This window comes from Grus americana, chromosome 3, assembly GCF_028858705.1.
Source record: "Grus americana isolate bGruAme1 chromosome 3, bGruAme1.mat, whole genome shotgun sequence".
Classification (NCBI taxonomy): domain Eukaryota; kingdom Metazoa; phylum Chordata; class Aves; order Gruiformes; family Gruidae; genus Grus; species Grus americana.
In genome coordinates, this window is record NC_072854.1 from 64,507,347 (window position 1) to 64,568,294 (window position 60,948).

General features: G+C 44.7%; 1 protein-coding gene across 4 annotated transcripts; it reads left to right on the forward strand.

Annotated features, from left to right (window-relative positions):
- Positions 1-18,620: 18,620 nt before the first annotated feature.
- TNFAIP3 (TNF alpha induced protein 3) lies at positions 18,621-58,539 on the forward strand. 4 transcript variants are annotated; one of them, XR_008576610.1, is made up of 10 exons: positions 18,624-18,996; positions 22,335-22,636; positions 26,848-27,038; positions 27,264-27,411; positions 27,622-27,792; positions 28,519-28,699; positions 30,135-31,045; positions 32,355-32,587; positions 49,626-50,016; positions 58,266-58,539. XR_008576610.1 is itself a non-coding variant. In XM_054822181.1 (9 exons), the coding sequence occupies exons 2-9, from the start codon at positions 22,339-22,341 to the stop codon at positions 49,791-49,793; spliced, it is 2,301 nt and encodes a 766-aa protein (XP_054678156.1). In that variant the 5' UTR covers positions 18,621-18,996; positions 22,335-22,338; the 3' UTR covers positions 49,794-53,186. The 4 variants fall into 4 exon arrangements, 3 of the variants coding, with proteins under 3 accessions (XP_054678156.1, XP_054678158.1, XP_054678155.1); XM_054822181.1 differs by lacking the exon at positions 58,266-58,539 and having other exon boundaries at positions 18,621-18,996; positions 49,626-53,186; XM_054822183.1 differs by lacking the exons at positions 49,626-50,016; positions 58,266-58,539 and adding an exon at positions 33,132-33,237 and having other exon boundaries at positions 18,625-18,996.
- The last annotated feature ends 2,409 nt before the right edge of the window (positions 58,540-60,948 follow it).

The window sequence follows — 60,948 nt, forward strand, 5'->3', positions numbered from 1 at the left end:
AAGGTGGTGTGTGATTGGGTTTATCTAAGCAGTGGGAAGTTTATGTGTTCCTCTGCCCTAGTGAGGCCACATCTGGAGATGTACTGTGTACAGTTCTGGGCTCCCCAGCTCAAGAAAGACAGGGAACTACTGGAGAGAGTCCAGCAGAGAGCTACAAAGATGATGAGGGGACTGGAGCATCTCTTGTATGAGGGAAGGCTGCGAGAGCTGGGTCTGTTTCGCCTGGAGAAGAGAAGACTGAGAGGGGATCTCATCAATGCTTATTAATATCTAAAGGGCGGATGTCAAGAGGATGGGGCCAGACTCTTTTCAGTGGTGCCCAGTGACAGGACAAGGGGCAATGGGCACAAACTGGAACACAGGAAGTTCCATCTTAATGTGAGGAAAAACTTCTTCACTGTGAGGGTGACAGAGCACTGGAACAGGCTGCCCAGAGAGGTTGTGGAGTCTCCTGCTCTGGAGATATTCAAAACCCACCTGGACGCGATCCTGTGCAACATGCTTTAGGTGATCCTGCTCTAGCAGGGGAGTTGGACTAGATGATCTCCAGAGGTCCCTTCCAACCCCTACCGTTCTGTGATTCTATGATTGTTCAACAAAGTGATCACCTACAGCCTCAGAGAGTCATAGGCCGAGAGGGGCAATCAGATAATTTTTCAGTTCCATTTTACACATCTCCTAGTCACCCCTGCACTGAACATAGTTAGTTGCATTCAGTAGTGTTTGGCTGATGCTTATCACCCAGAGAGCTGTCCTGTTTTGATTTGACATTCATGAGATCTTGGTTCCATCTTGTATTTGTTCCAATAATGATTAACCATAATTTAGCTTCTCATTTGAGCTTGTCTAGCTTTGAATTCCAGCTACTGGGGTTTGTTTGCCTTTTTCTACCATTAGCACCCAGTCTTGTCTCCTTTAGAAAATGCCTATCAAAAACCAAGCTGATCTTCTGTCACCACAAAGTTTTGTCCCCTTTAAATGTCCCAGTAAAAGATGTTTTCTCCAACCTACAAATATGTGTCTTCATTTTTAAAACCTGAATCTTCTATTTCAAACTGGAAGAAGGGCTTGTGCATCCATTTTTTGCCTGATTTTCCCAACTATATCAGATAGTCAGATAAGATATGAACTCTATCTATACTGAACTGTCTCTCCATTTTTTTTGCTGTTCTTTAAAAAATAGAGTAGAAAATTTAGGGCAAAAGTTCATGTGTTTGCATGCATCAAGCCACTATGAAAAACAGATATGTTCTTCCAGATAGTAATCCTGATGTTTAAATGGACTGGATTAGAGAAGACACCATAAAGAATTAAAATCAGCAGTCCTGAAAAATCTTATTGCAAGAGAAGAGGTATGGCAGAAAGATCATCTTCCAAAATTTTAACAAGATAAGCTAGAAGCTCCCTAACATCATGTCTGTCATAAAAACTCATTAATAGGGTCCTCAATAGCTTGAGATGAATCTCAGAACTTAAGACATCCTTGAATGGTGTTACTGTTTCTGTGTTCTCTTCCAGATCTCAACGTACCTCTCAGGAGCTGCTTGTACCCATTGCCTCCTCCATGCCACGGGTCTCAATCCTCACTGACAGTGCTTGTTGTGAGCAAATTCTAATACACCACATCAGCAAATACAACAGACAGTCAGTTGTCTAAATGAGATACACACTGTGATTGTGGTGAAGAAAAATGATAGGTCAAGGCCTGTGGCATTTTCTGCTCACAGCTAATATTAAACATTTTCCAGCAGTTGATGTCAGGTCCGCAATTTCAGCTGTAGTTAGAGCTGCAGCAGAAGAGAAGGTAAGAATCAGCACAATTCCTTTGGTTAATGACTCTGCTTTCTTGGGTTTGCCTTGGAAAGGCTGGAGGTACTTTAAAACTATCCTTTTACTTATGACTTTCACAGTCTAATTAAAGAAAACTCCAGTTCTAGTTTGAAGCCACATTGTAAAACATTACAGAAAGTTGTTTTTTTTTTTTAAAGGGAGACAAAACATTGCCCTTCCTGCTATGAATACAGAGTATGTAAAAGAGAAAATTCATGTCTGAGACCAAGAGAAGCCACTAGTGAAGACATTCACTGAGTTTTAAAATGTTATTGATAAATGTCCCATATGGTGTCAGACTCAATGCTTTGAATCTACAGACCGTAATGACATTTGAAATAAATTTCACTCCAATTGATTTTAATGGTGGAGAAGAAAACGAAATTGTGGGTTCTTTTTTGCTCAGAAATTAAATATTTCTGTATCTGAAATAATGACTAGAGTAAGAATCTATACTTGGTTTGGGGCTTTTATTTTTTCTCCACTAACTTTTTGATAATGAGCGACCTACATTGTAGAGGGTTTCTTTCTCCCCCCCGATCCACACTGGCCTCACAGATTCCTGTGACTCACAGAAATTTTTAAAAAACAAACTGCCAAATGTGTGATTTTAGAAGTATCAGTTACAGTTTCATTATCAGTTATTTGAGGGGATTCCACGCACTTTCAGTGCAATGGAAAGGAGTACCCCTTTGCTCATTAAGGTACAGGTGAACGTCACTTCTAGGAAACTGCCTTTAATTCCAAAGCCAGACCCCTCATCCCTGTCCTTGGCTTTGAGCTGTTGATACCAGCAGCTCTTTTGATTCCATCAAATCATACCCATCCAGACTCCAGAGATTTTTGTAAAATCAAGATTCATTAACATTTCCTTCAATGTCAGACCTGGATTTCTCCTCTAACGTGCTCAGTGTTCCCAAATAATTATTCATCCCAGACCTGCCCCTAGTTATGTTAAATGGCAAGACAACCACTGGACTCCCAGGTATACTGCAGACTTGTGTTTATTTATGCAATGTTTCTAACCCAATGTGACTGAAACAAAAATGCAATGTCTTGTCTGATCTTTAGGGGAAAGAGCAAGATTCAGGGATCTGGGGTTTGCTCCCAACTCTTCAATGCCCATTTCAAATCTTGATAGGATAGTTCTGTAAAATGGTTGCGATAGTTGTCCACTTTTCTAAAATCCTGCTACTAAGCAGACTATGAATGCCAACATATTAATTAAAATTAACACGTTAATAATACTGTTATTCACCAACAGAGTATACTATACTACAAGGAGGCAAGCCTCACTCATCTTGCATTACAGACAGAGATAAATGTCCATTTCACCAAGGAGAGCTTGCTAACACAAGTTTATGTTGTGCACAGAAATGTTCATCAGACATTTACAGACCAAGCAGTCAGGGAATTTAAGTTACCTTTGCAGCTCTATTTTAGTTGCTCTGTGCCTTAGGAGAGAGTCCTTTCACGATCTCACAATAACTTTTTCCACCCCAGTGCCATCTCTCTGCATGCACGGGCTGCAAAGCCAGTCATTTGATGAACAGCTATTTGGGCTTTTGTGTCCTCCCCTTTGCTCAGTGCCTAGCCTCACACTTTACTTACTACTCGAAAACGGCTCTGAATATAAAATTACTCAGAGAGTCTTGCTCTTGCCTCATCGCTAAAGCATCTGAGTATCTTTGAATGTTAGCTAATCTTTGTTCGTAAGCCGTGCAGCATGAGGGGGTGGTACAATCCACATTTTACACATAGGGAAATGAAGCACAAAGAGATTAAGGTCAAAAGTTTCCATTACTTCGTGTACTCCCTAGGACCTGATTTCTCAGTTTGTTTAATACTCTACTTTCTGTCTCCAAAGCACAGTATGCATTACCTCAGCTACAGCTGTGAGAACTCAGCACTCCTTCACGTCAGACCCGAAATCTCCACCCACACATGCGTAATACGAGGAGCACCCAGTCAGTCACCACCTCTGACAAGGTAGGTTTCAAAAATTTGCCCAGCACCGCACAGAAATTTTGTGGCAAAGAAGAGGATAAAGCACAGTTTCCCAGGCCAGCATGTGACTGCCTTCACGGGGCGGCTGTGCTTGTTCTCCATGCAACCCCTTCCTTCAGCCTGCAGCCTCCGAACGAGAAGGCAAGCAAAGCGAAGGAGGTCCTGGACACATGGGGGATGTCCTCTTCACTCTGCTTCACACCCCTGACTCCCCCAGGGTAAATGTCTTATGTACTGTGAAGGAGATGGGCATCCTCATGTATCACACTTAGTGACTTTAGTGTTCTTTAATCTCAGAGGGAGTGATAGGAAGTGTGGGACAAAGGTAACGGATAATCCCTGGTGCAGAAATGGCAAAACTCAAGGAGTTTGAACACCAACCCATGCTCAAGCACAGACTGCGCAGTGGGACACACATGTGCCTCCCCACTGCCACACATTTTCCCCTTTTCATTCCTCACTCCTCCCTGTTCAGGTTCCACCTGATTCTTTCTTATCCCTCTAATTTTGTTCTCTTCAACTTTCAGTCTTCATCCCTCAGCTTCACCAAGCTCCCATCTCCTTGCTTTACCAAGTTCCAGTCCACTTTTCTAGCCCTCCTGGCTAAGTCTTTATCTCTCCAAAATTCATAATATTGGACATTTTGCTGATAGCCTTCACCTTCCCATTGTTCTCTGTTTTCTGACTCCTCATTGTAGCCTTTTCCCTGGGCTCCTTCTATCCCTGTCCCACTCAGTTCCTTCCTTTACTTGATCTTTTTTTCTCTAGTCATTTCCTTTTCTTATCCTGTATTTTAGCTCCTAGTAAGAGTTGGCACTTTTTACATCACCGATTTCCACAGTCCCAGTTGGTTTCCATTCTGGTACAGCTGATGAATTAATTGATTGACTCAATCACTTCCTTACACCACTTCTCAGTACCCAGTTTCCCGTCTCCCACAGAAACTGTTCTGTGTCCCCGGTCTCCCCAGCTCTGAAATTCAGTCGTCTTCAATTTTGGTTACCAGCAATCACCATCAAGTATCAGCTGCCACTCAAGTAACACCAGGCTCTGCCCAAGTCACAGATATTCCCTTCTTCTACAATGCTTGCTGGCAAGACAAAGGCCACTGAGAGCATGAGATAGGGAGAAGCTCCCTTGTTTCATTTACCTTGCTTCCCACCTTGATTTGGATCAGTGGGGGGCAGGAATTACAGGAGGTCCAGCCTTGCCCTACAGGTCTGGGCTGCAGCAAACCTTCTCTGGATCACCCTGCACGGTTGCACCCTGTGGGCTACACTGGATCTGTGAGGGGATGGTATATGCTCCATCACACTGTGGGGAGCACACAATTGCAGGATGGCAACATACTCCAGCTCTGGATAAAGCAGGTTTGGTTTAGTGGAAGAACTGAAAAATCAATAAAAGAAGTGGTTTGATCTGGGGGAAAATGCAGATTTTTCTGTTCCTTTTATTAACCTGAAAAATTATATTCACCTGCATTTTTACGCATTAGAAAACCTTTCGTTTCCATTTATAGCATTGGAAGCATAAAAAACAACGGGCACAAAGTGAAGAACAAAGAGGCAGTGCTATAGCTTCTTGCCTTTTAACTAAGGAGCCTTTGGTTAACTTTTTGGTACTTGAGGAGATCCAGGCTTTTCTTCCACAGCTAATATCACCAGATGGTACAGTCCAGGGTAAGGTGCTCCCAACTTTGCATGTTGAGACTCTCCTACTCTATTTAGAAATATTTAACTATTGATTGGAATAACCTCAGTAAGATTCCTCATTGTTAGTCTATGATGAAACCTAACTCCTCGGTGCTTTCTCTCCTACCCAGAAAGTAAATAATTATTTAAGGGCCACAGTTTGAGCAAGAGGGACTGAAAGACTCCTGCGTAATCTGTGCCTCAGCATAGCTTGGAGATTTCCTTGCTTCACCAAGGAGAGTAAAGGAAATCTAGGTTTGCCTCTGTCGTCACCTAGCTTTCTGTGGTAGAGGCAGAAATTAAACTGTGCCAACCACATTCTGTACATGTCACCTCCCCTGGGCCACTGGGCAACAGGGGAAATTGGCACTTCCACTTGTGTTCACCCTGAAATATTTCCACGTACAAGATTTGATCTGAATCCTGATGGTTTCAGGTCAACCAGAGAATATTTCTTGGATGGCAGGCAAATATGCTGTTCACTGAAAGCAGCACGGCCAAGCCAAAGCATGGGGTGAGCTCTGTAGGACATGATCCAGAGACATAGCTCCAGCCAGGACAGAGGGAGGCACAGTGGTATGGCCACCATGAGAAGCTAAGAGGAATTCACACATGGTCATTCATTACAGAACCACCTGCACCTTGACTCTTAAAAGTCCCTACCTACAAGTGCAAATAGCAGTTGACTAGCAATAGGTTTGGACTGACATTTCTTTGAGTTCCAAATAGCACATCCCTGATGCATAAGTCTTTCTGTTGCCATAACTCAGGTTTCTGCTCCAAATAGGCCATCAGGGCAATTTAAAGAAAGAGTTGGTGGATTTTTTTACACAGACAAAATGATGTGGTTTTTTCCCTAGCCTTGTCCCTAGAAAAGAATGAGCTATTTTAAGTCAGGTTTTCCCTCCTTCTCACCTCTGTCACCAAATTCACTGTGGAGACCAATATCAAGACACTTCATCCAAAAAATAAGTAGTTTGACAAACATGGAAAACCCAGGAAACTGCTTTTTAACACCAATGATGCTGAGCACTTTAGTAAATTGTTTTTGCCTGATTCTGCTTTATAATTAAGACATTAGACAGAAACACATGCTCTAATTTAACTCTTGAGAGATGTTGTACCAACTTTCTCTAAATAATAGCAGTGATGGCTTAACATCGAGCAGATACACTGAGTATTTAACTAAGGCAAGAAATGGGTAAGTGTGTGTAGGTGCCTCTAATCTGCAAAAACATTCATGCAATGGTGAATGTTCAATTAGGGGATTTACCTTTGATGAGCAATTGAGATGCTAAATTAGCTATGGACTACAACAGCATTGTGGGTTTTTTTATGCACAGTTCAGTGGAAGTAGGTGAACTACTGCAGAGCTTCATTAGAACCGTGGAGAACTTCATTAGAAGGAGTTGCCCTTTCTGTCCGGGATAGCTCCAGTACCAGGAAGTTTCTCCAGAGTTTGTAGACTCCCATTTTGAACTTTGAAGTAACAGGGCTGCTCTACTTTGGCGTGTTGTAAACTCTTCCCATTCTGGTGCCATTTGTCCTATCTGTAAAGGAACTAATCTCTCTACAGAAAATGACGTCAGAAATAATCCTGGTGTCATTAACGCCCAATTATGGTACACATGCCAAGCAGCCAAGGGGGCAGAACACATCTTCCTTCTGCAATCTCCACAAGAATCTACCACAAAGGCAGAGGGTGCAGAGATTACTTCCTCCCTGCATCTCTAGGGATTCAATGTACCGTAGAAAGAAAACAGAAATAGATCAGATATAGATACCTGCTCCCACAGCCAATGTAACGTACCTGCAGTCAGAAGAGTAAATAGTCATAGGAGCACAGGGACTCCTGGAACAATGTTTGCTTAGAATAAGGCCTTGGTCTGTGACCAGGAATAACTAATGACTGCTATTTTGGATGGAGGAGTTTCAAAAGACAGACATGTCCAGACTGAGTGTTCTTGCAGGGGTTAGATGAGAGTGACCACGTCAGAGTGTAGCTAACGAGCCACGTAAACACTGAGATTCTATCCCTTGAAGCATCACAAGCCTGAAGTTTATCCCTCCATTTCATTGGCATGACATGGATTTGACGGATGGACCGCTCAGTGGATAAGGAATTGCCTGGATGGTCGCACTCAAAGAGTTGTTCAAGTGGAGACCAGTGATGAGTGGTGTTCCTCACGGGTCGGTACTGGGACCGGCACTGTTTAACATCTTTGTCGGTGACATGGACAGTGCACCCTCAGCAAGTTTGCCAACGACACCAAGCTGTGTGGTGCAGTCGACATGCTGGAGGGAAGGGATGCCATCCAGAGGGACCTTGACAGGCTTGAGAGGTGGGTCCGTGCAAACCACATGAAGCTCAACAAGGCCAAGTGCAAGGTCCTCCACATGGGTCGGGACAATCCCAAGCACAGCTACAGGCTGAGCAGCGAATGGATTAAGAGCAGCCCTGAGGAGAAGGACTTGGGGGTCTTGGTGGACGAGACACTCAATGTGACCCAACAACGCGTGCTTGTGGCCCAGAGAGCCAACCATATCCTGGGCTGCATCAAAAGTAGCGTGACCAGCAGGTCGAGGGAGGTGATTCTGCCCCTCTACTCCGCTCTTGTGAGACCCCACCTAGTGTACTGTGTCCAGCTCTGGTGACCTCAACATAAGAAGGACATGGAGCTGTTGGAATGGGTCCAGAGGAGGGCCATGAAGATGATCAGAGGGCTGGAGCACCTCTCCTGTGAGGACAGGCTGAGAGAGTTCGGCTTGTTCAGCCTGGAGAAGAGAAGGCTCTGGGGACACCTCATAACAGCCTTCCAGTACCTAAAGGAGGGGGCCTACAAGAAATCTGGAGAGGGACTGTTTACAAGGGCATGGAGTGATAGGACAAGGGGTAATGGCTTTAAACTGAAGGAGGGTAGATTTAAATTAGATATTAGGAAGAAATTCTTCACTGTGAGGGTGGTGAGGCACTGGAACAGGTTGCCCAGAGAGGTTGTGGCTGCCCCCTCCCTGGAAGTGTTCGAGGCCAGGTTGGATGGGGCTCTGGGCAACGTGGTCTAGTGGAGGGTGTCCGTGCCCATGGCAGTGGGGTTGGAACTAGATGGTCTTTGAGGTCCCTTCCAGCCAAAACCATTCTATGATTTTCCATCCCACTGAAGTGAACCAGATTAAGCCCCTCTCAGGAAATGGATTCTGAATCATGGTTATAACTGATCATGATGCTATTAGATCCACTGGATACTCCAAAAGAGATACTTTCCTGCTCAGGCAGGGGGATGAATGGTTAAGGGTACTGTTGGGGGAGACAGACTTGAGCTTACACTGCCCTGGCTACCCTCAGAGCCAGGAGCTCAGGGGAGTGCATTGCAAGCAGATCTGAGGAGCAGGGATGGGTGCCCTTGCGGGTGCAGCCTGCAGACTAGAAGAGCTGAAAAGCTATTGCTGAGAGTGTCAAAGAGAAGAAGTTCATGGAGAATGTGTGAAAACCACCCACTCTGTACTCTGTAGATACCACACCATGATCTTTATCCATGTTGTTTGCATTCTGCTGTCTCTGTCATCTTAAGATTTAGCCTTCTCTGTTTCACTTCTCTGTCATTTGTGCACACATGCGTACATAGATGTATATCCTTACTGGAGAATACAGCCCATGTATTACTTTCATGATAGAAGAACTATTATTCACAAGCACAGAAATCAAGCATATGCTGGTCTGTGTTTCTCAGCAGGTGATGTGGCACAGGGCAATCTCTTTCTCTCTTTTTCTTCTTGTACACTGGAACCACCCCTGAAATGTAGCCATTTCTTTGGAAGAATATCATAGCTGCTCCTCAGCACACACCTGAATGACTTTATTTAGGCCAGGAAATTACATGATGCCATAAACGTGCTGAAATTGCAAGCAGAAACCTATGTAGGTAGACCTAGTGGGCCTCATCGAAACATGTCAAGCCAGTGCAGCTTGTAACCTTTACAGTGGCAACAAATCCCATGGAATAGTTACTGACTATAGCTCCTTGTGTTTCTGCCTCATGTTTTCATGAAATTTCATTACAAGTTATTTGAGAATTAGCCATGGAGTTAGTGTTTCCCTTTCAACTATTTTTAAAATTAATGAGTTTGGGCAATATGTATAAGAATAAAAGGGAAAAAATGGCAGAACAGCAGAAGGAGACCAAGGAGATCAGGATCAGCTGTGCACTGGTCTTTTTAGGTTGTTTGACTACTGCTGCACAAGCCAGACATGACCCAGCCGGGATAAAGCTGTATGTACTACACTTAAATCTTTGGTGTTGGACTTTCAGCTTTTACCTTGTCCACAGCAGCATTCTGTAAAACTGGTCTACCAAATAAAGAAATGCCTCTTCTAAAGAATATGGCAAATTCATCATAACTGCCAATTAGAAAGCATGCAAAATTCTTTTGTTCAACAAACTATTACAGCCCCTCAGAATCTGCCTGTCCCACACTGTCTGGACTATGTTACTGTACCGTGAAAAGGGACTCCGCTCCATATGAAGAAGGTCTACAATTGGAGAGATGCATTTGCTTGGTGCAGGTGATTCAGGTCAGACAGTCCTCAATTCTAATGCTCTAGGACCAGACCAGGACAGAGTTACTTAGAGTGCTCGATGCAGACTAGAGATTAATAGATTTCTATAGCATGTCCTAGCCATGATACACTACTTCTTCCTCTACTATTCCCAAATCTATCTGGGACTGCTTTTACTTCTCTCCACCTAAATGAGTGAGCAATAATTTATAGTAAGGAGCTTGTGGGCTGTGTTCTGCAGCTGCAAAAATTACAGAAGTGGGGGGCATGTGACATGAAAACACATTGCCCACATGTACATGGCAGAAATATTACAAAACTCTGTGAAGATAGGAATAAATGATTATGTTAGTGTTACCAATAAATGCTGTCATTGAAAAAATGGGGATTCCCTTCTCCCTGAAATCAGTGCGAATCAGAAGAAATTCCATGGAAAAAAACACACTTTTTGAGCTAAAACACATGATCAGAGCCACCCCAGGGACATTGACTAAACCCATGTTTACAAAGCAAAATCACCATTTCCCTGGTAGGAGATGATTCTTAGTTTTTAGAAATCATTCTATGGACTCCATTATTTAATTCAGCAAATGCTGGTAACTTCCCATACGTAAACAAACATCCTTTTTTGCAGGAATTTTTCTTGGGGAAATTCTGGTACTGCTAATACAAGGCAAATAGATTTTCTCTCCACTCGGAAAGCTAGCTTGAATTTCTGGCCACTCATACAAGCCTTTTGTGTTATTCCCCATGAAGAGAATTTGCTCTACGCAAAGGAAATGCCTTTCCTCTGCTTTTGAAAGTCCAGGAATGAATTCACTTCCTCATTGTCATTGAAAACTGCTGTGAGCTTTGAACAGACCCAAAATGTAGTTAACCTCTTAACATACAAGATACTGAAACCTATTCAATACTTAACACTTTTGAGGTAAAACCCCGGTGAAACTGTTTGGCTGGGGGTGTACCAAATGAGATTAAATCCCACACCTACACTAGTTATTCTAAAATGGGATTTACGGTGAGTGCTGGGGGTACCAGACCCCTTATACAATTCTATTCTCTCTGAAAAAATCAAAATAGTCTCTTTCTGAAAGAGATGCTGTGCATCTAGCAGAAGTTATGGGGCTGATGGAATAACTACAGGTGAAGCTCAATGATCTGTGTTATTGAGGAGATCAGACTAGACAATTACGCACATAAAAAGCTGGTCAGAAACATTCACCATGTACTGTGGAAATGGATATTTCTTGGCTACTTCTCCACATTTTGGTGAATTGGGAGAAATTACAAAAATTACACAGGGAAAAGATTGACAAGCCTCATGCTCTATGATTTGTGACTAAAGATTACCTTCACATGGTGAGTTTTTATTCACTTAGCAGTTCCCATATAATTCCATTGCTGGGAGCTGCTGAGGAGGAGATATTTCCATCTTGAGAGAAAATGGTGTCAGCAGTTGTCTCATATTAGTAAGGAATGATACAAAGTCATTCATTCACGTATTCACCAAGCACATGGAAATTAACCACAATTTAAAATAGCTTTACTGATTTTAAAGAGTGTAAGTTTCGCTTAATAAATGGAAACTACGTAAGAAAATACATTATTGGAAATATATAAAAGAAATGAGAACAGGTTGCACTGACTTTTTTACCTTTCAGACTATACAAACTGCATATATTTTGAGAGAAAATAAAAACTTCCAGTGAGACTACAATTCACTGGGAAAGGAGCTAAGATAGCACAGTATACTACAGACCTGAAAGACCAGCAAGTCTGGTGAACTACAGACTGTTCTAAGAAAGTTTGACTGTGTGGTGGGTTGACCCTGGCTGGGGCCAGGTGCCCACCAGAGCCGTTCTATCACTCCCCTCGTTCACTAGACAGGGGAGAAAAAGTACAACGAAAAGCTTATGGGTCGAGATAAGGACAGGGAGAGATCATTCACTAATTATCGTCACGAGCAAAACAGACTGAACTTAGAGAGGGAATTCATCTAATTTATTACTAAGCAAAACAGAGTAGAGGAATGAGAAATCAAACCAAATCTTAAAACACCTCCCACCACCCCTCCCATCTTCCCGGGCTCAACTTCACTCCCGGCTTCAACCTCCTCCCCCCTCAGCAGCACAGGGGGACGGGGAGTGGGGGTTACGGTCAGTTCATCACATGGTGTTTCTGCCACTTCTTCATCCTCAGGGGGAGGACTCCTCTCATCCTTCCCCTGCTCCAGCATGGAGTCCCTCTCATGGGAGACAGTCCTTCACGAACTGCTCCAACATGAGTCTCTCCCACGGGCTACAGTCCTTCACAAACTGCTCCAGTGTGGGTCTCTCCCAGGGGGTACAGACCTTCAGGAGCAGACTGCTCCAGCATGGGGTTCCCCACAGGGTCACAAGTCCTGCCAGCAAACCTGCTCTCGTGTGGGCTCCTCTCTCCACGGGTCCACAGGTCCTGCCAGGAGCTTGCTCCAGCGTGGGCTTCCCACAGGCCACAGCCTCCTTCAGGTGCCTCCACCTGCTCCAGCGTGGGGTCCTCCACGGGCTTCAGGTGGAATCGCTACACCCCCTCATCCTTCCTCCATGGGCTGCAGGGGGACAGCCTGCTTCACCATGGCCTTCACCGCGGGCTGCAGGGGGATCTCTGCTCCGGCGCCTGGAGCACCTCCTCCCCCTCCTTCTGCACTGACCTTGGTGTCTGCAGAGTTTCTTACATCTTCTCACTCCTCTCTCTGGCTGCAAAAGCTCTCTCTAACTGTTTTTTCCCTTCTTAAATATGTTATCACAGAGGCGCTGATTGGTTTGGCCTTGGCCAGCGGCGGGCCCATCTTAGAGCCGGCTGGCATTGGCTCTGTCAGACACAGGGGGAGCTTCTAGCAGCTTCTCATAGAAGCCACCCCTGTAGCCCCCCCACTACCAAAACCTTGCCACGCAAACCCAACACAGCCTGTCAGCATGATATGTTGAAATTATTTGGGGAATAGAGGAGAGGAGTAAGGGCTTTAATTACGTGAGCAGGCATTCGCTAGCTCCATTCCTCAACCCTTCCCATCTGCTCCCAGAGGGTGTAGCTCTGAGCTAAATTCTTACTTCATACCTACAGTTAGAATTGCTGCTTATGTAATCTCATCAGACGGGAATATAGAAGAAAGGAAAGAAAACTGCAGTTCCCGCCAGATTTCAGATGCGGCATTATCTTTAGCTATTTCTTTGTTAACCAGTCGCTGCCTCATGGATGCTGAAGTGCTGGCTGAAGCAAACAGCTCTGAAATCCAGACTCTGCTTTGGGGTCCCCTGCTGTGGTGTGCACTGTCCATTTAGGCAGCACAGCAGTTGTCCCAGCCTCAAAAATCAAGGTAAAGGCTAAAATGAGTGGACTTGCGCTACCTAAACCCAGCCATTTGCTCTGTGCATTAAGGCATGCTGACTACTACAGTTTTGGAAAGAGATCATCCCTGTGCAGAACCCATCTCTCTGCAGTGTTACCTACGCAGTGCTTTATGCTTACGACCCTCACCGAAATCAAAGACCATTATGACAGTCGTAGTTCACAGTTTAGTGAAGTCTGCTACACTTGAATGTTAACTTTCTTGAAGCAGGGACCACGCTGTAAATATGCATGGTAAATAACCATGTGTCTAGCTGTTAAAGTACAGCAAACACAAAAGAAAAGTCTCTATCCTAAAGAGTTTGTAGTCAAAATTAAATAAGAAAGATATGGAAGAGTGTGAGACAAGAAACATCCTTATATGTACCGTACAACTCAGAAACTGAGGTACCAGAATGTTAAGCCACAGCCCCAAATCCCACAGGAAAACTGTGGCAAGGTGTGGGCTGGAAAAGTGTCAGGAACAACCCACTCCGTTTCTACACTCTTTCCTAGGCATCTTTTCAACCACTGTGAGAAACAGGGCACTGAGCTCCATGGGCCTTTGATTTGGCTTACTACTGCTGTTCTTATTTTCTTCAGTTTAGCCACAAGCCCTGTCTGAGCCTGCTTCAAAATCCACACAAAGCCCTTTGCTGTCCTAGGCAAAAACAATGTTGGCCTTCTGCTTATTTCTTGCTGGGGGCTTATTGGAATTCTCTATATTGTGCGTTGCAGAGGGTCAGTAATGCTGGGCTGTGCTGCTATCTCAAATATAGCTATACGTAGATATATGTCTCTGCCGTTCTTAGGGGCCCTGAGGCTCAATCCAGTGTGTACAGATACCAGAGGAATGTACAATAGATAAAAATCAAGTTAGACAGATATTGTAATTACCACTGCAACCTTTTCACATATTTCACAGACCTTCATAAAACAGTGCTGTAAAGGCACTCTGAGATTTCAGCTTGCCCGTTACCTCCACACCAGGAAGTAAGCATGGTTAAGGCCATACTTAACCCTCTTCTAGCTCATATAACCTGTTCTTAAAGTGTCCAATGTTTGCCTCCATAGGTCATTTATTGCCATGCTTCACCAGCCTTAATGGGAGAATATTCTCCTTAATGTTTAACCTACAGCTCAACAAAAGGGGCTAAAGCAAGATTTGAACTTTCAGCTTCTTTGGAACACACTGCAATTCCAGCCCCTTACTTCTGACATTTCTATCACAGATATTAAAAAGAAGAAAAAAAAAAAAAGATAAAATGCAGAAGAAAAGCAGGGGGATGATTGGCCCAGTGGCATAAATAAGAACCCCTACTCCCAGTACAGTCCCTTGCCACAATCCCCTGGTAAAAGCCTCCCTGGGAATCCGGAATTTCTCTTACTGTATTCAGATGAGTATAATGGAAAATTCACTAAACCAGTTCAGCTCTTGCTCTCTAAGTGGTGAAGATGAGTTTGGGTTTGGGTTGGGTTTTTTTACTATCACTATTTGATTCAGTAGTAAGCACCAGTTTCTGTCTGATAGAGGCTTAAGGGATTTTCCTCCCTCTTTCTCCTCTGTACCGACAAGCTCTTCTCATCACTTCTCCACTAGGACAAGAAGCAACAAAAAGGCTCCTGGAAGACAGAAGTGCTGAACTCAAGCATGACCTCGAGCACTGCTATTGCAATAGAAGGGATTCCCCTGTATGATCCTTTTCCTCCGTTCTAGATGAATCACACCTCTTACAGAATTATCTGATATTAAAAGACCTGGCAAATGATTGAGTTCTTAAAGTCTGAATGTTACTATCCATAAATATTATCATTGTCATCTTCCTGTGATGGAATATTATATGAGTACTGTCTTGACAATGAGTCTTACCTAATGCAGCCTCTGAAACACTTGGTCATGGTATTCTGAACACTCTGAGGTCTTGGTGTAATTTAGTGAGCATGAGCTCCTTCTTTCTGAACAGTAAAAAGAAGTGAAGTAATTAAAATAATTTAGAGATACAGAGCTGAACAGGGCCTTGAGAGATTTATTCTTCTTCCCAAGTACAATAAAGAATTGTTATTGATTGATGTGCATGAAACTGATGACTTAAATACCCTCCAAATATGGATATCCCACAGCTTCCCTAGACAGCCTACTCCAGGGATATACAAAATTCACCACTTATAAGGATGGGGTTTTTTACCCTTATGCCTAGCCAGAATCTAGGTAGCTGTAATTTGAAGTATTTCTTATCCTGTTCTCAATGGCAAGGAGAACTTCCCCCTTTCCTCAAAAGATATAGATATGTATATATACATAAAAATATGTGTCTGTGTGTATATATATAGGGGGGTATGTGCGTATGTGTGTCTACACACACACACTTCAAAGAAGAAAATTTTCCTTGCCCTTTTATATATATGTATATATGTTTATATTCTGTCAAATACATTATATCATAAATGATGGGATAAACTCATAATACATATCAAATATACACATTATATCATAAATGGTGGGGTTTAATTACAAGAAATGGGAGTAAATCAGAAAAGAGGAATGTATATTAATGCCTTCTATAATTATTGATGTTGTTGATGTTCTTAATGTATTCCTATATTGCCTCGGAGATTCGGCTGACAAGACAGAACTTTATTTTGTGCTGTGCAAACTCAGATCAAATAAATTCCTGCCATCCTGCTCAGACCTGTATGATAAACATCAGCCTTAGCCACGTGCAATCAACTTTCAGTTTATCGAGGTGTAAATAGTAATTATGAATATTCAGAGGTGCTCACCATTTAGAAAAATAAAAATAAGCTGTTGTCTTTTCATGTTTTCCTGGGACTCAGCATCTCCCTCACATGCTCACAGCTAATATCTGCAGAACTATTAGTCTCCTTACTCACATTTATTTTCCTTTCCTTCTTCTTGCGGGTGAACACCAGAAGGGGCTAGAACCACTTGTTAATCTCTTTGCTGCAGTTTCACGTAGAAAGCAGGGTACAAGTCCCTCCTTCCTACCTTAGCTCCTTATTCCCACTCCACAGTAAAACTCTCCATCACTTCAAACACTCTCAGTAAAACTCACTGAGTGACCAGGCTTTACATCACATAAGAGAAATGTCTTGGTAAATAAATAAATACATAAATAAATAACTAAAGCAAGCAGTTTTCTAATCAGATCAATTCAGTAATCCAGTTCCTCAGCCCATGTAAGGAGAGAGGGAAAAATGTCCAGGCGTAGGGAATACCAAGATGCTGAAGGAAACCTACACTGGGTAAACCACGCCACAGATGCTATGCCAGTTTGCAAGTGATCGCTCAGGCCCAGTTCCCTCAGGCATCCCGTGCCCTGGATCTCAGTCATCCCTCAGGCCATCAATCCTTAAGTGCAGAGCCTTCCTACTCAGCTACTACTTTCCGAGGCAGCAGAGAGGCTAGGGGGAAAAAAAGAAAAGAAAAAAAAAAGGAGCTGTACTAAAAGAAAACAAAAAAAACACCAAAAATTTATTTAAAAGAAATCTGTGCAAGGGAGGAGGAAAAAAAAAAATGGAAGGTATTATTCTCTGCCCAGCCACATGCCTCCCTTCTTTTTGAACAAAGTCAGAGAAAGAAGGATGGCAGGCTGTGCAGAGCCAGACCCAGCCCTGTAAACCCTGGGAAAGAGCATGCTGCCACATAACCACAGCATGGGACAGGAGCGCGTGAGCTGAGCCAGCTGCTGCTGCTACTGGAGAAGTGAGGTGGGGTGAGGTGAGGTGAGAGAGCTCAAGGCTAAACTCTTCCAAAATCCACCTGATCTCTGAAGGAGTCAAGATTTAAGACCTGATTTCAAGGTGTGGAGCAACCCTAGCTTATCACCGAGTCAGTGGAAACGGTGGATGCTCTGGAACGGGCGGGAGCTCAGCATCTCTGAGTCCTGTTTTAAAACTGCAAGAAACTTTGTTGCACTGTACTTCATTTCTGGGTGCTTTCAGGTTGCAAGCCTGGTGAGCAAGGAACTGCCCTTTTTCCAGCATAAATCCCAGCTATAAATCATATTTACAGGCCTTAAGTATTGTGTTTTATTCAGTGAGTTTTTCCATTGCACAGATTTTAGGACATGGTTTAAAGGTGTGAATTAATTGATTACAATAATTAAATTTAATGATTCCTACAAACTGCTACGTGTGGCCAAGAGTTTACAAACACATTCAGATACTAAGATCTCCCTGACTTGATAACCTTAATCTGAAGTTCTGCCCCTTGCCTATGATGACTTTACCTTGATCGGGGCTGGATTAAAGCACGTTAACATCTCCTGCCTAAAATACCAGCACATGAGTTATGGGATTACATATCAGTCTAACCTCTAATTAAAGAAATTAAGTCACTTGTGGTTAGTTACAATACAAAGCCAAAACTGTGAAGCAGATGCAACATAAATAAAAAAATAAAAAACCCCAACCAACCCAAACCCAAACAACACACTTGCTTGGGTTTGAAAACACTCTAGAAGAGCAATAGCTTCAAACAGGACGGGCTCCCTTCCCATCCCGTCGGGATGTCAGCTCCAGGGAGGGCTGGCACCCACTCCCAGAGACCAAGGAGTCCAGCGGGCCCCTTGTCACGCTCGTCCGTGTGGATGCAGACGAGATAACGGCTCCTGGGGAAGTCGGAGCCTCTTGCTGCTGCTGCTGCTACTGATGCTCAGAGCGTGCCGGGGCACAGGCAGGGCACAGGCAGGGTACAGGCAGGGTACAGGCAGGGTACAAGGGTGCTTCCCCAGCTCTGGGCACAGCAGGGCAGGGCAGGACACAACCGGCTATAGGTACCGGTTCCCCAGCACAACTGCCCCGTGCCCGAGGGAGCTTTTACACCGCCGTGCTGGCGCCAGGGCGATGCTCTACACCGGGGCACAGCGCTCCTCCGGCCCCGGCGACTCGGGACGTGGGATGCCCTCCCCCGCCACGTGGCGCCGCGGCGTCCCGCCGAGCACCGGACCGGCATGGCTGCGGAGCGAGGCCTGCGGGACGGGATGGACACACACACACGCCCGGGTCGGGGGGAACGGAAAAATGACAGCCCGGCTCCCGAAAAGCCCGTCGGTGAGTCACGGCAGGCGGAGCGGCGGCGGGGCTGCCCGGCAACGGCGGGGGGGGGAGAGCCGCGGCGGGGCCGGGAGCGCAGCGGCGCCCCCTGGCGACGGCGGTCGGGGTGGGCGGCGGCGGTTGTCACATGTCGGAAAGTCCCTGGCACTGCCGGTGGAAATCCCCGGTGGGGGTTTTTTGTTGTGTGTTTTTTCTTTTTTCTTTTTCTTTTTTTTTTTTTTTTTGTGCGCCCGGGCGCTGAAACAGAAAGGAAAAAAAAACAAGAGGCTCGGCTCAGCCCTTCATTCCGCAGCGGCGGCGGCAGCAGCAGCAGCAGCAGCTCCGGCGGGGAGGGGGCGGCGGAGGGAAAAGAGCCCCGGCTCGGCGGAGGTTGATGGCTCCCGAGATCGGCTGCTTCCCATTACCCAAGCCAGGCTGCTGAGTAGGAGTTACCGGCAGGATCGACCGAAGGAGTAGCCCGCCGGCGGAGAGGTGAGCGCCGCTCCGGGCACGGGGAGGGGACTCGGGCAGGGCACGGCAGGGCGACGGACCCCCAAACCGGCTTTCGTCTCCCTCATCCCGCTTTGCAGGAGGGCGCCTCGGGGCACCAGGCGTGTTTGGCCGCGGCGTTTGGTCGTTTTCCGCCCGGCACCCGAGCAGTTACGGCTCCGAGGGAGGGCTGTGTGTTGGCTCCCGGTTGGCGCTGGACACCTTTGCCCGGGCGGTGAGATTGTGCCCTCTGTTGACTGGCGCTGGCCCGGCCCGGCGCGACCCCGGCCCCCGCGGGGGCTCAGCGGGCTCTCCGCAGCGCCTACGGCCGGGAAACCGACCGGCGGTGGGTTTGCTGGGCTTGCTTTTAGCGCTTGCCGCTGCTGGAGAAGTCGTCGGCTTTGAGCTCCTTCTCCGGGAAAGCTGGCAGGTGGTGGCAGCGGCTGTCGTTTCCACCTTGCATGCACATGCTTCCAGCAGAGCAGTAGGTTAATGAACTCAGCCGTGTAAACCGCCCTCAACTTTCATCTTCTTCCCTGGTGAAGAGTGACAATATGCTTAGTTCTGTACCAAGCACTCAGACAAAGATCCAGGCATAGAAATCCATGGGCGCTGCAGGTGTATTAAGCGTGCTTATTTTAGCTGTCTTTGCACTTCACGGAAAAGTTTATTATTGCCATTTTTCAGCTAGAGGACAGAAAATTAAAATAACTTTATGAAGCCACTGGCAGATCTCAGAACAGTATTCAGCTTTCCCAAGCGCAGCATCCTTAGCATTACATGTTCAGAAAGGATGCTGCCTCAGATAGCTGTTTAGTCATTGTTTACAGCTGTTCTTTTCTGAGAATTTGTAGTCACTACATGTCAAAAGGTTAAAGTAGTATAGCGTACAGTAAAGCACAGTACAGTGTAAACATAATTGTAGCTGAGTTTTGTGTTCTTTAAATCTCTGGCTTAGGTGGCTATTGAGTTCTGTTTGTTTCATCGCATTGTTTTTGAAAATAAGGGTTGTTCAGCTTTTGCCTTGCTTGACGTTTAATACCGTAAATAGCAGAGACAGTAATTTCCATGTGTGGAGGGGAAAATATGCCTCTAGAATATAATATTGAATAAAGTAGTTTCAGTGAATGCTTCTGTAAACTCAGTACTTTTTGTTACTTAAAGCTGGAAATAACCATTTCAGGGGTCCATGCCAGTAGTGCTTAATCATGTGATTAATCTTTATTCATGTAAAAAAAAAAAATCCCATTGACTCAATAGCTCTACTTACATAAGTAAGGAATTCAGTATTTTGGTCATCTCGGAGCAAAGTATAGCTGTGTTTAATAAACAGATGAATGAGAGGTTGTTTATATTTAATTTCTGAAATCATCCATACATTTAAATATAGGATAACATAAATAAATAGCATGTGTAAAACTATATTGGCGGGGGGAGTGGATGAGAAGGTGTGTTATTTCCATTTTAAGGCTGTATGTTGGTGGGGGAATGATAAGAATATGCCATCATTATTAGCTAGAGGAAAGCCTTTCTGTGCGTTGCAAGATGTGACAGCTCTGAGCCCTGTCCCTAGTGCTCTTACAGGAGCAGAGGAAACTGTGTGAATGACATTGCACTGACTGAGCAGAAAGGAGTTTGCAGCATCTCGAGTTTCACCTGCTTCTATTTAGGGCTTGACAGGACGTCCACTGAATCTCTCCATCAGCTGGGTCTCAGAGAGGTTGTAGAGGGCAGCTCCTGGCAGCAGGAGTTTGAGGACCCCTCTCTTACCCTGGCAAGGTCCTTTCCAGTGCTCCAGCTGGGCAGCTGGAGGTGGATGTCACCATGGGAAGTGTCTGGGTGAAGAGGAGAGAGCAGCTGGTTCCCTGTGGGGAAGGGCGTGCTTAAGTCCTTCTGTGCCAGGGGGGTCTTCTGCCTCCACAGATTTGGGAGCCCCTCCATCAGTCTGTCAGGTTGTAGTCCTTCTTCCTCTCGCTGGCTCTCCAGACTCCCATCCCCATGAGAAAACTTACCAATAGTTGCATAAACCAGTTTTCAGTTGCTTCTTGTCTCCCTGTACTTGGCAAGGTATATATCCAGACCTTGATATGTACTTATGGCTTGATATTTGTTCCTAGATTAATAGTCACAATGGTGGGATCTCCTAATGTGACCAGCTGTAGCCTAAACATGTTAGGCATGCATACCTTTATTTGTCTTAATAGAAATTTTGCTTGGTTTTTAAACAGAGCAATAAAGTACATGAACAGCACAGAGAGTCTCTCCGTGTAAAAATAGTCTGTTGGTGGTGTTACCGTAGCACATGGGAGTTTTAAGGGATGCGGTCCCTACATTTGACCCTAAGCCACAAAGTTAGTATGCTCTGAATAAGTATTTCAGAGAGCGTAGACAGTTTGAGGTTATGGGGTTTTTTTTGTTCTTCCTGCTGTAGCCTATGAGGCCAGAGATACTGAAGAAAGGGATGCAGGGCAGCAAACATTACATCTCCCACTGTGGAAAAATATTGGGGTTTTTGAGCCAAGTGGAAATGCTTTTTCAGCTATGTTGACTTACCGCTGAGTAATAGCAGCACTGCAGCCTGCACCCCCACACACGGCACAAGCACCTCTGTGCAGGAGCTCTACCGCTCACAAAATATAAGGAGCCTCAAGCAGAGTAACATAAGTCTGTCCTTGAGTACTTGCTCTGCTACAAATTCCTCATTTGCCATCTTCAGCCACCGTAAGTATGGGACGGATACTAGCATGGCATGTAATTCTTGGGGTTCTTTTTGTACTGTACCAAGCATCACTTCTCAGAATGTATGGGCTGCGGAAATCTGAAGTGGTCATTATCTGCTTTTTTTGGCATGTCATCAAAACAAGAGCTTGAAACGTGCTGAAAGTTCAGCGAGTTCATATGGGATTACACTGCGCAATTATCAATTAGTCAAGTTTCCAGGATAATTTTCCCTTCCCTTGATCTTGCCTTCTTTTATCCTTACTTTGATTTAAATGCCTTTTTTTTTTTTTTGGGGGGGGGGGGGGGGAATGATGATGCAATTTCCTTAGTTATAAATAAATTCTCTTTAATATTTCAGTAAATGATAACAGTAAATGATTGGAATAAGTTGGTCATTATCTATAACTGAGTAATGCAGAGACACTAATGAATATGAGCTTTGAAATCCATCATCTATTTAAGGCTCAGTGGACTGCATCCACTCTGTGCTCATTTTAGGCAAAACTGCAGCCAGAATCCCACCCCTGAAAGTACCTTCTCACTCTCTGCAGAAGTGATAGCGCTGTGATGCAAGGACGCTAACATGCCAATAAGAGGATCCTTTTTCATTTGTCTTCCAGAAACATGGCTGGCCAACACATCCTTCCTCAAGCTTTGTATCAAAGCAATATGCTGAAAGCCATGAAGATTAGAGAGAGGACACCTGAAGATCTGGTCAAACCCCCCAGTGGAATAATTCACCACTTCAGGACTATGCACAGATACACCATAGAAATGTTCAGAATGTGCCAGTTTTGCCCTCAGTTTCGGGAAACGCTTCAGAAGGCCCTGACTGACCAGGCCACACAGGCTTCACTGGAGCGCCAGAGGAAGCTCAACTGGTGCATGGAAGTTCGGAGACTTGTCCCTTTGAAGACTAATGGTAAGTTATGAGCAGGTCTTTGCACTCGCATTAAAACGGATAATACGAATGTAGCATTATTAATAGCATCTGAGTTCACGTTACTGAAACAGAAGCGCATGGCTTTAAAAAAGTGATGCCTTTTAATCTTAGTTTTGTAAACTTAAATTCTTTCCACATGATGTACTGTCCTGAGGCTGTAGCAGTCCCCTGCCCGTATCACGGTATTATGAATAGCCTGAAAATTTCACAGATACTTTCGTAATATCAGTAACCTGTGGCACGTCAGAGTAAAATACCAGGCGGGAACCTTGACTTGCAACCCATCGCCTTTCTGTGAATCTGACTCTGCTGTGTGTCGGCTGCCTCATCGGAAATGCCAAATGGCCCTTAATGCCAGGCAAGAGGAGACTTCGGATGCTTTGAGTGACGGGGATGCATTCCCATGTATATATAGCAGAAGTTAATATCCTGCCATAAGCCCTGCCATTGTAGCTGGCAGGCAAGGTTCATTTGCTGACCCAGCTTTAACAGTGGTGCCAGCAGCAGCATCCTGGACGTGCAGCCTCTGGGAAGCTGACCTTGCTGGCCCTGGGGTCAGTGCCCCACACCCGGCCGGCTCCCTGGTCCTCAGCTACCTGCTGGGGTTTGGCAGCTCTTGCCCCCCACTCAGGGCTCACCAGTAACTCCCACGTGTGTCACTGACAGCCGTCTTTATGCAACACTAAGTTTGCAGTGTCCTTTTCTTTCACGGGTCAGTGCTGGTTTTAGGACTTGGCTTTAGGGTTACTTTGTGTGTATTGCATCAAACGCTGTGAATTAAAAGGTACAGCAGTAGCACAAAGATTTCCTGAATAGTGTACGTGTGTCCACAGTCTCAAGCAGGAAACTTTTGCACGTGACTGTAAGAGTCGCTGGGCATTTGACATGCAGTGGAGGAAAGATCCGGTAATGGCTATGACTTATGGTCACGCAGCTGCAAACTTGGACTCAGGATTCCCTACAGCACAGATTGCCCCAAACTGGCAAGATAGACTGGGACAGTGAGGACTCCAAGAACATGGAAAATACATATTCTTTGCTCAGGGAGCAGATGATACTGGTTATAGAAACAGTAGGTGTGGTGGACCTGCAGCTTCGTTGAAGTCTTTACGTTATGTTCTGTGGATGCTTCTTTTCATATCTGTTTATATACACATTGTCCTTATCTTTGTAGTCCACATTCTTGCCTTCCCAAGTTCTACCACACTTCTCAGTCTGATTGCACGTGGCTGTCTTGTGCAAAAGCCGTAAAAGCAGAACCACCATGTAGATGTCACTGCCGTGACCTAGAAGATCCTGATCCTAATGCGTGTGTCTGTAATTGTCAGAGAGGCACTGACCTTTTGGTGGGCTTTTGCACGTGTGTGAAATTCTCATGACTCTAATTAGGCCGTTCATGGAGATCATGTGATCTTGAACTTCCAGAAGACTGGAGTTGCAGATAGGGCAGGCAGCGCTTTGCAGGTACTAGGAAGGTAACGTCACTCCAAGTGTTGAGTCTTCAAAACTTCACCCCAGGAGATACGCTCTTAACAGATTTACTAGGAAAATGGACAACGTGCATAATTTTTGCCCAGGGCAAAGAGAAATGCTTTTGGAATCCCTCATCTCCTGGTAATACGAGTCCTGCAAGGGTTAATGCTGCCTGGAGAGGCCCTTGTTGCTGACACCACTGTATTCAATAGCTGTGACTTGCATTGTCTTGCGGCTGTCGGCCAGTGTTACAAACGGGAACAATTTGTGGACTGGGGACTTGGATCCCATCCGTGAGCAGTCATACCAGGATGCTGAAATATTAGGGCAGGTTGAGGGAAGGTAAAGCAAGGGCTTGGTTTGTGGTGTCCCCGTACCCCACGCAGCCAATGAACTCGGCTTCAGTTCAGTGCTTTGAGGTCATTCGGTGCATGAGTAGAAGGAGTGGCTTTAGGATCTGGTGGTTTATGCAAAGTAGTTGCAGACTGGGACCTTTGCAGGAGAGAGAAGGTAGACTGAACTGAAGGAGAGGATCCCTGAAAGAAGGGATAGAAGCTTGGAGAAGCCCTGTATTATCCCAGAAAATAACACGTTGGGGGGTTTTTCTCCCACGCAGCATGAAGAATATTTTTTAAAGCATTTAGCTGCTTAACCCATAGATGTGGGAGGAATACATTAGTTCTTTTGGCCAATGGTGGGCTTTCTTCAGAAAATTCAGGGTTTTTTTCTGATGAAGGTTGTAATTCTTGAAAACAGAGAAAGTATTTCCTATAGGAACTTTTGATGTATATTTTGTCTAATATGTACATGGGTTTGTAGTGTGGTGTGGGTTTTTTAATTAAAAAAGCCCGTTTGAATCACCACACATTTCTTTGCAGATATGCGAATGGAGGATAGAAGGAAAGCAGTAGGAGGTATAAAAATCGAAACTGGTTTTGTTGGGGGTTTTTTTTAATAAAAAATATTTTAAAATTCCATCATCTATTGGCTGTAGAGATTTCACTTGTACAATGAATCGGCATTCATTCCAGCTCGCCCAGCCACACCCCCCGGGAAAGTCCGAGGGAGGCTTTGCTGCTCAGCCCCGTGAGCCGCAGAACAAAAAGTACAACTGTTGCTCAATTGCTAGTCAAACGTCGCAGGGGAATTCCAAGTGCTGTGTAAGGAATTTTGGGCAGCGCTTCTCAATAAAGAACTGAAAATGAGCTCTCGGAGAGAGAGGGAAAAAAAAAAATCTTATCTTTGCTCTAGATTTTGCAAAGGGAAAATTTTAACAGGATTAATATGTCATCTTTCTTGGTCAGAAGGAAACCCAGTCAGTCTTTCAGTCTTATATGGTGTTCCCTGATTTTTGAGCTCAAGTAAGGAGCCTGCAGACTTGAAGCAAGCTTTGCAAGACAGCATTCAGAGGGCAGTTGCAGGAACCTGATGTGCACTGAGTCCGTGGCAATTTCTGAAACGTTAAGCATATTTCAGATCAGATGTTTTTCAGGATCTGGGGTCTGTTGCAGGTTTTTTCTCTGCAGTTTCATAGAAAAAGTAGCAAGAGTGTTCACAAATGGTGTACTTGAGCTCATAATGCATGCAGCAAACTGGATTTAGATATTTTTAGGGGGTTTTGGGGTGTTATTTTCCCCCACATGAGAAAAATAGAGTAGTATGGTTGATGTACTCTATTCCATGGAAATTGCTGTGGTTTCTTAGCATTGAGTGAAGCTGTTTACCACTGTAGTAAACACCAGACCTAGTTTTGAATCTGAGGATATGATAGTAGTGATTCTTGATGTCTTCCTTTCAGGGGAGACATCTGCTTTTGAAGAAGATGGCTAGAGATAGAATTTGAAACCCAGCCATAGGCATAGTTTGTCACACCTTTTAATTAAGTTAATTAACTCCTCTGATTCTCAGTTTCTTCCCCTCTGAAATTGCAGAACATCTCTTTCCTTCCTACCTGTTGAGTAAAGAGGACTTTTTCAATGCAAGGAGTGTGTCTAAATGAAAACCAAATCATTATGGTTTTCACTTATTTAGTTTTAATTTGGGGTTTTAGAAAAACAACCCTCTAAATAAAATATTTAACAGCCCAGCATACTATCAGTTCTGAGAGGATGGCAAGAGGTGTTCGTACAGTCGCTTTGCATAAATCACCTACTCTTCCCTTTCTGACTTTTTTTTTTTTTTTAAAATTACAGTTCAAGCACAGCCAAGTGCCAAGCCTTTCAATGCAGTGCTCATCAGGGGATGTGAGGCTTGGTGTTACTATAGTGTGTTCTTAGTGGTTTCCACGTCTACCCTGTGCCATCAGGTGTACTTGTATAAACACTGATGAAGGAGATTTACACATTCTTTTGTAATTTTAAGTTGACTTTGTTGTGTTTAAGAGCTATTTCAACTGTCTAATATTTGCAGTTGACCCCAAAATTTAGTTCATGATATCAGTCAAAGTTAAGTAAGATAGAGAAGGGGCAGGCTTCCCACCATTACTGAATGACAGCTTAACACCAACGGCAAAACCAGTAGAAAGGGGACTTAACTTCCTTTCTATCTCTGAGCAGAGAGCTCATAGCTGTAGTCTTGTTAAAACCTTTGTGTCCAAGGCTTAGAGAGAAGCACACAGGGAATATGCATATGTGCAGCATAATTCTATATCCCGTGCACTTGTGGGGTTTTATTTGAATTGCTGTTTAAAAATAACATACTCTTTCTTTTTTTTGCAGGTGATGGAAATTGCCTCATGCATGCTGCTTCGCAGTACATGTGGGGTATTGAAGATATCGACCTCGTCTTAAGAAAAACATTGTTTAGTGCACTCAGGGAGATGGACACACAGAACTTCAAGCTCCGCTGGCAGCGGGAGGCTATTAAATCCCAGGAGTTTATAGAAACGGGACTCTGCTATGACACCCGGGTAAGGTGGCCTGAGGGAATGGTGGTGTTCTCTGAGTGCTCGTCAGCATTGCCTTGCTGATTTCATTTGCTTTTTGGCTTCACGGATTCCACTGTTAGTGGAGAGCAGAAATAGTCTTCCTTTGGAAGAAATGGAAGATATGATTATTTTGAGCATTGCTGCGCTGCATTTGGTTCCTGACCTCCGTGTCTTTGAACCGTTGCTGACGGATGTTTCTTTCCTCAGAACTGGGAGGAGGAGTGGGAACGCCTCATTGAAATGACCTCCCCAGAAACATCGGGGGCTCGAAACAGGCTTCCATATAATGCACTGGAAGAAATCCACATCTTTATCCTTGCTAACATCCTCAGAAGGCCAGTCATTGTCCTTGCAGGTGGGTTGCCCAGCCAGTCATCTCACATTACGGACCATGTTACTCTGCTGTATTAGTACTCTTATTTTGCTCATAGTTGTTCTCAGGTAGATATGTTTCAGAACTGGGCGTTTTCAGCAATTGTTCTAAAAGACCCAGAATATGTTTTCTCTTGTCTGTAGCAAATACTTATTTGTGTTTATTTGTGTTTTCTTCATCTTCCTTATGCAGATAAAGTGGTGAGAAGTTTAGAGTCAGGCTCCAGTTTTGCTCCTCTGAACGTTGGTGGTATTTACTTGCCTCTCCTTTGGCCAGCTGAAGAATGTTACAGATACCCAATTGTGCTTGGCTACGACAACATGCATTTTACACCACTAGTGACTCTGAAGGACAGTGGACCAGGTATTTTTCAAGTACCTTGTTTGGTATTTATGTAGCTTCTTCGATATCATCATGCTGATAAAGCATTTACAATATAATCTGGTTTAGATTTGCATTTCAAAAGTTAAAATAAATGTAAAAGATTCCTTTGGAATACGCGCTTAAAATGTGAGCAGAAACAGTTTTGACTGTAAATCTGAATAGAAAATAAAGGTTGTCTTCAAAATGCTGGTTGAAAGTAGAATACAACTCACCTGTTTGCAGGCTGGGATCAGTCAAAGGGTGGCCTCTGCTTCATTGTGTTCCAGCCTCCTTTCCATGCCCCATCATAAGAGAAGAAGTTTTGAAGGACATGGTCTCACAGCAGTGTACCACTGCCTCGCAGGGATAATGAGATACATGCTTTGCTGTTTTTAATGCATCTTTTCTGAATGGGTAGCAGTTCTCTAGGTTCAGGTTAGGGCATCATCCCATGGAAAGGTATAATAAATTAAGATCTACAGTGCTGCCCACACTGAGAAGAAAATTGCTATAGGGACATTAAAACTCCCATGGGATGGGGCTGGATTTGTGGTGCAGATGTGTCTGTGTCCTCCCCCAGTGGCTCTTTAGAAACTGGTCGCTCTTGCCAGCGGTTCTCATCTCTGAAATTCAGCAGCGGTGGCGACATCTCCGTGTGTTGCATCTTGTGGTTACTCCTGCCTGGCAAAATATACATAGTTGTTAATACACCTTGTTTCCCTGCAGAAATCCGGGCTGTCCCTCTGGTCACCAGTGAACGAGGCAGATTTGAGGACTTGAGCGTGCACTTTCTGACAGACGTGGAGGAGAGGGAGAAAGAGCAGCTGCTAAAAGACTACTTGATAGTGATAGAAATTCCAGTGCAAGGCTGGGATCATGGTACAACTCATCTAATTAATGCTGCAAAGTGAGTGTCATTCCTGTTTCCACAAAGTTACCTTGTTTACAGCGGTGGGAGATGCCGGGCATCCCAGTGTGTTCCTTCGGTCTTTCCTTCCTTCTACAGTAGCACCCGTGTTTACCCTCTGCAATGTGAAATAATGGCATTATTGTTGACATGCTTTGAAGTGTTGTGAGTTCAAACCAGTCTCAAATTTAAAGGGAAAAATGTCTTTAGACTTGGCAGACTAAAACTAATATTTTAGAAGAGTAAACCCAGTGGATTCGTTTCACTGACTTTTAGATTATACAGGAGGGTGGCTGAAAAGTAGTTAAACCCAGGAAGCAGTTAGACCAAACTCTTGCACTTTATGTAAGGGCATATTGCGTAAAGGGCAGTTGGTGTAATTTTGGCTGCCCTAGGGACAGGACTTGGTGGCGCATTCTTAGTGCAGATGCCTTGGCACACTGGGCTGTTGCAGTGTGGCAGTAGGCAGGAAGCTGTGGCTGGTGGAGGAACCGGCATCTGCGGTCATCCCCCTGATGGCTGAGCATCAGTTATGTGCAGGGGGCAGCTGGCAGCGCCCATCGGCTTCTCCTCGCATTTAGGGAATGCTGGCAGCGGTGTCCACCCAGCCCCTTCGTGAGTGCGGGAGGTAAGCGACTCCCTGTGTCCTCTGTCTGTACTTCCATTACCGCACAGGGAGGGGTGGTTTTGGAGCCTTGAAAATGGAAGTCCTCCTACTCAAAGGATGTATGCATACAGAAAGCGTAGCAATCCAGCTTCCCTAGTCCCACTGCACGAACGTGTTCTTGAGTATTACCAGTAATGCTAGCTCCTCATCCTTCCAACTGTGGCATGGTGAAGCTCTGGTGTGGGGTTTTCCCTGTGGTTAGGGACAGAATAGGGATGGTGTGATGGATGCTAGTGTTACACACACCCCACTGAAGCCCTGTAGTTTGAGGAATTCCACTGGTAGATACAGACCAAACAGGGCAAAACCAGGAGCAGATTTCATGAAATGCTAAGCCCAGTGTAGGAAAGGCTCGTTCTTAGTGTGGGCTGGTGAAGAGAGGGGTCTTCCACTCTACCCTCAGCTCAGCTGAGGAATTCAGGATTGGGGGGATTTTTCTTTTCGTTTTTGAGAGATTATCCATATTCTTCCTGCAAACAGCTTTCAGACAGAAAACCCTCACCTAGAAAATCCTTTTAAGAATACTTCTGTTTAGCATTGCGTCAGACCATTTCTTTAGATGTGAAAGTCTCCGTTTGACATCACTGAACACCTGCTTTTAAAATTATTTCCATTTACAGCAACCATTTAACATCCTGAATCTTCTAGTTGAGTAATATGGATGTGCATTAAATCTACGTTTCCTCCCCACATTGCTTGTATTTGCCTCCACCCCCACCATCTGCCCTTTTCAACCACTGATGCAATCTTCCTTTTTTTGCCTGCCAGGTTAGATGAAGGCAACCTACCCAAAGAAATCAACCTTGTGGAAGATTACTTTCAACTGGTACAGCATGAGTACAAGAAGTGGCAGGAGAACGCTGAACCTGCTAGGAGAGAGACCTGCTCCAGGAACAGGCAGGAACTGACTGTCTCCCAGCTGTCCCTCTTACAGGTGAAATGTGAAACACCAAACTGCCCTTTCTACATGTCTGTGAACACCCAGCCCTACTGCCATGAGTGCTTTGAGCGGAGGTCCCAGGGAAGCAAAGGAAGAAAGCAGACCTCCAAAGCAGCACCTGAGAAACTGAAGGTGGCTGGGTTGGGCTCCTCCCGTGGGGATGTTTGTGAACCTGGGGGATGGACGTCTGAAGAGCCTGTAACAGGGCCTCGGTCTGCACCGCCAACTGCTCCGAGCCTTTTCCTGTACAGCGAGACCACGGCCATGAAATGCAGGACGCCAGACTGCCCCTTTACATTGAACGTGCAACACAATGGGCTTTGTGAACGCTGCTACAACTCTAGACAGCTCGGTCCTTGCAACAAATTGGATGACCGGAGACGTTTAGACTATGCCACATGCAAGGTGTGCCGTCAGAAGGCCAACAGGACCTTCAATGGCACATGCAGCACTTGCTTCAAAAGGACTACAGAGCGCTCCTCAAGTGGCAGCCCTGCTTTCCTGTCCACGTGCCACCAAAGATCAACGTCTGACCCGTCCCAGATCTCACAGAGCCTCCTCCAGCACTCCTGCCATCAGGCTCCCAACAGCCGTGGCGAGGAGCCCCTGCCAGCGGTGCTGCCTCCCAAGGAGAAGAGGGGAGGTGACCTCTGCAGGAAACCTGGCTGCAAGTTTTTTGGGACATCGCAGAATGAGGGCTTTTGCACGCTGTGTTTCTTTGAGTACAAGGAAAACCACGGTAAGTGGAGATGGGGTGAGCTTTGGCACGCTTTGGCTGCAGATGGGCCTCCTCGAGCCATGAAGCTCTGCACACATTGAGTGCTAAAAAGGCAGGGGGTGATGGAAAAGGTGTGGAGCAGAAGCAGCAGAGGAGGTGCTTTTTTGGACATTATTATCCTGTAAAGGGGCACATGGTAACAGTGTGGGAAGTCTGTGAAATCTCTTCTAAAAACTCCCATGAGCTTTCATGGAAGCAAAACTAGCTCAGGAGGGGTTGCTTTCTGATCCCTCTCTACTGTCCACTGCAATCATGGTTTGGGCACGTTGTAGGGGTCGGTGAGGGAAATGCTATTGTATTGGTGCTACTGAAAACCAGTTATGTTAGCAAGGCTTTTAAAAAGCTTGGGATAGATTTGAAGATCCGTATCCATTCTGGATATAACAGGTATGACACCTGGAGTAACTACTGAAGTCGCCTTGATAAGCAGAGCAAGTAGAAGTTGACTGTAGGTAATGTGCTTGTATTTTGGAGTAACTTAGGAGTGCATATTTATAATCCACCTTGAAGTCGTTCTTGGTAGCATCATATGCATGCATGCATGCGTGTGTTTAAAGGCAGGCCTTCAAAAAGGTAATAGTCTGTGAATAAATCACAGCATGAAATCTTCATCTTTCATGCTACTGCCCTGTTACACAGGCAACGAGCCATAGAGGCTGAAAGAGAAAATTATTGCCTGTCTCTTAAGACTGTTTAATTGCTGACAAGTGTGCCAATGCTGCGCTTTCCACATACTTTCAAATTAGGGAACTTCTGTGCCAGCTTGCAATAGCTTATTTTCCAGCAGTGTTCAGAATGATTTTTTTTCCTTCTGATTGTGGAATATATATAAGATTGCTTCATGAGACTAAAAAGCATAGGCACTTTTTCCCATTAAGCTCTGTGCCGCTGTACTTGCATTACCCAGTGGGCCTGAAATGGGGAAGGCCGAGAGGGAAGTGTTGGAGTAGATCACGGATGGCATGCTGAAGCCAAAGGTGATATTCCTCTTGACTTCAGTGGGACCTAGTTTCCCCACCAAGGGCAAGTTTTTCCCAAATCAGCTGTTTCAACAACTTCTGATATGAAAATCAGGCTGTATTAACGCCCTTATTTATGCAACATGGAGGAAAGTGCATCAACTGAGGGGGCTCAGGATTGTCCAAAACCCATGTTTGAGACTAGTAGATATTTTTTTTGTTTTCAAACTGGGGAGCTTTTCATAGTTGCTTTGGGTCACCAGATCTATTGGGCACATTCAAACTCCTCCTGTCCTTACTTTGCATTACAGACAGCACTTTGCTACGCCACCAGAGGAGATCTCAGAGGAAGCCCTTGGCAGCAGGTCAGCTGGGGACCTCCGCTGCCGCCTTCCGTAACACCATGTCCTGCCAGCGGCGCGACTGCGGCACCCTGGGCAGCACAATGCTTGAAGGGTACTGCCAGAACTGCTTCATTAAAGCCCAGAACCAACGATTTCAGGAAGCCAGGAGGACAGAAGAACAGCTGGTCAGACAGCCAGAAGTAAGTGCAAACTTCTCAAAATCTTCCTCTTGTTTAGCGCTGCACGTTTTTCTCCTGTGTGCACAACTCAGGATGCGTGCTAGAAAATCCTTAAATGACTGCATCTTAAGTATCATGGAAAGACAAGCATAGAGTATTTTATGATTTTTTCCTGCTGCAACTGAGCAGCGCTCCTAGAAGTCATTCTCAGTTTAGGGTTATCATGGCTGTCTTCAGTTTTACCTCAGCTGGGATTTTGCCAGCAATTTCAGTGGAAGCGATTGGGCCAACAGTTGGTTTGTTTGCTGATCAGGGAGAGATTTTCATTCTACTCTTAGAGCTATGCAACTGCATCAAAGGATTTAGTCCGCCTCATGTTGCCTTTTTCATTGAGCCCATTACAGACTTTCTTTGTTCCAGATTTTTTTTAATGTGGTTCATTTTGACTCTTAGAATTGAGAGTTACCAAAGATAAAAACCTTTTTTTTTTTTTTTCTAAGAAATGACAGAATTTGTGATTTTCTTCGGTAAAGCCCAACTTGGCTCTTGGTATTGTACTTTTCAGAAGAAGCACGTGTCTGCAGCAACCCCCAGTGGTTACCTATACAAACCATGAGCAGAGTTGAAAGTAAATAAAAAGCCGCTTGTGCTGCCAGCACGGCAACTGACAATGTGTTTTAACGTTTTTCAAGAGAACAGGACAGCACAGAGATTTGCAGCGAGGAGTGTTGAGTAGCCAGAAGAGACAGTGTGCTGTGGCTTCATGTAGAAACAGCCTGGCCTGCAGAAGCGGTGACTTGTGCCCCGAGTGCCAGCGCCTCAGTCAGCTCACGCCGTTGGGAAGTGCCAGGGACCTGGCTGCAGAGGATCCCCCGAAACAGCGCTGCCGAGCCCCTGCTTGTGATCACTATGGCAATGCCAAGTGCAACGGCTACTGCAATGAATGCTACCAGTTCAAACAGATCTATAGCTAGCAGAGGGGAGGAGTTGGTGAAGAACAAGAAAGCAATACCAGCTACTTCCTTCACTGAAACGGTGCTATGTCCAAAACACTTAACAGTCCTGGGAGTGGGAGGGCGGGGGGAAATACAAGCTGCCTGCTCGTGTTCTTGTTTATTCCCAAGAATGGGAATAAAGGTCTACTTCCTCTAAACACTGCATACAAGGACTGCTAAGAAGGGCAGGTTGCCTTCTGCACAGAGCTGTCATTCATGACTAAGCTCCTACAATGCCATATTTAATTCTCGGACTTCCCAGGAGGAAGTGTGAAGCATTTGAGTCCAAAGAACTTCCCGGTTCTGCCTCTTCTCAGTACCTCCCCTGCTCCCGGGCGAGGAGCCGCGGCTACTGTCGGAGGTGCAGGAGCTCTTTGTGTTTGCATACATCAGTCAGAGGCAAGTCTTTCCTGAGAGGGATCCCCCAGGACATGCTGATGCAACTTACAGTTGATGTTTGAAGAAACTTGCTTTGGGTTGCCCACGTCCTTGCTGGTGTTCTTAGAGAGCTCGTCAAGGCGGGAGCTCCCGCAGGCGTTCAGGGTGTTAGCGGCCGGCGGCCCTGTGTTTGCAGAGCCCTCAGCAAGCCGCAGCCAGAAACAAAGACCAGCGGTGGTCTGCTCCTTTAACATGCTTAACTTGGCCAGCATTTAGATCTTTTCCCAAATCCCAAGACAGCTGGAAAGAGAGGTGATTACAGAAGCGACTTTCATGAGCATATACGTGTGATGGGAAAACTGAATCCCGCCGTTCCCCACTCGTATGGAAGGAATTGCCTCCAACAGACAGAAAAACCCCAAAGTCCTTTGTCTTTGAATTCAGCTCTGAAACTAGAGCAACTTTCTCTTCTCTTGCGTTGTAACTGTCAGGAATATGTGTGCTGCTCCTTGTACCCTCCCTCCCCATTTCTGTCACCCTTCTTTCTGTTATCCTTAATGTGATTCTGTTATCATGCAAGCTTGGACCTCATTAATGGAGTGCTTTAGAGTCAAGATTTTACTCCTGGAGTTCATGCATCCACTTCGCTATCTGAATACTGTGTTTAGCGACCTTACCTTTACCGTTGTGCCTGGTACCTGCTTTTCTCTTCTCCTTTGACATCTTTTAAGTTTTCAGCATCTGTTTTGCTGCTATGATTTTGGAGGCGATACCTCTTCTAAGTTGCTTCTCAAGTATAGAATCTTTTTCTAGTTATTAAAAAAACAGTTTTTAAAAAGAAAAAAATATTAAATAACTCATGACTTATTTCTGTTAAATTTTATATATTTTGTGAACCTTAATGTGAACATATGTTTTATTAAGATATTTATATTATTTGAAACAATGCAACTTGAAATTTGCACAGCTAGGATTTTTTATGTATATTTACTCTTGTGTTGAAAGTTACAAACTTAAATGTATAATTGAAAAACATTCTCTGATATAAAGAAATAAATTGAATGATTGATTTTGCTATTTTGTATTGATGAGAGAGAGCACAACTGAGCATGGGACACCCACTGAAGAAAGCATTTCTTCAGGACCACCGTTCAGTATGGATGTTACCAAGTGCTCCCTGGTTCAGATGATGCAGTCAAGTGCTTTGAGGAGGTGATAACTTGCTCTAAGTCTCTGCATACGTCCACCTTATGACATTGTCCTCTCAGGAAGAGCTCTTGGTACTGTGGGAGACCCATGCAGTCAGTGCGCATAAGGAGTCGGCTCCTCTAGGTGCAGAGTATCTTCAGTCCCCAGAACTATGGGTGTGGGAAACTAAGGATGGTCAGGACCAGGCTGCAAGAGAAGCTAAGCTTAGACTGACTTGACTTTGCTTTTTTCATTCATCCGTCAGTGATGCCAGGGATTCCCAACTGATGTTGCTTGAGTGCCACCTTGGGCGGTGGTGATGGCAGCCGGTGATCTCCACCTCTGCCCAGCCATGCATGCAGCCCCAAGGGCACAGGCCCCCTCACCAGGGCAGCAGGGACGCCCCTCACCTTTTGGTCTTGGCATCTGGGCTGCTCGATAGTTCCTGAAAAGCAAGTTGTCAACTGCTACTTGAAAAAGTACTTGTAAGTGGTGTTTTCTTTTCATCCCAAACTCAGCTAACCCAGCCCTCCTGCCAGGGGATTTCTGCACTGTAATGCTCCCTCTGCGTGGCATGAGTATGCCTGTGCCAGCATTTGGGTGTTTCAGATCTCTGCCTAGACAGGCAATACTGCACACTACCATGGCTTCCTGGTGTTGCCCGTGACCTGAAGGAATAAAATGAGTTGGGGCTGTAAACATCCCTGTGCAGTCAGGAAAGAGGACCCTTTCCGAAGAGGCTGACCTCCAGATCAGCTGCTCTTTATCCTGGTTAACTCTTCAATCCCTTCTGGCTGTTCAGGAGCACACCTCAGCATACGCTTCAGTGCTGTCCCAGTTGAAACCATGGAGATGTTAAGTTCCTGAGTACTTTTGCCACAGGTTAGCTAGTCCTTGTAATTCATTCAACTTTGTAGCCCATGTTCCTGGATGCCTGTCCACCTTGCTCACGCTCACAGCTCTCCTGACAGTTTAGCCCAGCTCCCTGTGGACCCATGTACCCCTCCTGTCAGAGCATGCAACCTAGAAGTCAGCCTCCTTCCCCCAGAGCACAGCCTGCTGGATCTACCAACCCTATCTATACAGCATGCTCCTCTTTTTAAAAATCTGACTCTCTGTTTATCCATACCCTCCTTCCCCTTTCTTTACAACTCATGCAACTCACATGCCTGCCCGATTCATCAAACTTGTGCACCAGGCAGACACCTCGGTGCTGAAAGAGCAGGCACAGACTGGGAGCGATGTTTCCACCAGGAGATGGAGGCAGCTCATGGCATCCAACCCCTGCATGCTGAAAAGGCAGAGCCTCCATCATGACACCTTCGGTGCTGGGAGGTTGGTTAACTCCTGTTGCTGTTAACTGCAACGTCTGCACAGAGGAAGGATTTCTGATGAAATGCCCCAGATCCCACTGATTTTTCTTTGTGGCTTTCTGGGCCCATTACTCATAGCCATAAAGTCACATGAGGCTTGTCTCATTCTGAAGCTCCTATGTAAATGAGTACCCAGACTGTCTCTTGTGATTTACTTGTGTGGGAACATTAAAGCTAGTAGGGCTTTTTTTAAAATCCTCCGGTATTTCCCTCATGTCCTTAGGGGATTTTGACCCTCTGATGCTTTCTGCTCTTTGCCCAGACACCTCTTCAAGTTCATGTATTTTTTTTTCCTTCCTGTTCTGCAAGAGAGAACTTTCATTTGGATTCTCCCTTTTTGTGACCGCTTCTGGAAGTCTCTTTTCTAAGATGCGCCTCTTTCATAGCCAGAGATTCTTTTCTTAGTAGAAAGGCAAAACTAACAGGAAACATTTGGCTTAATGACTACTTGAATTGCACTGGAATTCCTTATGCAGTGCAGGAAGGGATTGCTGCATAGGCTGTGCTCACACATTCATTTTGTTTGGGGAACGGATACTTTTAGATGATTGTGGTAATTCTTGACTGGGAAGATGGACGATTGGAATATTATCTATGTTTCTGGATTTCTCAGGCATCTAACCACTATATTAACTGATAACTTGTGATACAGAAAAGAAGAAAGCACTTGCTAGATTTTTAGTGTAGAGAACATCAATTTATCTTTTGATGCTTCAGTGCTCTGCTCAGCAAGCCTTCGGTGTGATCTGATGTACTGGGACACTTCGGGCTGGGAGCACCAAGCAGCATGTACTTGTTAGATCAAAACACTTACCTCAAGTCACTGACCTAAGTGTGTGTCCCAGGAGCCCCAGGCAGGGCTCAGTGGCGGCGGCGGCTTGCCGGCACAGCAAGAAGGGAGAGTCCCTGCCGTTACAGTCAGGCACAGGCTGTGATGTTCTTTGTTGACACAGAAGGTAAGGCATCCTATTTATGGCCCATGAGCCATCTGCCCATCCTTTCTTCCTGCACTTGTTCGGCCCCATCCCCATGCCACACAGTGCTCCCCGTCGCCCAGCAGAGAGGAAGAGAAGAGCTACCTGGAGATGCAGGGGACCTGCAGCCTGCAGTGCTACGCCTTCACTGCAGGCAGCCCTCATGGACAAACCTTGTCTCTCTGAGGTGGTTATCGAGAAGTGGTTGTTTAAGTAAGGGTGTCTTATTTGATTAGCCGTTCACGAGTTGCTAGCCATACAACTTGGTGCACAGATTCCAGCTGACCCACCAACAGCCTGGAGCAAGTAGGAGCGCAATAAACGGAAATGAAAAACATTTGTCTGAGTTAGTGTAAATGTAGGAGTGGCTTCATATCTACTTTTTATGTGCTTGATTGAATCACAAGTGATAGCCATTTTGCCAGCTGTCTTTCACCCTGACATCCCTGCACACGCTACAGACCTCATCTATACCACTTCATTCCTCAGAAGTGTCCAAAGTCAGTTAAATCATCCATACGGGGCAGCTATGACCTTTACACTGACAGTGCTAGGCATAGGAGAAAAGGCGGTTCAGTGGTTAGGATACACACAAATTAAAAAAAAAAACCAAACATCATGAGACCAGAGCTCTTGGGATATGCTAAGGTCTCTTTCCCACCCGGGACTGGGATATTTGATTTTAAGCTCCTCTTCTGAACAGGCGCAGCAGGGACTTTTAAGCTGCTATGCCAAGGAGGTAGTCCATCTACTGAAAAAAAATAATAAAAAAAAATCTTAACCTGCTCATCCCTAGCTGTGTTTAGGAGGCAACGAGCGGGCAGGGATATCTGGTAGGGCCAGACCTGGTAGTTCAGACACCCAGGACGATGGACGATGCTTTGTTTGAGAGTCCTGCTGAGACTGTGGCACCAGGAATGCCTCTGAGCACCTCTGCAGTGTGGGAATGGGGACACAGACTCACCAGAGACGTCCTCCGTACCTGGGGATTTTACTGACAGAGGGGCTGAAGGACTTCAGGAAGTATTTGAGGGGAGCTGTGAAGATTTCAGTAGTGTCTCGATGTTAGATATAAGTAGTTTGGATATAAATCTCCAAAAATTCATGCTGAGCATAACTTTGTGCACTTAGGGTCATGAGGCCACAGTGCATGACGTTAGCTCGTGCATTCAATCTGTGCAAAGTAAGTGGTTCAGCACGGTGACATGGTGCGTGTTTTGTTCAGGTGAGAGCCACAGGGGAGCAGCCACCGCATAATTTTATCCTGCATACTTGAGTAGGACACGATAGTGTAATATGCACAGCACTGAAATAGAAAGCCACAACACTGAGCAGTTACAATTTCAGTTTATATTAAACTGCCAGGGCCCCTTAAAATCCGGAGGTAGAAGTACAGGTGCCTTTACATCCGAGTGCTCCATTTCTCAGGTGCAGCAAACCTGTCGCTGATGGGAGCAGATTCAACGTGCTAATGTAAACTTCTTCAGTCATTTCTGTGCTGATGCTTTCTCCACGTCAGTGATAAATACAGGGATAAATAAACGCTTGCCTGGTTCAGAAGGGTTGTCCCAGCTGCATAGGAAGAAAGACAAAATACTTGGAAGTGGTTTAACTGAGCTGCTACTTTGTTAACACCCCTTTCCTTGATCAGCCATGATTATTTTGGAGAAGACTGCCACTAGCTCTTACATGGGTTATTCCTCTAGCTCTTGTATTTAGTAGGACAGCCACGGCTCCTCTATGGGCATTACTACCACTTCTCAACCTGCAATCGACCCGACTCAGTCAGTCCCGGTCCGGCAGCCGTCCTCCCGCTGCCTCCCGGGCAGGCCAGCACCCCCTGCAAAGGGCTCCTGCAGCCCTTTTACACCAAACAGCTGCTGTAGGAAACCTAGTCAGCCCGGTGTGATTGCCTCTCCATCTGCCAAGATAAATATCTATTGAAAAAAAGCCTATATGTATATATACATATACATTTAAAAAAACCCACCGTATTAAATGTCTGTCAAACAGAAACCTAAAATAAGAGCAGGTAATTTTGCTTGGGAGTTTTATGATGACTTCTTTTTGTACTAATGTTAATTTTCAAAAAACTCCCTGTGTCTAATATTGAAAGACAGCCTACGGCATGCTATCCAGACTACCCCCTCCTCCAGCCTCACTAAAGTGAATAATATTACGTACGTAACCTCTCCCCACTCCCACCACTCTAATCTCTGACAGCAATGATTCTTTTTGTTATTGATTTGGCTTCTCCCCCCCCCCCCCTTTTTTTTTTTGGTTAAGCTCTAGTACACATCCGTGGTGTTGGGCAGGAAGTCAGATTTCCCCTGGTGAATTACTGGGTGGGGGAAACTTTGGTTTTGTTCTCTGGTTATGGCTCCATGTCAAGGGATTCATATGAGCTCATACACATGCACATCGTGAGTTAGTCCAATTCCCAGCCAGTACTGTCGTTGTTTGTGTTTTTTTATAAAGTGACTATTTGGTGGCACATCACAAGAAGGGGTCATAATCCCCTTCTCATTTACAGGGCAAAGAAAAGCCGGTGAGCTGGGGATCTGCTCCGAGGAACGCAGTTCTCTGCAGTGGTTTACGCTTTGAAACCAATGCTTTTCTTGACCCTCAGATATGCCGCTGAGTACCATGGGGCAGAATGTGGTCACAGCATGAAGTATTATGTACTGTGAGATCACCCAGTCTGAATTCCCACTTACTAACATTACTTGTTGCAGGACTTGTTTCATTTCCTGACATTGGTGACAGAAGAGTGCACACTGCAGTGATGCCTGGTAAACATCTTACTGCAAACTCCAGTAATGTTTATAGTGGTGTAAACCTTTAATAATTTGATTGGCTTCAGCAACTTTATTCCAGGTATGCTGTAGGATAAGTAGGATGGGGATCAGGCCAGCTGTCTTATGAAAACAGTCTCTTACTTTCTCTTGTATGTTCTGGAGTAAAAGGATACACCTTAAATTGCTTCTGCTGCAAACCTCATGCCACAAAAGCATGCCTATCTAAGCAGCCCTTGTTAAGACCTCACTTAAATGTATGCACATCTTGCACTGCTTGCTGGTTACAGTTTAATGAGAATTAGGTGTCTTAGCCTTTGCTGTTGTCCTTAACACACAACCACTTAAAAGGCAAGAAAAGTAACCAAACTGATATTTCAGCATGATAGGTTATAGCTTATTTAGCCTGGAACTTATTACCTGCAATGAGGACAAGACTTATTTCTACTGGAGGGAAGAGATCACATAATTTTTCATTTATGTATTATTAATGCACCGTCTAACAGAAAAGGATGGTGTTGCATGGCTTTTTCACAATATCATGTGCATGTCTAGACCAGCCTATATTTTCCTCAAAAAAAAAAAAAAGTCATCATTTCCAGAGACTTTTTTTTTAAAAAAAAGGGAAGTTTGAGTGGTGGAGATAGAGCAATGAATGATGACCCCTGGCAGAGCTGTTCTCTCTGCAGGCTGGCGCCGGGTCAGGTGCTTGGAGGCAGGAAAGCCTCCGGTGCTTGCCGGTGCTCCTGTGCATTTGAGTCATATCAGTAGTGTGCACCATTAAAGTTCAAAATGCGTTACTCAGACCAGATGTGTAGCTCAGGCCCTGTCAGGCCCAGCTAAACCTGAGTCTATGTGAATGTCAAATTTAACATATTCATTACCAGAATTTTCTTCCTCTCACTTTTTCTTTTGGGTACTCAGCAGGGAAGACATACTAAAGCAGAATTTAATGTCATCGGGGTTTCATTATTTAATTAACTAACTTTCAGTTCAGACAGTTTGCTGTTACATCAGACCTTCAAACTTTGCTCATCTCCCCTGCGCTGGGGCTACATCAGATTTCCGCTGTGGGCTCCACTATGCATTCAGTCCTCCTCAGAGTGGTAAGATTTTTTCTGAGGATTTGGGCTTTTCATGTGTCTGCACATTGTAAGTTGACTACAACCACAACGTCATCTACAATGTTGAGTTACCTCACTGTCACACGTCCATTCTCTGATCCAGGCTCACTCTTCTCTCCCAGAAGAGAAATCTGCCAACATCTGTGACCAAGAACAAGCTGGTCTTTAGTGTGCACAGCTGTTGTACTTTCCACTGTGCGGCTATACGTTCACTTACAGAAGTGATGGCACAGCACTTCCAGCCTCAACCAACTCCCCAAGGTACCTGTGGTTTCATTTTGCACCACAACAAGGCTTCTGCCTCACTGTTCCCCCACCCTCACAACGGCTCCCAGGTCAGGCACGTTCCTCCACTCCCTGAGGCTTTGGAGAAGGTGAGGGTCACAAGCATGGCTCGCTAAAAAATTTCCAGTGCCTAATGGTCCTCCTTTATGCTTGCCTTCTTCATCTTGCAGATGGCTTCATCTGTAGAAACACAGAAGTTTGGCCACACTCTTCAAAGGGATGATCTTCCAAATTTCATAATATTTACTCTTTTGAGTTAAGAACACTTCCTATTTAGAAGTAACTGCGAAATAAGCTCTCATCAAAGTCCAGCAGGAAATATAGCAGTCATGGGTAGGTTTTATCTCTTTTTTTCTTCTCTACAACGAAGGTTCAAACTGTAATAACATCTGCAGTATAGCTACTAAAGTTGTGTTTGTGCCTAACATCTTTTTATTAACATGCTCTTTCTGTTATGTTTCAGGGTGTAACTAAATATTTTCAGTTCTAGGGAACATGTAGCTAGATCATACTGATTGTGACTTATTTTTGCCCATTTAAAAAGCAATAAACTATTTAAAAATACTTGCTAATGTATAAAAGATTGAATAAATATCTTTTTAATACTGCAGTGATGAAAATAGCAGATAAAGTTAACCCAGCAAAGCCTGTAATAAATGGAAAATAATTACGGGCCATCACAGAGGTCAGCAAAACAAGGAGATGATAACTTTATAGGCATGTGGAGCCAGTGTGTGTTTAATCTATAAACTCTCTTGTTTTGAGCTGGGTGAAGCAGAGACAAGTAGACACAAGAAAAAGAACAAACAAGTTCTTTATTCTGAAACTGCATTAGAGCACTCTAAAGATAGCATCAAGGACTGTGTGGAAATCCCCTGGATCTGTTTTGTAATTTTTTCCGGTGAATCTCAGGATAGCAAATACAAGAGGCGAGGGTAAGTGGATGACCACAGCTGGTGTAGGCTGCATTTTAGTATTCCGCTTTTGCGGTGCAGACACCCAAGGTGGAATTCGTCTCTGTTGTCTTTCCCTCCCTTGACTACAAAGAGCATCCAGATGACTAGTCCAGATGTAGATGTTTACACCGTAAAGGTGACACGTTTGATGAGATGAATCTCACAACCCATTTCTAAGGTGGTTTCCTTTTGGATAAAGTTAGAAAATGAGGGTGATACGCAGATTGCTTTTTACTTCATAGCTTCCTGACTAATCAGTTTGATGCTGGGCAAACCACAGAGATGCTCAAAACTTATAGGAACTAGTGCCTCCTGAAATCAATAGGTGTTAGGCATTTAAATGCCTTGCATATCTGGGGTAATTAACCTCTCACTTCTTCCAGTTATGTATTCGTTCTGCATGAAATTGGAGAAATAACACTCACCTAACACTCCTCAGTAGTTATGAGATTAAATTCATTGATGATTACAGTATGCACTGACACCCTGAGGTGAAAGGTCCAATACGTAAATAACAATACTTAATATTTCTATCTGCATTGACGATGTACTCGCTCCCCATTAATAACATAACTTTGGAACCAACTGAGTCTCACCTTTTGAGACTCATCTTTCATGTTTCTGACATCACTTTGTCTTGTTTTCTTTCAAGTACTCCATGGGATATGGAGGAATCAAAATGAAACTTGCCCAAAGGGAGCATGTGGAACCAGATGCATGTCTCTGCACTAAAAAACAGCTAAATACTATGCTCACTTCATTACCATTTCCTTGGTTATTTTACCAGTGTTCTAGAAATGCATTTGAATTCTCAAATAATTCCCAGTTCAGGCCAAATATGTTCCAGTGTAGACAATGAGAGCAAATGCAGTTATATCAGGGCAGGGCTGTTTGGAATAAGTGTTAATGGCAAGATATTTGGCATTGTTGCCACAGACAATATATCCTCCACTTGCATTAATAATGCATTCCAGAAAACAGGGTTTTCCTTTGTAGTCAATGTAATTGCATCAAAGACCTACATGGCTCCACCATCGATTTCTTTTTCTAATAAAGCAAAAGATCTGAAAGGTTGTCAGACGACAAGGACAAGTATTGGGTCACAGTTCTCTGTACACCGCTTGCAGCTGGCTGCAGATCAGTACGTTTAGCTTCTTTGAATCATGACACAGTTGAGATGTTGTCGTGGTTTAACCCCAGCCGGCAACTAAGCACCACGCAGCTGCTTACTCACTCCCCCCTGGTGGGATGGGGGAGAGAATCAAAGGGGTAAAAGTGAGAAAACTGGTGGGTTGAGATAAAGACAGTTTAACAGGGAAAGCAAAAGCCATGCGCACAAGCAAAGCAAAGCAAGGAATTCATTCACCACTTCCCATGGGCAGGCAGGTGTTCAGCCACCTCCAGGAGAGCAGGGCTCCATCACACATAACGGTGACTTGGGAAGACAAACACCATCACTCCAAACATGCCCCCCTTCCTTCTTCTTCCCCCAGCTTTATATGCTGAGCATGACATCGTATGGTGTGGAATATCCCTTTGGTCAGCTGGGGTCAGCTGTCCCAGCTGTGTCCCCAACTCCTTGTGCACCCCCAGCCCCTCGCTGGTGGGGTGGGGTGGGGTGAGGAGCAGAAAAGGCCTTGGCTCTGTGTCAGCACTGCTCAGCCGTAACAAAAACATCCCTGGGTTAGCAGCACTGTTTTCAGCACAAATCCAAAACACAGCCCCATACCAGCTAGGATGAAGAAAATTAACTCTATCCCAGCCAAAACCAGCACAGAGGTACCAGGGAATTTGTATCCAGCTTACACAATAATTAATGCTATAAATTGGGGGAAATTGTTTACTCTGAGGTTTTCAAGGTTATCAAGGGAGATGAGAGTAAACCATTGTGGCATGAACAAGGAAGTTAAGTGAGAAGTTCATCTAGCTGGCTTTTATCTATTTCTGCAGTGACTTATTGCCGTAATCAAGGGATAAACACCCTCTTTGCAGTGGAAAAATATTCATAATAAAGATAAAATTGTGATCTCAGTGAGACCTTGGAAGTACCATTGAAAAGACTTAGAATTACTAGCATGGAAAAAAATCTCAGCAATGAGAAATGCAGGGGCAAGAATGAACTCTTCTCCTAGCTTGCTTATACATCCATGAATTGTATCATTCCCTTTTACCCCTGTAATGAACTGTGGACTCATATTGAGCTATTTGCCCACTGTGCCTCCTACCTTCTTTGTTGTTCTTAGGATATAATACCCCACCTTGTATTTGCCTCTATTAAAGTGCATTTGTTTCAGTGGGTCTGGTTTGCCGATCCATCTATTTTACACTGTCTGACTACTCTGCCTCCTCCATTTTTGCTGTTTTCCTAGTCTTCCTATCATCTTTGGGTTTTATCAGTACTGACTTAATATTTTCTTCCTGGCCACACATGAAAATGTAGAATGAGATCAAATCTGGCACTGATCTCTGCAGAAAATAACTAGAGAAGTCATGTGCTGAAGATTTCTTATTGCCAACCTATTAGTAATTCTGCCAGGGCATCAGTTCTCAGTTTAAGGGGCATGGGGTTTTTTGCCAGCAAGAGCTGCTAGATTTTTCTGTCCAAACATTGTACAATACTGAAAGAAATACCTCACAAAAGTCTACGTAATTGCTTTTATCAGCCAGGCTAGTAATTGACATCAGCAAAGCGTGGAAACAGGTTTATTTAAGCAGCTTTGTTTTCTAATAATTAACACTGAATGACACTCATCGTTTTCCTTCTTCTTCAAGCAATTGTTGTAGGATTTGTGAGTGTAAGTTGCATTCAGGAAGAAGTGATGTTATTTACTTGTATCACATAAGAACAATACTTTCCATTACATTAATATTTAAGGGGAATATTAGATACAGAATCAGGATGTTTACTGAATGCTTTTTCCCTCTATGTTTAGAATTCTGTTATCTCCAGAGGACATAATTACTACTGCTGAGATTAATTTGATGATAAAAAATTCTTTATTGCCTTTAGATTTGCCGGCCCCTGATTTTCCCTCGATGTGAGTGCAACTCAGACTTGGGAAGATGTCCAAAATGTTCCTGAATTCATCCTTCTACAAATGTTCGTGTGCTGTTTTGATAAACTGGAATTCCTTTGAAAAGATCTAATTATTCTACACAGCCCATCGACTGTCAGTGCTGAACTGCAAAAAACTTTTGATTTGAGACAAAAATTGACCTAGGGAGATAACCTACAGTATAAAGGCTTCCCAGTGTCATTAACCTTTAGTAGCCCCTGTATACCCATCTAATCCACACGAAAAATAAGCAAAGTCAAACCCTTGAAAAAGTTTCGTACTAGGTAAAATTTTTTACCTACCCTCTGTTCAAAACGTATCTTCTGGCATTTGGTGCTACACTTTGGGGAGTTCCGATGCCTGTACGTGGGAGAGAAGCATTCATGCTGTAAACAAGTCAGATGTTAAAAGAACAAATGGATGACACACAGGGTGCTGGGTTAGAGTTCAACTGTCAAGTTTTGGCATTATGTGGCAATGCAAAACGTTCCCTACTCCTACGTGTCTGCACCATCCACCCAGCTCCACTGCCATACTCTGGCTACTGAGCTGCTCCAACACAGCTGAGGAAAGGACCTTTTGGTCTCCCAGTATGGAAAATGTGATGGTGTTTATATGTAATTCTACTCAGTTGCTGTGTTGTACAAGGGCTAAACAAACCGCAAAAAAAAAAATTATTTTTTTTCCCCTATATTAAATAAGAGAAAACAATATGCTATTGTTTTCCTCCATCAGGTCACTGAAAACTTTCAAGAGGAAAGCTTTAATTTAAGAAATTATAAGTCACATATTTGTACCAAGATTTACATAGGGACACAAGTGAAAGAACTTAAAAGTATATTTTCTATCAGAATAAGAAGGGCCATATCAGTAAGAGTTAAATAGCTCTGAGATTAGTTTACATTCAAGGAAAAAAAAAAAAGCTTATGAAGAATTGAGATGTTTTTATTTTTCTAACTAAAAGAAATGAAAAATGACAAATTTACAGTAGACCAACTATCATCAGCCTCTATGCTATGAGGTGCTCTGTGGTGACTAGAGGTCAGCATGACCACACCTACACTTGTCCACGCTTGCCGACTCCTGGGGCGGATTCCTTGGTCCTCCTTGTTCAGCTCCAAGCCTCTTTGCAAGCCAGCTCAGCCCAGATCCAGGCTGTGTTCAAATGTCACATCTCCCTTCAGCAGTCCTTCCTGGTGGGACCCCAGGCGTGGTGTTGCCACAGGCCAGGCAAGGTATGTGGCAGCTCACCTGGATAGAGCACAGCGTAGCCCATCCCCAAAGGAGAAATGAAACACCCTTGTTGTACAGGGAATACTTCTTTCTTGGGGGGTCCTGTCCCCCCTCAATGGTGGGCTGGTGTTGGAGCTGGCTTTGGAGATAACTCAAGGAAAGCCTGTTAAGGCCTTTTCTCAAGAGAAATGTCCATTACCTTCTATTTTCCAGCTCTGAAGACTCCAGGTTGCAACTCCCAGGACTGAGGACACCTCAGGATCATTTTTTTCCAACAGATTCAGGCCTGATAGGACTGAAGAGGAATTTTTCCCTCTGGAGGCTCTGTCTGGGGAAAGCCTAAATGTCCCTTTACAAGGTCATTTGCAAAGAGGGGGTTTCCCATTTGTGACTACAGTAGATTACCATTTTGCCTTTTTAAAAAGAGTTAATTACCAGGAAGAACAGCACCAGCTGACTCTCAGGTGCAGGCTGGTGGGCGCAGTCTGGGTGAACCAGCCAGAGGTTCACACCAGTCTCCAGCTGTTCAGGTGGTTTGGTCGTGCTGGGAGAGCGGCAGCACACTGCTGCGCAGCGGGCACCCGGCCACCCCAACCTGGGTAGGATTTCCATTTCTTTCCTTCTCTCTGTGTATTTTGTATGCCAACAAACAGTTCCGGGCAGGGTGCTCACGCGGGTCAGGGCATCCATCCCTGCCCAGCAAGGCCTGGGACATCCCCAGGCGCAGGAGCCGGAGCGCTCCCCTTGGGATCTCTGCCATGACCCAAGGCCAAGGCAAGGTGGAAAGTCAGGGAGGTCGGCTCATTACTTACAGCTTGTTTTCACTCCAAGCTCAACTCAGCCTCCACCAGTTCCCCCCGCACCATGTGAAATACAACCCAGGGTCTTTAGGATGTGTGGCAAAACCCCTTGAAATATCTTTGCTGCTTCCATAAATACAGACCAGCAGAATCTGGGTTTTTTTCAGGTTTTGTCACATTTTCTGTGAATCTTGAAAACAAATGTCTCAGAAAGTCCCCAGACAAGTGTGTTTCCAGCCTGGGAGGAAGGAGGAACCTCAGCGGTGTGTCTCCTGCCCAGCCCAGCCCTTCACCCCTTTTCAAACTGTGCAGTGAAGCGTGAGCTAGGTGTGAGTTTCTAACCACTGACACCACCCCAGCCACCCACAAGGACACAAGGTTTTTTGCAGTTAAATTCTGGTTGATCCATCTCAGCTTTTCTCAGAATGATTCTCTAGAGAGCTGGAGGCATGAGGGTGGATGGACACGTTTATACCGCTGCATCAGTCACTCAGGACAGACCTACGTGCAGAACTGTGCTTAGCCTTGCTTGCAGCAAATGAACCAGGTTATCTGTGCTCTAAATATTCCCAGGCTTTGAAATTTCAAGGGAACTGTAATTACAAATAAAGAGTAACTGATTTTTCCTGAAAAATTGTGATCAAGGTGAAGAAAGAGAAAACGGAGAGTTTTGTTAAGTGCTTTGTTAAACACTGCAGCTTACCATTGTAAAATGATATCTGTCAAAACAACATAAACTTTTTGAAATATCAAACGTAAAGTCGTTACCTGGCACAATACAATATTACTGAAAGGCTGGATAAAAAAGGACAGGGTATGTTTACATTGTACCTTGCTTTCCTCCATAACTAACGTAAGTTACTTAACCAAAGAAACCAGTGAGAGGAAAATGAGGTCTTGCTTACAGCTTTATTTATCTTGTCACCAAAACTAAGTTTATCACATAAAGATAATAACTGCAATTAAAAAAGCCATCATCTCACTGAATAACAGTGAGAAACAGGAAAAGATAAGTCACACCACACCCAGAAACTTCTCTTGCAGAGTCACAGAATAACCTGAGTTTCCTGAACAAATGACAGGTGATTTTTTCTGACCTTCAAATACTCATTTTCGTCCTCCTACTTCTAGGTTAATCGAAAACCACGTGAAAATCTTAAGAAAAAAAAAAAATCACCCTTAAATACTCACCCAGACTGGATGAGTCTGTCCTTTATGCCCACTGGCAGCATGGTGGAAGGGTTCATCTCAGCAGAGGGTCTCCCCCCTGTCCCTCCTCCTTCGCCCCTCCAGCAGTGGGTGGGATGTTGTACCACCAGGCCACCTATCAGCTCCTCCACTACTTCTGCTTGGACTATCTCCAGATTCTGCTATCCAGAGGAATATGAGTACAAAAGCATGTTTGATTTCATGTGATCAAGACTCACTTGAGAGTAATGAGGGATTACTTTAACAGATGTCCCCTACTTTTCCCCGGGGTATTAATTACGCATACTCCTCCCCACCCCTTGTTAGTGGGGGAAACTAGCCACTGCTGATGGCTTATCTGCACAGATTTCATGTGGCTTGTCATCACAAGATAGGGTCTTGTACACCATGCAGCTATTTTGCTAAACAAAGTGGTTTATTCTGACACTCTGACAATTTTTTTTTTTTTTTTGTTCAAAGTATAGGTTTTCCACAGATGTGTGTTTTAAAAACAAATTCTGCCAACTTCTAGATGGTATCTCTCCTCCCTAAAACCTCACTACTGTAAAATCTAAGTTGGAAGTATATCATGATTCATGCAACCTCTTCCCTTCCCACGTGAAAATAGTTCTTGTTCCTCAGACACTTCAGCTAGGTGCTTTTCTCACATGGTGCAAATGCTTCTATGTAAGTCTCAGTTTTTCTTTATTTCAGCTCAGGATGAATCTCCAGCCACATCCCTCCAAGCAACGTGAAAATATTGTCATATTTTTCAAAAATGTCACAGGTATTTCCATCCAATTCAAAAGTGATTGCTGCCAGAAGATGTCAAATGGGAAGCAGGCCTTTGGTTGGAGCAGCACGTCATGCACACTTGTCTGATGTCCTCAAACGATGCCTTCAGTTCCCATTACTCCACCGTCTTCTAGGAGCTGGCGATCCCCACAGCCTTGCGACGTGGATGGTCTCCCATCTGCTCTGGCATCCTGATGTCTCCACCTCTGTGCTTTCCAACTGCAGAGGCTCGTTGCTGCCTGCCCGTGCTGGGACGGGGCTGGGGTGCTGAGGACCCCGAGCCAGCCAGGGCATCAGAGCAGTGCCCAAGGTAGGCACAGCCGCCATCATGCAGTGAGAGTGCTGTCACACTGCCGGCTGAGAAAAGTTTCCTTGTGGGTAGATTCTCCTTCCCAGTTCCTCTTTTAGCTATTTTTTGCCTGCCCCTTGCTTGTCACAGCCTCCTCCTGCCTCCTTGGCCAGCGGCCTGCCTGCTGCATTTTGTTTTCCCTTCTGCAAACAAGCACGTTGCTCCGTGACTGGCAGCCATCCTGGTGCGGCCCAAATGCCTGGCTTTCCAGCGGATGGTTCTTGTTGGCCTCCCCCTCACACCACAGCCGCCCACGGCGGGCGGCTGCCTGCCTCTGCTGTCTCTCAGTGCTCCTCTGCCTCTTTAAGAAGGTATCGCATCAAGAGGGAAGAAGTCTTTGGTTTTTTTCCAGGAGGTTATTTAAGGCTGCCTGTTGCATAATTAAGAAATGTTTCCACCAAGCGATTAGCAGCCTACCCAGCTGTGAGTATCTTTCATTTACCTTGGGCTTGGGAGCACACCCAGGCTTTGGGGCTTTGTGCTGAGCTATTTGAACTTTTTTGCTGCAGTTGTTTTCAGCGGAAAGGGCTGAAGATGTGCTCCTCTTCTGGGGAGAGCCGTGAGAAGGTCTCGGGAATGGCTGGCCCTGGGTGAGCTGCGTCTGTCCCGAAGGGGTTCCACCTCAGCTGGGTGAGGCAGGGCTGGCTCTTGCACCGTCCGACTGCACCCTCCGCATTTCAGAGAACGCGATGTAGGTGTACAGCCTCACCTTGCCTCTCGCTAGCCAGAACAACCAGCGCTGCAGCCGCCCTGGCGCAAGAGGAGGTTTTATTTCTAACCATAACAAAACCATGGGACAATGCTACCTAATGGGCAATGAAAGAAAAAAATATTCTTTTAGACCTCCCGGAGAACCAATCTAGTCATCTGTAGTACATTACAGACTTCTTCTATACCTAACTTTTCTGAGGCATGCATGTGGCCTCTCCCCCTCCTCACCTTGGACCAATCGGCAGTGTGCCCGCGTAAGTGCTTGGACCCAGCAGCTTGCACTGGTCCTTCAAGAGCTGCGGTGCTCTGCTTAGGTGATCAAGGCTAAAAATGGCACAATAGCTTGGAGAATTGTTCCCTGAAGAACCACTTCCTGCCATTAAACTATGCGCTTTTTTCCTTTTTTTTTTTTCCTTGAGCAGTCGCATAGCTACTATTTGTAAATATTTCCTCCCTCTTCAATAATTTTCTCTGTCTCCCCTCCATTTTATAAAAGGGAATCCAGATGCCTCCTGGTCTTTCCAGTGTCTGTTGAAGGCAGAGAAAAAAACCCACAAGCTTCAGTAGCTAACCTTCACGTATTATAGAGTGAAATAAAATATTCAAATACCACAGCAATGAGCAAGGTATAGCTATGTGGGCTACAGCTCACTCTTCAGAGCTTCATGAGAGATTTATCCATGTTTCTTTCTAAAAGAAAAAAAGAGGGATGATGCACTTTAGATCAGGTGAACAACCCGTACTTGCCTGAGCACTTTATTTATGGACCGTATGGCTCTCAGCTTGAAGGAGGCAGAGAGTCAGTGACAGTTTTTGCAGTGACTGGTGTCACTTGGAGGTTCCCAGGTTCAAACCCATCACGCTGGGCGTTGGTTTACCAGCACGGCAGAGGAAGGCCTGTCTACCTAAGCATATTCATTCATTGATTAAAACTGCAAAAGGAGAAGATCAGAGAAGATCAGAGAAGTTCTTAAACTTCATGCAAATTTCAATGTTGAGACTGAAACTGACCCAAACAGCCATTAATATTCCTACTGTCCCAAGGGGCACCACCAGCCAAGCGAGATGCTGCTCATCAACACACTTCAGTTTTCCCATAAAGAAAGCCCTAGAAAACCCCACTGCTACACACTGCCTCTCTGCCTGTATTTTTACTACTTGACATCCTTTTCCTGAGGAAGGTGTCACCTCCACCTGCTTACAGAAAATGGTACAGAATAGACACTGCTTTGCCTGCCTGTCAGAGGAGCACAGGGGTGCCTTGTGTCTGCAGCCTGAAACCTTCTATTGCCATCCCTTCAAATCTGAGTGCAGCAGGTACGCCGGCACCTGGGTTAACACTGCAAGCCTTCCAGCAAAGCTTTCTTGCAGCTCTTCGCTTCTAAACTTTTCTTATACCATGACTGTTGGTGGAACAATCCAATACCAAAGATAGAAAACACTTGAAACTAAAAATACAGAGCAGCCAGGGGTATTGTGTGTGGTTGAATAAGGGGAAGTACTTGACCTCGTGGTGCCCTGGGTTCCAGATAAGCAGTCCTGAGCCTGTTGAATCAGTATCTGACAGCTCACTTTTTCATCAGTGTTCATCCTTAACTAAATAATAACTTCATAGAAATGTTTGCTGATGGGCATTCGTGACAGCTGCTAAAGGTATGCAGAACAGACAGTATGTACCCGCCAGTAGCAAAGTACAGCTGCCATGGCACATTGAACATGTGCTACTTTCAGCCACATAGAGAAAGAAGGAAAAGGTGAACAAAGTATTCATTATGTGGAGAGAGGAAACAAGAGCATTGACGTTAAGTTTCCACTACCTGGTATTTAGGTGAATCCTTTCTAGAGGCCTGTCTGTGAATAAGATCATTTTGTGGGCTTGGGGGGATTCGAGGCAGTTCTTGAGCCTCCTACAATTTTCATATATAACCTAGACAAATCGTTTAACCTATCAATGCTTCAGCTGTGGGGTTTTTTAAATATCATTCCTAGTAACACTGCTCTGTATAACATTTTCATGTACTAGATCAGGTGTGTGAGATATTCTATAAAAATGTATATTATATATACATACCTAACCTGCCTCCTAGTGCTGGTGCATCATACAAAAGACACCATCATCTCATGAAGGTACGATGTTTCTGTAAGAGAAGATGATGGTCAGAGCTAGGCTTATAGATGCCAAGCTCTGAAAAGAGGTTCATAATCACAACTCACTTTCCATTTGGCATCACAATGGGCAGTTTCACTAAGGACTGACTAAACAGGGATGCAAGATTAGCTTGATGGTCTGTTAAGAAATCCCTCATTTCCCCATTTTAGAAAGCTGCAATCATGTATTTTCTCCGAATTTGCATGAGTCCTGGTCCTGTTATTAGAAATAACAGATAGAACTCCGGAGACTTACTGGCAATAGACATAAATGGACAAAAAGTTAATAAATAAATCACCACTCAGCATAAGAATAGTCTCTAGAGTACGCTTGTGTTACTCCTTATTTGCATCATCTGAAACTTATACTGATTTCTATTGCCATGATATTAATAAAAACTTTTAAAAAGGGGGTTTGCACAATTTTTATGAAGTCTTGTAAATAAATTTGCAGTCACCACTTCCACGTGATATACTCTGGAGAAAGAGACTTCCCTTTACTGAAAGACTAATATGAAGGTAAAAATTTGATTAAACCACTTCAGCCTCAGCTAAATCTCATCTCAGACACTCTCAGCTGACCCCAGTAGTTTCATTTTGAATATATTATCTAATAATCTAAACCCAAATCTCACTGCTGGAGCAGCAAAAATGGATAGAAAACACACCTATACTCTTTGCCTGGGAATTTGCGACAAGATTTTGAAGACAGTTGTCGTGGTCAACAAGATGCACCAATCCCTACTTGTGGGCCAGCTATTTCGGTAGCTATTGCCTGACCTGCCTGCCATTCTCCGTCACTGTTTCTTCTTAACCCCTGGCAGCGCATATCAGAATCCCCACGAATGACTGTAACCAGGAACTCAGCCTAGCTGGGCAGAGAAGTTTTTTGGTACCACAGTACTCTTCCAGGATATCCCGGTGATTAACCCCAGTGCTTTATCGAGTGCTTACATTTCACTGCTTTATGTCAAGAAATAGGAATCGATTTAAAAGATTTTATCAGATACGGATACAGAAGCAAAGATTTGCTGCCACTGGGCACTCAGAATAATGCTTGGTAACTCGGACGCAGCAACGTTTCAGATCAGGCAGAACTGCCTTGAACTTCTGCTCCTCTCTTAAGATGAACTCACAATGTTTGCATTTTAAATGTACAAGAAACTGTTAAAACCTTTCTATCTTTAAAAATCACTCTTCTCTTTCTAACCTATATAGAAACAAAAAAGCTCCTCTACAGGAAAAAAAAAAAAACCCTCAAAACAAGTAATTTAATTGCCTAGCCAAGAACAAGATAGCTCCAGGAACTGTAGGTGGAAAAAACTTGCCATAGTGACAGATTTTTCTTTTGCCTGTCTGTGAGGTCAGGTTTCCAAGCTCTGCCTGTGAAATCAGCCTGGATATCATAATGATTATAAAAAACAGGTAGTCAGGAAGAAAATGTCTTATAAAAGTCACATCCAAAGTGGTTGAAAAAAACCCTGACAGAACGCTGCTGAATTAAAAAAGTAGTACTATCAAAGCAGTATTTCACAATATCACGTCAGTTCTGCCAAAATACTGTTTCAGAGGAAATGAGAAATTCCTGACATAATCAGATGATCTGCTTAAATTTCTCATTAAGAAAATAAAGAACACTGAAACTACAGGTTTTTGTTAACGTGAAATTCCCATGTGAGTCCAAGTTAGACTAATTGTAGGTCTAGGTTTCTTTTGCTGAATTGCTATCGCTTATCTAGCATTCTTTGGTGACAAGTTCAACATACAGGTTTCAAAAATTTCAAAATACTTTATGGAAGAAAATCTTCAGCCCCTTTTAATGATTTTTAATTTGCTTTCTTAAAGATTTTTAACATGAGAATTTGATTTCTAAATGGTAAAAGAAACAAAATACACAATGTTTCTTACCCCATGAGTGTAATATTGCCTTCACAGATTGGATCAACATTTTCAAATATGGGAGACTAAAGCTAAGTACCTATATCCATGCATACACATCTAATGACTTCTGAAAATGAAAAATTAGCATTTATTTCCCTCAAGGGGGGTGAATGCAAGTATGTAAAAAGGTAACAGTGGATGTTACAGGGCACAGAAATTCATATTGGCTAAGACACGGGCACCTCTGCTTTCACACACTCCTGGCAGGTATCGGGAGCTGGAAAAACACTTTGAAGAGAGGAGTACATTTGCTGTTAATTCCTGACAAACGAAATGGCAGGGGAAAAAACTTTCAGAGGGTGCTAGATGGCAGTACCTTGCTGCAGTCAAATAGCATACTGGGATTTTTATCCTCACCCTGTGGTCCAGGGCCATTGCGTTACTATTCTGCCTGGACTGTGTTACAGCTGAATGGGACTGCTGTAGTTTATGACCCAGAGTGGGAGGTGTGATCCCTACCCAGCGGTCACCTCCTCTGCTCTGGGGTTGCCGCTGCCCTATGCTGTGCTTGTGGTCAGCTCAGAGCACTGCGGACGTGCTGCCAAGCCATTGGGAACCACTGAAATAACTCACCTGTAGGTAACTTGCCTATGTGGTAGGCACACAATTTCATCTTAATTCGTCTTAACTTTCTATCTGCCTGATCCACTGAAATCATCACATCATTTCAAGTTTCACTGCAGATGGTTTAGGTTTGTTAAGGTCCTAATTTAGATGCCATCTAGAACCCAGCATCTGACAGGATTGTCACACTATAATCAACATTCAAAAGCATTTCAAAGACTTGCTAAGCATGGACAACATAACTGGATTAAAGTTTTACTATCTAGGTTGCAGTGACCAGAGGCTTTCACTGTAAGCCTAACTGACCACAGCAACACCTTTTCTGTTGACAGAACTAATTTTTCCTTTTCTCTGAGAACAAAAGTTTGCTGTGATTCTCTAAGCATGAGTCACTAGATATTCTGTGGAGAAAAGATAATACACCACTGAAGTTCTTGCAAGCACCCCTAAGCTACCTTTACCTTGATTTGGCAATAGTGAAACAAGCCATGGTCAGTCTTGCGGAAGAAGTGTTTCAACAGCAATGCAGACATGGCCAGTGAAACACTACAACATTCCCAGATTTCACAGGAGCTAACGGGGATGCACCAACCACATCCACATTGCAAACCCTTCTCTTCTTTCCCTAAGTGTCCACTTGAGGTCCTGTCTGAAATGATACCCAGTGCACAAACCTTTTTGACACCTTTGACAAGACCCTTCCATCACACTAACTAACCCCATAATGCCCTCAGCAGATGTATCCTGTGGCTCATGAAGTCTTGCTCAGACAAGTGGCCTTACCTAGCTGCCTTTTCTGTTGTGGTGGTGTGTAAAACTGAGGAACAGTCCTGGTAGAGAGACCTTCACAAGGCTGGCCTGCCATTTTCTCACTAGGGCTGTGAATCTGTGACTAGACATAGCAGAAGATGCAAGTCAGCCACCCCTAGATATGTGGCAGATTGGTAAAGCTGACAATGGTCAACATGGGATTACTGAGATAAAATACAAAAAAGGTACCTTTTTGGTTTACTCATGTCCATAGACGTGCAATAAACACACAACTAGCCCTCTTTAACCTATGTTTCAGGACACAAGCCTAGCTTTTGCATTGTGAAGCCATACATTAAAAAGTATCCTTGGTCACTGTCTGATAATGTGTACACACAGAGGATACCATGAAAGGCAAAAAAGAGTCACCTCATAGCCATCAGCTGATCAGTGAGGCCTCAATAATAAGTGCCATATCCCACAACTCCCTTGCCCCATTGCCAGTGTTGGATGAACTCCCCATCAACTCAGGACGATCACCAGCAAGTATAGTCTACCCACAGCCTTGGGGAACCTCCCCACTGGCCCAGACCATGACTCCCATGTGCTCCTCAGCTAGCTTCTGCTGGCATGATGCTTGGAGCTCCTGCTCTGCATGTCATGGTTTTGCCAGGCTTTTGCAAGAGCCTGCAACTGCCAGTCTACTACTTCTGCACGTCCTCTCAGAGATACTGAAGAAAAGTTAGATGTGCCCAGGCTGCTGGACACATCCCAGTGCACCCAAGGGTAGGTCCTTCCCGGTTGATCATTGAAAGAAGGCTCAAAGCCAAGTAGACACGCTAGGTATTTAATTTCCATGATTTCTAGAGGGTCCTCTGAGACTAAGGAGGGGGGAAAAAAGAGGAAGAAGCAGCAGAGGGAACACCAAGGTCAGAGAAAGGAGGAGGAGGTGCTCCATATAGGAGCAGATATCCCCTGTAGCCCATGGAGGACCCACACTGGAGCAGATGGATATTTCTGAAGGCCTGCAGCCTGTGGAGAGCCCATGCCAGAGCAGATTTTTCCTGACAGGAACTGCAGCCCATGGGCAATTCACACTGGAGCACAGGAAAAGTGTGAGGATGAAGGAGTGGCAGAGGGAAACACCATGTACTGAGCATATTCCCTCTCCCTCCCTTACACCACTTGGGGCAGGTAGAAGAGTCTGGAGTGAAGGAGTGAAGTCGTGCCAGGAAAGGGGGGGAGAAAAGGTGTCATTTTGATGTTCTTTTTGTTTCTCACTACCCAAATCTATTTTAATTAGCAATAAATTACATTGATATTCCCCATGTTGTGTCTGGTTTGCCTGCTACAGTAATTGGTAAGCAGTGTTCTTCGTTTTATCCTGGCCCATGAGCTTTCTCATCCTATTTTCTCCCTCTGTCCTGCTGGAGGAGGGGAGGAGGGAGTGAGCAGCTGGGTGGACATTCGGCTGTTAGCCAAGGTTAAACCACCAAAGTCCTCTTTTGGGATCTGTGGACTTCTCCTTTGGAGGAAGGGGTAGAGACATGCTACTTTGGCTTCACCCTTCCTCTGCCACCCGAAAGCATGATCGGCACAGCCATAGACTGAGCAGTACTCCACACCTGAGACTTCTAGCAACATCTCAAACTGAGGAAGCAGCGCTGCCACATAGTCCACGCAGGAAATGTCATCCTTGGCCTTTGTTAGAATTAGGCTAGGTCTAGCACTAGAGGACAGTTCAGGACTCACATGTTCAGGCTTGGTGCTGACCAAGCTATCCTGTTCAGACTGATTTTGTGAAGAGCTACCGAGCAAAACTCTGCACTGCACTGCACCCTGCAGCCCCCCTTAACTGGGGTAGCCCAACTACCAATACACAGAATAACCAAGATTGATTATATAGCCAATAACCTTGTGAGGGAGGGTTGTCCTGCCTCTTTGGCCTGTCCACATGAATTTGTCCATGAAAAGACTGAGCTTATAAAAATAATAACACATCTTTAGTATGCATTATAGCAGAATAAGAATGTATGTGTGGCCTTTTGTTACTGAATACAGCCATCTAGTGGTTAATTCTTGTTTATTCCCTACAGTTTTCAAAAGAGAACAATGCTGACAAGTAAAGAGACACCAGAAGAACGAGGGTGCAACAAGCAACAAAATTCCCTTTCTCCTTGACCAGCACATAAGACCTTGAGGTCTGACTTGAAGACGCCACTTGACCATCTCAACTTGTGGCTATGAGTAGACTTTCTGAAAAGGAGCTGTGGTAAGGTCTGGGCACTGAATCCCCCCCAATACCAGATGGGTAATTCCTGACAGAAATGGCAATAGTTCTATTGCTTCTTGTATTAATTCAGTGTTTATGTGATTACATATCTATAAAAATCCCAAATGCTTAATTTCCTGGTGTACTTTTGGTCCTTTTCCTTTACACAGAACAGGTTCGTTTCCTAAATAAAATATTTTGTTACTTATTTTCTCAAAAAATTCTGGGCTATTTTAGCATTTCTACTTTGGGTTAGAGAAATGCTGATTCAAGAGTCTTAAAGAAATGCATGAAAACTGAAATAAAAAAGAAGAGCACAAGTCTGTAATAGGTTTATTTCATATAAAGCAAAAGCACTTTTGGTCATTTATACCCAGTTGTAGGTCCCCTAGTGCTACGCTGCCTATGTGGTGTGTGAGCTATTTAGGGGCACCGCATAGCTGTACCACCTCAGAGCAATGCATGAAAGGAGGCAGGACTCACCCCTCCATCTCTTAACGGTGCTCACTTTAACCAGGGACACGCATCGCAGTCTAAGCCCTTAAATTGTCAAAAATAAAATTAAACAGTATAACCCTCAGTGTTGATGTTTGTATTCTCATACCAATGCAGCTTGCTCTACCTTGTGTGGCAACCCACCTGCAGAAGCAAACCAGCATTTTAACATGAAATGCATACAAATGCGCCAAATCCTATTTTAGCAGGTTATAGCCACACCATGCAGACAAGCCCTTTCAGGTACATGTTAGTAACACAGGACAATATATGAATTTATACAAGTTTGTGATAAAAATGTAAAAATCTAGGCCAGAGGAAGCATTCCAGTTCACTGGTTTAACCTGCTTTATCACATCAGCAATATATTTCACTGGTAGCCTTTGCTTTGAATGCATTTAAGCGTGAATATTATTCCGCCTTGCAGGAAGGCAATGGGCTGGTCCTGCTGAGCTCCCCCTCCAAGCTCACACACTCACAGGTCAGGCATGTTCCTGCCATCCATAACCTCACAGCCCAGGGATTCGGGCGCCTGCAAGCCAAGGCCCAGGTTTGCAAGGCGTGGTTGCATGACCTTGGTGCAGCTTTAGTGAGGACACAGTGATGAACTATGGGGGAGTACTTCAGCTAAAGTCATATGACATAAGAGAAGTAAAAGCAAAGACAGGAGTAAAGTTGTTGAGGCAGGATTATCTCCTAACAAGAGGACTCAAGTGACAAATGTCAACGTGAAACACTATAAGCACCCAAGAAATAAAGCGGAGAGTCAAAACAGCTCAACAAGACCAAGTATTTGCCTGTTTCGAGGACGGATGGAGGCTGCTGCTACCCCTCAGCACTGAGGGCTGCCAGGCCAGCAGGGACACATTGCATGCCTGCATGCCAAAAGGCAGTGCAGTAGCACATTAGTCCCAGCTATCTTCTGTGCCTTTTGGTCAATAGATTATCACTGTATACTCATGAAGTTGTGCATATCCTGCCTGCACAACCTTCACGCACAACAGGAGATGCCTGAGCAAAAGCAAACCAGTCACGGGATGGTTATGAATTGTACTGTGCTGAGAACATCCCACCATCCTACTAAGAATGCAATACTGATACAGTGTGATGTTAGCATCAGGATTTCCATGGAAAAGAAAGGTTTTAGGGCCCTCCCTCCTGTTGCAAGCTTTTTTTATTTTAGTGCTATTTAGTGTCACTGAGCTTTGCAGTGTTATAGGGCTGGCTGGGAGCTGACCCCCCAGAGCTCCTATGTGTGTGTGTGCTCAGCACCCAATAAAAGCTCCACCCCAAAGCAGCTGGTGGGGTCACAGCCCATAGCTCCTCTGGAGATGAGGTTCAGCAGGGGTGGGCTTGCTGGGTTTCCATTGATCAGCCTGCGGCACCTTCCTCCTCTGGGACAGAGGTCGCAGATCCATCTGTCTGTCCCCATCTGGAGAAGACCTAGCTTTAAATCCAAGGTACTTCTGGGAGCCTGTCCCAGGTTTCATAGGAGTTTTTTTAGCTGCACGGCCTGTTGCAATTGGAGAAGGCAGTTTCCAAGCTGCGTGAGGCAAGAAGGCAGCCTAAGCTGTTGCCTGGCTGCTGCTAATTCCTTCTCTTAGGAAGATGAAGAGTGTGAAGCTGGGCTTGGCGACAGCCATTCAAGAGCACCGTGGATGCCACGGAGGAGCGCTGCTCCACCTACGCAGGTTGTACCGCAGGCAGAAGAGCTGCTTCTGCACCAGACGCACAGAGGCTGACCGCTGGCAGGCCAGGGACAGCTGCCAGACGCACCAGCTACCACACGGCTCTGCAGCGGGAGTTTCCTGGCCTGTCCCTTCTTGCGGTTTAGCACTTCACGGAAAAACTAAAAGCTCTGCTGAGTGTCTTAGGGCCATGAGAAATCCCCAGGTATCCATCAGCGTTTGTTCTCTATTTGCCTTGCTGCTGAGGCGGGCCCGGCTTCCCTCCGCCTCCCCGGCTCCCGCGGCCCGGCACCGCCGCCGGACGCCGCCAGGAGGCGGGCACGG

Coding starts and splice junctions, on each gene's coding strand:
- TNFAIP3 (XM_054822180.1), top strand. CDS start 22,339: ATGGCTGGCCAACACATCCTTCCTCAAGCTTTGTATCAAAGCAATATG. Junction 22,637..26,847: donor TGTCCCTTTGAAGACTAATG/GTAAGTTATGAG, acceptor TTTTTTTTGCAG/GTGATGGAAATTGCCTCATG. Junction 28,700..30,134: donor CATCTAATTAATGCTGCAAA/GTGAGTGTCATT, acceptor TTTGCCTGCCAG/GTTAGATGAAGGCAACCTAC.